Raw genomic sequence first — 70,830 nt, 5'->3', positions numbered from 1 at the left:
GACCCTTGAGTTAATTCTTTTTCTTGTTATAGCCCACCACACCTTTGCTCTGTAGGAATGCAACTTTATGTAATGCTTTTTGAAGGCTGGCGCCTGACTTTAGAATAATCACCTTTAGAGAAAAAGGCCTCCGGGCCAGAAGATGATGCAAATCACCTAAACTTTTGCATATGGTAAGTTTGCAGGAAGAAAGCCTGGCTTACTGCATGACTCTACCCCTTCCCCCATTATCCTCTATGCATAACTTAAGGTATAAAAACTACTTTGGAAAATAAAGTGCGGGCCTTGTTCACCGAAACTTGGTCTCACCATGTCGTTCTTTCTCTTACCTTCTGGCTGAATTATTCAGCCTCTTTTCTCCACTGAATTTCCTCACTGAGCTATCCTTATTTCAGCCTCTTTTCCCCACTGAATTTCCTCACTGAGCTATCCTTATTCTATTACACTTTATATCCTTAATTAACGTTTAATTAAGCAGTTGTCTCCTGATCCTCGCCGATGCTGTCCCCGCTTCGAATTCCCTGGATCCACCGGGGCTGGACCCCGGCACACAACCTAAAAGTTTAGAGTTACGTTTTCTTCAGCAGGAATTTTTAGGGTTTAAAACAGGGAGACAGCACCTCAAGAAAACCCGAGGGAACTGCTCTGAGGTGAGGGGGGAGCGAGGTTAGATAGAAGTTTTGCATAAAGGGCAAGTAGTCAGAACATCAAAGATTATTGTTAATTAAAAGAAAGCCAGATATCTCAAGTGAATGGATTCAACACTTTTCTGTGTGTGGGAAGATGCAAGAGGCTGGCCTCACTGAACTCATTCCTTTGATACGCATCTCAGCTGTTTGGGGACAGGATCCTGTGGTTTTGTTCTGGAAGGAATAGCAGTCTTTACTTATTTATTTATTTGGCTGTGCCAAGACTGGGCTGTGGCACGTGGGACATTTTAGTTGTGGCATGTGGGACCTAATTCCCTGACCCCCTGCGTTGGGGGCACAGTCTTAGTCTTGAAGTAGGATCTTATTTGCCCATCTAGGAAATGAACCCAGCTGCCAGTCCACCAGTGGCTAGAGGCTACAAGCGAAGTTCCTTGATTCTTACTCCATTTGAAAGCAAAAATGTTTCAAGGAGGCAAAAACTGCAGAACAAGTGCAAAGATTTTTATATAGAGACACAGCGCAACATATAGGAGAGCACTCAGAGAAATTATTTATTTATGTCAGAAGCATGACAGTAACACACACTGGGAGAGGAGCATGGGTGTCCTGAACGGGGAGTGCAGTAAGATCAGATTAGATCAGAACAGATCAGTCGCTCAGTCGTGTCCAACTCTGCGACCCCATGAATCGCAGCATGCCAGGCCTCCCTGTCCATCACCAGACCCATGTCCATCGAGTCAGTGATGCCATCCAGCCATCTCATCCTCTGTCGTCCCCTTCTCCTCTTGCCCCCAATCCCTCTCAGCATCAGAGTCTTTTCCAATGAGTCAGCTCTTCGCATGAGGTGGCCAAAGTACTGGAGTTTCAGCTTTAGCATCATTCCTTCCAAAGAAAACCCAGGGCTGATCTCCTTCAGAATGGACTGGTTGGATCTCATTGCAGTAAGAAGCTGGTTTAACACTTATATAGGAGTGTCCTTATATAAGGTCTTTGTTTACATTTGGCCAATTATTTTGTTTCTTTTCTCACACCAGGCTGGTCCTTCGCCCCTAAGATGCTTGTGCAAATTTCTGCTAATATGTATTCCACCACACAAGCCTGTAGGTGTATGTCCACACTTATGGGATGGGACTCCCTTCCCTTTCTGACCCTCAACAAGCCTTCCTGCACATGTGTGCACAGAGAAGTCCTCCTTGACCTAAGGAGTGGGCACTGTATCTCTACTTCAGCAGAGCTCAGTGTTTGCCACTAGCTTTGTCCTTGGAGTGTCTGGGTGAGAGCAAAGCTTCAACTTTACTCCCCTTGGCAATCACCAGGTGTCCAGCCTGGGACCCATCTACATCCTACTGCATTTTCACATCTTGAGTTCCCTCAGGGCTTGCCATGGGACATAGCTGCAGTCTGAAGGCTGCCAGAGGGCAGATAGTCTTTCCCTCCTGAGTCCCCTCAGGGCTTCACCAGCTCACCTTTGGCTGGTGGCTGTAATCGCTGATGACTGTGAGATCATTTGTTACTGATATGGCAGGAAATATTCCATTTCTCAATGGGAAAGCAAAAGTATATTAAGTTCTGATTCCTTAAAATATAAAACCTGTCGACTTAGCCACCATGAAGGATTTTAGCCCTTTTCTAGATATCAGGAGATACAAAAACTGGCCTTATAAACTTGACTCCTGAAAATATCTATCTGAAGACTGGTTCCACCAGTTTTTCCCAGAGCACAGGGGGCTTCATTTCTGCTCTCCACCCTGATCTCCTTTCAGGGGGCGTTGAAAATCAGCAGCTGCAGCAGCACATTATCTGATCCTTGTAGAGGTGGAAGGCAAGTGACCATTGCAAGTGCCAGTTTGCAGTTGACAAACCTAACATCGCGCTTTAATACATCTCTGCTTTACCTTTTCAATATTTTCTCAACTGCGTCCACGTGATATCTATGTCAGCTACAAATTGGCACTTGTGACATTGGCCAGAGACTGACCTGCAACAGGGGATTTGCCAGCTGCCTCAGCGGAGATTGACCCCTGTGCTGCTGAAGCTGTGGACCGTCAACCTCCGCTGAGGGGAATTCAGGGTGGAGAGCCAGGCACTCTGCTCCAGGGAAACTGCTGGAACAGGTCTTTTAGATAGTCAGATATTTTCAGGAACTGATTTCTTGATCCCAACTCTTACATTTCTTCATATCTAGAAAATCACTAATTCCCTTCATGGTGACATCAGCTCCTCGTGACCAGCAGAAAACCTTTTGTAAAATAAGTGCTTGATTGCATTGAACTCCCCATTCACCAAAATCCTATATATTGACCTCCCCCCCACTGCCTCTTTGGAGCAGTCTCTCAGAGTTATCTGAGGTGCCGTCTCCTGGGCTCAGTCCTCATTTTCCCCAAATAAAATGTAGCTTGGCAACTATCGCATCATGTGTATCTCCAGCTTTCTCAATGAGCTCTCTAGTCTTTCCCATTCCGTTGCTTTCCTCTATTTCTTTGCATTGTTCAGTTAAGAAGCTTTTCATATATCTCCTTTCTATTCTTTGGAACTCTGCATTCAGATGGGTAAATCTTTCCTTTTCTCTTTTGCTTTCACTTCTCTTCTTTTCTCAGCTCTTTGTAAGGCCTCCTCTGACAACCATTTCTTTCTTTTGGGGATGATTTTGGTCACTGCCTTCTGTAAAATTTTATGAACTTCCATCCATAGTTCTTCAGACACTCTATCAGACCTAAATCCCTTGAATTTATTTGTCACCTCCACTGTATAACCATAGTGATTTGATTACATCATACTTGAATGTCCTAATGATTTTCCCTACTTTCTTCAATTTAAGTTTGCATTTTGCAATAATGAGCTCATTATCTGAGCCATAGTTAACTCCTGGTCTTGTTTTTGCTGACTGTATAGAGCTTTTCTATCTTTGGATGCAAAGAATATAACCAATCTGATTTTGGTATTGACCATCTGATAATGTCCATATGTAGTCATCTCTTGAGTTATTGGAAGAGGGTGTTTGCTATGACCAGCATGTTCTCTTGGCAAAACTCTGTTAGCCTTTGCCCTGCTTCATTTTGTATTCCAAGACCAAACCTGCCTGTTATTCCAGGTATCTCTTGACTTCCTACTTTTGCATTCCAGTCACTACAAACAAATCTAGTGGAGGTGATTGAACTCCAACTGAGCTATTGCAAATCCTAAAAGATGATGCTGTGAAAGTCCTGCACTTAATATGCTCCACAAATTTGGAAAACTCAACAGTGGCCACAGGACTAGAAAAAGTCAGTTTTCATTCCAATCCCAAAGAAGGGCAATGCCAAAGAATGTTCAAACGACTGCACAATGGCACTTACTTCACATACTAGCAAAGTAATGCTCAAAATTCTCCAAGCCAGGCTCGACAGTATGTGAATCAAGAACTTCCAGATATTCAAGCTGGATTTAGAAAAGGCAGAGAAACCAGAGATCAAATTCCCAACATCCGTTGGATCATAGAAAAAGCAAGAGAGTTCCAGAAAGACATCTACTTTTGCTTTCTTGACTATGCTAAAGGTTTAGACTGTGTGGATCACAACAAACTGTGGAAAATTCTTCAAGATATGGGAATACCAGATCACATTACCTGCCTCCTGAGAAACCTGTATGCAGGTCAAGAAGCAATAGTTAGAACATGAAATGGAACCAACTGACTGGTTCAAAATTGGGAAAGGAGTATGTCAAGGCTGTATATTGTCACTCTGCTTATTTAACTTATATGCAGAATACATCATGCAAAATGCTGGGCTGGATGAATCACAAGCTGGAATCAAGATTTCCCGGGAGAAATATCAACAACCTCAGATGCGCAGATGACACCACCCTTATGGCAGAAAGCAAAGAGGAACAAAAGAGTCTCTTGATGAAGGTAAAAGAGGAGAGTGAAAAAGCTGGCTTAAAGCTCAACATTAAAAAAAAAAAAAGAAGAAGATCATGGCATCTTCACTTCATGGCAAATAGAATGGAAAACAAACACAGTAACAGACTTTATTTTCTTGGTTTCCAAAATCACTGTAGTTTGTTGACTGCAGCCATGAAATTACCAGATGCTTGCTCCTTAGAAGAAAAGCTAGGATGAACCTAGACAGCATATTAAAAAGCAGAGAGACTTTGCCTACAAAGGTCCATATAGTCAAAACTGTGGTTTTCCCAGTAGTCGTGTATGGATGTGAGAGTTGGACAATAAAAAAGACTGAGCACAAAAGAATTGATGCCTTCGAACTGTTGTGCTGGAGGAGACTCTTGAGAGTCTCCTGGACAGCAAGGACATAAAACCAGTCAATCTGACAGGAAATCAACCCGGAATATTCACTGGAAGGACTGATGCTAGAATTGAACCTCCAATGCTTTGGCCACCTGATGCAAAGAGCTGACTCATTAGAAAAGACCTTGATGCTGGGAAAGACTGAGGGTAGGAGGAGAAGGGGATGACGGAGGATGAGACAGTTGGATGGCATCACCAACTCAATGGACATAAGTTTGAGCAAACTTTGGGAGATGTCGAAGGACAGAGAGTCTGTACTTCAGTCCATAAGGTCACAAAAGAGTCAGACACGACTGAGCGACTGAACAACAACCCCTATGATGAAAAGAACGTTTTGTGTGTGTGTGTGTGTGTGTTAATTCTAGAAGGTCTTGTTCTTGTCTGGCATTAGTGGTTGGAGCATAGACTTGAATTATTTTGATGCTGAATGGTTTGCCTTGGAAATGAACCGAGATCTTTCCGTCATTTTTGAGATTGCACCCAAGTACTGCATTCAGACTCTTTTGTTGACTTTGAGGACTACTCCATTTCTTCTAAGGGATTCTTGCCCATGGTAATAAATATAATGGTCATCTGAATTAAATTCGTCCATTCCCATCCATTTTAGTTCACTGATTAAAATGTCGATGTTCACTCTTGCCATCTCCTGTTTGACCACTTCCAATGTACCTTGATTCATGGGCCTAACATTACAGGTCCCTAAGCAATATCGTTCTTTACAGCATCCGACTTTACTTTCACCACGGGACACCTCCACAACTGAGCGCCGGTTCCACTCTGGCGCAGCCTCTTCATTCTTTCTGGAGCTATTTCTCCACTCTTCTCCAGTAGCACACTGGACTCCCACCGACCTGAGGGGGTTGTCAGTGTCGTATTTTTTTCCTATGAATGCTAAGTCATGGAAAATCTCAGTGCTCGGCCTATCTGCAGATGGGACTTGTGATGCTCTGATCCAGCCATGCCTGCTGTCATGCCTAGGGTGTGCCCGACTCCTTGGAGCCATGCTAGAAGAATAAGAGTGTCATCTGGCTTTTAGGTCTTCTGGGGCGGGGGGTGGTAGGGAATGCCTATATTCTGTGCCACAGTGACCATATCCATTTCAATTCCTAGAAAGAGCCCCCAATATCCACCATCAGATTCTCCACTGGATGTTTAACCCATTAGACACAGAGGACAGCTGCTCTGCTTGGGATAAAATTTTCTAAACTACTATCCAGCCTTGATCACAATCACAAATAACTGAAACAGAAGATGGAAATGGAAAATCTATGGACTTTTCGCCATTTCAGAATAGGAGTCCAGAGTTAATTCCAAGGAATCAATAGCTATCTGAAGCAATGGGATACAGCCGGCATAGCTTGGAGCTTATCAGGTAGGGAATCAAACTGTGCTTTTCCCTCATTTAGCAAATCTGTTGTAGCCATGCGTTCTGGGAAACAAACTCACTCAGAAGGACAATGCAGATACTCAGTTCAGTTCAGTCGCTCAGTCGTGTCTGACTCTTTGTGACCCCATGAACCACAGCACATCAGGCCTCCCTGTCCATAACCAACTCCCGAGTCTACCCAAACCCATGTCCATTGAGTCAGTGATGCCATCCAACCATCTCATCCTCTGTCGTCCCCTTTTCGTCCTGCCCTCAATCTTTCCCAGCATCAGGGTCTTTTCAAATGACTCACCTCTTCGCATCAGGTAGCCGAAGTACTGGAGTTTCAGCGTCAACATCAGTCCTTCCAATGAGCACCCAGGACTGATCTCCTTTAGGATGGACTGATTGGATCTCCTTGCAGTCCAAGGGACTCTCAAGAGCCTTCTCCAACACCACATTTCAAAAGCATCAATTCTTCAGCTCTCAGCTTTCTTTATAGTCTAACTCTCACCTCCATGCATGAATACTGGAAAAACCATAGCCTTGACTAGATGGATCTTTGTTGATAAAGTAATGTTTCTGCTTTTTAATAATGCTGTCTAGGTTAGTCATAACTTTCCTTCCAAGGAGTAAGCATCTTTTAATTTCATGGCTGCAATCACCATCTGTAGTGATTTTGGAGCCCAAAAAATAAAGTCTGACACTGTTTTCACTGTTTCCCCATCTATTTCCCATGAAGTGATGGGACAGGATGCCATGATCTTAGTTTTCTGAATGTTGAGCTTTAAGCCAACTTTTCTACTCTCCTCTTGCACTTTCATCAAGAGGCTCTTTAGTTCTTCATCACTTTGTGCCATAAGGGTGGTGTCATCTGCATATCTGAGGTTATTGATATTTCTCCCAGCAATCTTGATTCCAGCCTGTGCTTCCTTCAGCCCAGCGTTTCTCATGATGTACTCTGCATATAAGTTAAATAAGCAGGGTGACAATATACAGCCTTGACGTACTCCTTTTCCTATTTGGAACCAGTCTGTTGCTCCATGTCCAGTTCTAACTGTTGATTCCTGACCTGCATACAGGTTTCTCAAGGGCAGGGCAGGTGGTCTGGAATTCCCATCTCCTTCAGAATTTTCCACAGTTTATTGTGATTCACACAGTCCAAGGCTTTGGCATGCAGATAGTGGAGTGAAGTTTATTATACCGGCAGGCCCAAGGCAGAGTCTCCTCTTAGCCAAGGACCCCAACTGACTTTTGTGAAAACCTTATATACCTTAAGTGTACTAATCCCCAAATTCCTTAAACCTAGCCTGGAAAGTGTTAAAGGGAGATACAGTCAGGTTACAGCCATAAATCATAATCAGAAGAGTCAGCTGGTTAGACATGGTAGCCTACACCAATGGGTGCCATAAAGCTTACAAAGGTGACTGACTATATAGGGGATTATTACAAGCCTTTTGGCAATGGGAAATCTTGGTATGGAATCTCATGTTTGTCAGTCTGGGAGGCCAGTTCGGCCAAAGGCATCTTATCCCCATGGCTACCAGGCACATAGTCCTGAGAGAGAAGACTCTTGAGAGTCCCTTGGACTGCAAGGAGATCCGACCAGTCCATCCTAAAGGAAATCAGTCCTGAATATCCATTGGAAGGACTGATGCTGAAGCTGAAACTCCAATACTTTAGCCACCTGATGGGAAGAGCTGAATCATTTGAAAAGACCCTGATGCTCGGAAAGATTGAGGGCAGGAGGGGATGACAGAGGATGAGATGGTTGGATGGTATCTCTAATTTTCTTGAAGAGATCTTTAGTCTTTCCCATTCTGTTGTTTTCCTCTATTTCTTTGCATTGATCGCTGAAGAAGGCTTTCTTATCTCTTCTTGCTATTCTTTGGAACTCTGCATTCAGATGCTTATATCTTTCCTTTTCTCCTTTGCTTTTCACTTCTCTTCTTTTCACAGCTATTTGTAAGGCCTCCCCAGACAGCCATTTTGCTTTTTTGCATTTCTTTTCCATGGGGATGGTCTTGATCCCTGTCTCCTGTACAATGTCATGAACCTCATTCCATAGTTCATCAGGCACTCTGTCTATCAGATCTAGGCCCTTAAATCTATTTCTCACTTCCACTGTATAATCATAAGGGATTTGATTTAGGTCATGCCTGAATGGTCTAGTGGTTTTCCCTACTTTCTTCAATTTAAGTCTGAACTTCGCAAAAAGGAGTTCATGATCTGAGCCACAGTCAGCTCCTGGTCTTGTTTTTGCTGACTGTATAGAGCTTCTCCATCTTTGGCTGCAAAGAATATAATCAATCTGATTTCGGTGTTGACCATCTGGTGATGTCCATGTATAGAGTCTTCTCTTGTGTTGTTGGAAGAGGGTGTTTGTTATGACCAGTGCATTTTCTTGGCAAAATTCTATTAGCCCTTGCCCTGCTTCATTCCGTATTCCAAGGCCAAATTTGCCTGTTACTCCAGGTGTTTCTTGACTTCCTACTTTTGCATTCCAGTCCCCTATAATGAAAGGACATCTTTTTTGGGTGTTAGTTCTAAAAGGTCTTGTAGGTCTTCATAAAACCATTCAACTTCAGCTTCTTCAGCGTTACTGGTTGGGGCATAGACTTGGATTACTGTGATACTGAATGGTTTGCCTTGGAAATGAACAGAGATCATTCTCTCATTTTTGAGATTACATCCAAGTACTGCATTTCAGACTCTTTTGTTGATCATGATGGCTACTCCATTTCTTCTGAGGGATTCCTGCCCTCAGTAGTAAATATAATGGTCATCTGAGTTAAATTCACCCATTCCAGTCCATTTTAGTTCGCTGATTCCTAGAATGTCAACACTCACTCTTGCCATCTCTCGTTTGACCACTTACAATTTGCCTTGATTCATGGACCTGACATTCCAGGTTCCTATGCAGTATTGCTCTTTACAGCATCGGACCTTGCTTCTATCACCAGTCACATCCACAGCTGTGTATTCTTTTTGCTTTGGCTTCATCCCTTCATTCTTTCTGGAGTTATTTCTCCACTCATCTCCAGTAGCATATTGGGCACCTACTGACCTGGGGAGTTTCTCTTTCAGTATCCTATCATTTTGCCTTTTCATACTGTTCATGGGGTTCTCAAGGCAAGAATACTGCAGTGGTTTGCCATTCCCTTCTCCAGTGGACCACATTCTGTCAGATCTCTCCACCATGACCCGCCCATCTTGGGTTGCCCCACGGGCGTGGCTTAGTTTCATTGAGTTAGACAAGGCTGTGGTCCTAGTGTGATTAGATTGACTAGTTTTCTGTGAGTATGGTTTCAGTGTGTCTGCCCTCTGATGTCCTCTTGCAACACCTATCGTCTTACTTGGGTTTCTCTTACCTTGGGCGTGGGGTATCTCTTCACCGCTGCTCCAGTCAAGCGCAGCCGCTGCTCCTTACCTTGGACGAGGGGTATCTCCTCACCGCCGCCCTTCCTGACCTTCAACGTGGGATAGCTCCTCTAGGCCCTCCTGCGCCCGCGCAGCCACGGCTCCTTGGACGTGGGGTTGCTCCTCCCGGCCGCTGCCCCTGGCCTTGGGCGTGGGGGCGTGGGGTAGCTCCTCCCGGCCGCTGCCCCTGAACTCGGATATGGGGTAGCTCCTCCTGGCCGCTGCTCCTGACCTCGGACGTGGGGTAATTCCTCTTGGCCGCCGCCCTTCGGGCATGGGGGCCTCCCGGCTTCTGCCCCTGACCTCGGACGCGGGGTAGCTCCTCACAGCCGCGCTTAGTGCGCCGGTCACAGCCGCCAAACATTTCCATAAGAAAAACGCATTGGTTAGCTCAAGGTTTGAGAAAAGTTAAGTTCAGACGAACCAGGTGTCCTCAACAGAGAACGGAAAGGAGTCTGCCACTTGCAGTTCATTTGTTCCTGCTGCTTTGGGACCTCTGACCGTCCTACCGAGGCTGCTAACACTCTCAGTTGTTACCATTAGCGCCACCTGGCAAGCTCTCTTCATTAACAGCTCAATACAAATAAAATAAAATCACTTTCAAATAGCAAGTGATTCTTCTTGTTGATTTTCCTCCAGTCAGAGATTCTGGGACTCAGCAACCTTTAATTTGTGGATTTTCCATCGTCAACATGTGCTTTCAAATGCAGGCATGTTCCTTGGGCTTATTTCACTCCATTGTAAAGAGGAAATGTATGGCACATCACGGGGTGTCTTTTCATAGCCTGAGTGTATTCACGAAAAATATCCCTTCCACACTGCATTTACTTGCTGGGAACCGCTTCCATGTGAATTATCTGTCCTTAGGGCTCCAGACAATGCGGGCCTTTTAGAAGCTGCAGGTGGGGCATCAGAAAGAACTCACCTTCTGAGCGGAGCCCTTGGTCCAGTGTCGGTGACTGTGCAGGGAGGCAGGCACGGGTGCGCCCACTGTCCCTTCCCTGCATATGCCCTCTGGCTGGTCCTGGGACAGGACCGGTGTCCTGGCCACTCCTGCTACAAGCTCGCCTGCCTCTGCCCACATCAGGAGCACAGGCCTCCTGAGACCACCCATGCTAACAACCCATCTATTGTTGCTGGAGTCAGAGAACACGTTTGCCTGTGCATGCACTTATGCCGCTTTTTATCCAAGCCCTCCTGGTATAATTTGAAACTAAAGCCTAGAAAGAGGCAGACTTGTCTGGAACACAGTATGTGAGCAGAAGCCAGTAGGAAAGTGAGGACCCCAGCTCCCTAAGCCAGTTCGCAGTCCTATCCATCATGCTTGGTTTGGAAGTGAGACCCTAAGTTCCTGGTGAACTCTACCAACCTGGCCCCACTTGGGCCATTATTCTCTCTGCATTTTCATGCTCACACAAGCAGGCACAAACAGAAATAGGGTCCATAGTGGGGACGATGTGAGATGGTAAAGGAGGAGAACACAGTGTCAGGGCTGGGAGAGCAGGAAGGGCTGGAGGCAGCTCCGCCGTGGAGCAGGGGCCTCCACACCCCGCTCCTAGCAACGGGCACTGCATTCAGAAGTCCAAAGCGTGAGGGGGATTCTCCACGTTCCCTGAGTTCTGCCTGGGTGTGGGCCCTCTCCTCAGTGTTCTCCAGTGAACGCGGTCTCAGCCCCACAGTCCACTTTTCTGGGCTGTTAAAACCAGGCTGAGCACACACCCCATTCTCCAGTATAGACGGTGCTACAGGACAGAGGGACTTGCTTTCCTTTCCTGAACATTGTGTGCTTGCTGTTGGACCCCCCAAGCGTTCACTCAGTATACTTGGGAAATCTGTCGACCTTGGTTCTCCACCATTGACCCCTGTGTCTGAGAGCTTGGAAAAATGCTTTCCACTCACAGAGGTCCCTCAGAGGAGAGAGGAGCTGAAGGAACAAGGGCTTGTGGTGAGCAGGAGAGGGCTCAGTTGTGGACCCAGAGTCAGGGTTCCAGAAAGAAGACCAGCCCTAACCGGATTCCAGAGGTTCTAATTTGAAAGTAGGGGGAAATTATTGCTCTGTCTGAGCCGAGGATGCAACATGAACGAACTAAATCCCAAAGAGAGGAGAGGAAATGAAAAATGAGAAGGAGATTCCTGGGTCTTTCCACAGCCTGCCTGAAGTACACTTTCACTTCTGGAACTCTGGAGAGCCTCCGCCTTGAAGACCTGAAAGAAGGTTCGGGTTAGTCCTGCAATGCTAGCGCGGGCCACCAGGAGGCACCCAGTCGGGGTTGCTGGCTGAGCTTTGCAGGAGCAACTGGAGAGAGAAAAAGGATGGCGGAGGTCATTCTGGCCATGCTCCCGCCTCAGAAACAGCACGCGCTTCCTAGTAAGAGTGATCATCTCAAGAGACCGACCTGGACAGAAGAGGAAGGGGAGCCCCAGGATCTTCACGTTTATTTACTCAGCCCCCAGGCTGTGAGTACTCACTCTATGCCAGGTGAGTCAGTGGTACAGAGAACAGTGCTGAAAATGACCAGCGGCCCGTCCTTTCAAGGAGGGTTTGGGTGAAGAAAGAGAAAAGTATGGAAGCCAGACAAGGGAAGGAAAAGAACAAGTGCTCTACTGAAAATAAAAAAGGGCGTTGTGAGGGAGGGCTTGGAGTCACTGGTCAAGAGGGTCTAAAAGGCCTTGCTGCGGTGACCAGGATGAAGGAAGGAGCTGGGCCTGCACAATTCTAGGAGAAGCACGTCTGAGAGCAGGCAGCCCTTACACAGAAACATGAAGGCAGAAGTGAGCTGCCCAGGTGAGGCTCAGAATGTTAGCGTTGCCTCTGGAGGGAGGCTGGAAGGAGATGGTGGTGGGTGGGGGGTCAGTTCCTGGTTCCTGGTAGACTGTGCTTTCTGTTCCTCTCTGGCAGCATTACTCCAAGACTGCACTAATAAACTTTGCCCATTAAACTCCTCACAGTCTGTGAGCTAGAAATGGCTTATGTGGGCGTTTCTGCCTCAAAGTCTCTCTGCTGCTGTGGCGGAGAACTCAGCTTATATTATTTTGGGGCTTCAAAATCATTGCAGATGGTGACGGTAGCCATGAATTTAAAAGATGCTTGCTCCCTGGAATAAAAGGTATAACTAACCAACTCAGCATATGAAAAAGCAGACACAATACTTTGCCAACAAAGGTACTTTTAGTTAAGGCTATGGTTTGCCCAATAGGCATGTATGAAAGAGAGAAATGGACTATAAAGAAAGCTGAGTGCCTAGGAACTGATGCTTGTGAACTGTGTTGTTGGAGAAGACTATTGAGAGTACCCTGGCTGCAAAGAGATCAAGCCAGTCCTTCATAAAGGAAATCAGGGCTGGATGTTCACTGGAAGCACTGATACTGAAGGTGAAACTCCACTAAGTTAGACATCTGATGAAAAGAACTGACTCATTTGAAAAGACCCTGATGTTGAGAAAAATTGAAGGCAGGAAAAGAAGGAGACAACACAGGATGAGATGGCAGGATGGTACCACCAACACAAAGGATATTAGACACACTAAATTCTGAGACTACATATTGGATATGGAAGCCTGGCAAGCTGCAGTACATGGGGTTGCAAAAAGAGGAATACGAGTTACCTACTGAACTGAAATGAAATGAAAGAATTTCCCTCCTGGAGGAGGATGACTGTTGCTTTTCTTCTCGGTGTGTGACATGTGTGTTTGTTTGCTCTCCCGTCCTGGACATTATGCTTGCCTTCCAGGACTATGGGGGTTTGACCGTCCACGGGTTTACCATAGCTGGAGTGTTGATTCCGTTGATCCTTACTAGGAAAGAAGGGCCCTGACCCCGTTTTCTTCCTTAGCCTATTGCACCCCTCCCACCTCCCGCTCCCCCATCCCATCCTAGGAGCCTACCGCTTTGTGCTTTATGATCCAAGCGCTCACACCCTTGCTGTCCTCTTGCCTCCTTCCCATGGCACAGAGAAGCGAGATCAGCCAGGATTTTTCTCTCTTTTGCACGGATTTCGCCCAGCATAAAGCCACCTTCCCATTCCCTCTGCCACGCCACCCCAATCGACATTCTTGTCCTCCTCCTCCTCCTCCTCCTCCTCCTCCTCCTCCTCCTCCTCCTTCTTCAGAGGGTGTGCATGGGGCAACAGTAAGTCCATTTGAGACGATGGGGCGGAGGAAGATGGGTGGTGATGATGAGGGCGGACCGTGGGTGGCTCCGCTTCCTCGTGCAGGGCACGCTTGTTCGTGTTCTCGGGGGAAGATACTGCTCATCATTCTTTGTCCTCTCTACGTGCGGAGGGCATGGTGCGGCGTAGGTAGCCATGCGGGGGAAACAAGCCATCGGAACGCTCTCTGTTCCTTGCCACGCCGACTCGCGCAGTCAGGAGCCAGAGTTGGCCCTCGAGGTCGGACATGTTACATCGCAAATTCCCGGTCTGCCAAAGTTTGATGGAGGGTTTGGGGTTTGAAGCCATCAGCCAAGCCAAAGAAAGAAAAACGCAAGAGGTGGTCGATAAGGGGCCTCAGGTGCCCCTCCAGCGGGTCACGGGCCCATGAGGCAGTCGCGAAAGCAGCTAGGGGAGGACAGCTTCCCCACCGCCCCAGGCACTTTGGAGGCCGGCCGCATCTCCTCGCGTCCAGAGGCGTTTGCCCGGGGCCCAGCTGGATGAGACTGCCAGACAGGACGTGCAGAGTCGGAAGTCCAGTTGTCTTGCTATCACAATCTAGGGTAGGCTCGGGTCTTTCCTCAGTGCGGGGAGGACCTTTGCTTTCAGAAATGAACGTGGCGCGACATATCTCCACTCAGGCACCGGTGCGATGCTGGTGGAGAAGTTTCTTTGGGACTGGTTGGGTTGCCTTTCTCCCCTTGGCCTTCGTGTTGGTGCTGGTGGTGCTGGTGGTGCTGGTGGTGCTGGTGGCGGTGCTCATGGCCTTGTGGATCGCTTCTCCTGTTGGGCACTTGGAGCTTCTCCAGCGTACTCCTTGCACCGGACATGGAGCCCCAGGGATCTTTGCGGACGAGCGTCGTGCCGGGGACGCGCGCATCCCCGCCTCATTCCTGCCGGACCCTCCGCCAAGTAGCACGAGGCCTCCCAAGGACAGACACCCATAAAGGCTGCTTGCCCGTCTTCTCCCCGGACGCCTCTCGACGTCTGGGGCATTTTCGAGAGCCTGACCGGCCGGAAGGAGACGGTTCATGGACCTGCACCCGCTCTTCCCTGCCCCCCGAAGGGCTCCCGAGATCTTCTCCTTGCTCGGCTGGCTGTGAGCGCTCTGTGAGGCGTCTCCAGGCCGCGTCACTCACCCGAGGCCAGCGGTTCGGCCAGGGAACGGAGACGGGGAACGAAAGGCAAACCCACACCCAAAGTCCCATCCCGAGAGGACTCTCCCACCCTCGCAGAAGTGGGAGGCCCTCGGACCGTGCCCAGGCCCGCTCATGCACCCCATCACCCCATCCTCTCCAGCGACTTCCCAGCAGAGCCAGCCCTCGAGAGCTCAGCCGCTCAGGCACGAGCCCGTCCCAAGTGAACACCGAGACCCCGGGCACACTCCCGGCCCCGCTTTTTCCCAGGAGGCTGCATCACGCACACGGCCGAGAGGAACTCGCTCCTCGTCGGAACTCGCTCCTCGTCGGAACTCGCTCCTCGTCGGAACTCGCTCCTCGTCGGAACTCGCTCCTCGTCGGAACTCGCTCCTCGTCGGAACTCTCGGTGCGTCACACAGGGCGTGCCCCACACAGCGTGTGCCTGGGCGTCTGCACGCATGTGCGTCAGAGCCGACCTACCGCCACAGCCCCAGAGACGGCCGCGGCTTCTTGTTCTTCCCCTTGGTGGCTCTGGCCCTCCCGCCGGCACAAGGGCCGTTGCCGACGTTCTTCGGCCCCGGAGGCGGGGTGTCCGTGCTGGGACGGTCGAGCCGCTCGTGCTCCTGTTGGGGCGGCGTGCGGTTTCTCCCTCCTCCGTGTTTGGACTGGTGAATCACGACTGCGCCGGCAGGCAGGGCAGACGGGACCTTCCGCAGCTCCAAGGCCGGCTTCGGTCGGCTGTGTTCTTGCAGGCGTCGCCACTGCTCTAAGCTCATCCCTTCGACGTCCGTGTCCCCCGGGGACTCCTCCGACCCAGGAGCTCTGCCGCTGGCGTCTCCTGCAGGCTGCCCGGGCTCTGTGGGGTCAGCCCCGACGGGGGCCGCTGCCCCTCCCCCAGCGCCCCCTTCCCACGCACCCTCCCGGGCGTAGAACAGGACGTAGGCGCTCTGGCTCAGGGCAGCGGTCTCGTCACAGGCGGTCACCTTGGCATCGTCCATCTTATACCATTGGCCGTTGCCCGCTCGGACGTAACAGAAGTAGTGTCCTCGCTCACAGCTCCACCCGGAGTGCACCAGCACGGCATAGAGCACGTAGCCCAGTGGCCCTGCCTTCCGCTCAGACGTGTAGGGCTGCAGGTCCAAGCACTGGGGATAGCGCACCTCCTGAGCCCTTTTGGCCCCGCTCACCGGTGTGAACCGCTTCAGCACCAGCACCAGGACCTGGGAGGTGCTGTGCAAAGTCAACCTCTTGGTGGCAGGCACCTTCCGGAGACAGACGCCACAGTCATAGGCATTGTCCGCGTCCAGCTTCTCGGGCTTCACCAGCTCTCTCAGAGCTTGCTCCACACTCTGAGCCGCCGTGATATCCAGGCTGATGTCCAGATAAGGGTCGAACGTGTCCGAGACACCGAGGCAGCGGAGACACTGGATCTGAGACCTCCAGGTCCCGCCGAAGATCTGACGGATGACGGTGGTGTCCTCGGAGGCATGGCCCGACGGCTGGGATGCACTCAAGCACCCTTGCTGCATGGCATTCAGAGTGAACATCAGAAACTCGTGGGCATCTTCCTGCTGGTGTCTGTGGAAGCCCGCCAGCAGGTCCTTGCGGGGCCGGATCACCTCTCCCGCGTGAAGGAGGGCTCGGGTCACGTGAGCTCGCATGGCACAGAGCGTGCAGGCGCTGCGGGCCGGACAGAGGGTGGCGTGCTGCTGGGACACCATCCAGCTGGCCAGGGGCGGCGTGTGGCTCAGACACTGCAGCGCCGCATTCACGTAGCAGGTGTTCCCCAGGTTCTGAAGCCCAGCCCCCACCCCCCACGGCCCCTTCCAACTCAGGGCGCCTTTCTGGCCAGGCGTCAGCCCTGCTGACCCAGGAGCCAAGTCACCCCGCTGGGGACGCCCAAGCGCCGGCGACGGCCCCTCAGGGACAGAGGGTCCCCGAAGGGCATCCGCACCAGCGGCGCTGGGCCCACAACCCTGCCCTCCGGGGAAGACGTCGAAGGGAGACGGACACACACCTCCCCCGTGCTCAGAAGCAGCCCCCGGGGCTCTGCACACAAGGCCCACGAGGGTTTCCATCTCCTACCTGCAGCTGCACGCCGACGCCTCCTTCCCTCAGACGGTCCGGCTCCAGAAAAGGGCCTGGGCCCCGCCCCCTCGGGCCTCTGGGGGCTTCCCCACAGCCCCACCCCCGCACGTGCAAGCTCCTCATTGGCTGAGGCGGCTGAGGGCCTGCCCACTCCCACTCCCGCCATCCAACAGCCCACACTTTGCTAGGGGAATTTCCCTTGAGGACCCCCCCCACACACACACACACGCACTTCCAACCTGGCCCCCTGGAGCAAAGGGCTCAGGATGCAAATGATTTGGGGGCATTGGGCCTTCCAGCCTTGCACGCTAGAGATTCACTGCTGGGCTTCCAAGTTTAGCACACAAATGTGGGCTGGAGAGCAGTTCCGTGGGCTCACCATTCACATCTTAACACACTTGTGAAAACATATGTCTGCCCACCTATCCGCTCCGCTTTAGGGGTCTCCCCACTCCAGACCCCTGCCTAAGGACAACCCCTCCCCAGACAACAATAAACCCTTGCCTCAACATTGCTCTCCAGCGAGGTCCTCCCCAATTTCTATGCGTTCTCACTGGACACTCTTCTAGCGATCAGGGTCCTAGCACCGAATGATGCCGGCAGAGAGGCACATATGCTTTTCTCCCTTCAGGGCCGTTGATCAAGGCCCAAAATTAGCTCATTTAGAAAGGCATAGGCGTGCTCGCTTCAGCAGCACATATACTAAAATTGGAACGATACGGAGAAGATTAGCATGGCCCCTGCGCAAGGAGGACACGCAAATTCGTGAAGCGTTCCATATTTTTAAGAAAGCTGTGGTACATATACACAATGGAGTATTACTCAGCCATTAAAAAGAATACATTTGAATCCGTTCTAATGAGGTGGATGAAACTGGAGCCTATTATACAGAGTGAAGTAAGCCAGAAGGAAAAACATAAATACAGTATACTAACGCATATATATGGAATTTAGAAAGAGGGTAACAATAACCCGGTGTACGAGACAGCAAAAGAGACACTGATGTATAGAACAGTCTTATGGACTCTGTGGGAGAGGGAGAGGGTGGGAAGATTTGGGAGAATGGCAATGAAACATGTAAAATATCATGTAGGAAACGAGTTGCCAGTCCAGGTTCGATGCACGATGCTGGATGCTTGGGGCTGGTGCACTAGGACGGCCCAGAGGGATGGTATGGGGAGGGAGGAGGGAGGAGGGTTCGGGATGGGGAACACATGTATACCTGTGGCGGATTCATTTTGATATTTGGCAAAACTAATACAATTATGTAAAGTTTAAAAATAAAATAAAAAAACAAAGACACACACTGAGATATACATATATCCAAATAGATACAAGAGATCCTATAGCTTTGTTTTCCAAACTTAGTTATGAATAAAAAATGGTTGGAATAAGAAAAAAAAAGCAGAGACATCACTCTGCCAACAAAGGTCCGTCTAGTCAAAGCTATGGTTTTTCCACTAGTCATGTATGGATGTGAGAGTTGGACTATAAAGAAAGCTGAGCACTGAAGAATGGATGCTTTAGAACTGTGGTGTTGGAGAAGATTCTTGAGAGTCCGTTGGACTGCAAGGAGATCCAACCAGTCAATCCTAAAGGAAATCAGTCCTGAATATTCATTGGAAGGACTGATACCGAAGCTGAAACTCAACTCTGGCCACCTGATGCAAAGAATCAACTCATTGGAAAAACCTTGATGCTGGGAAAGATTGAAGGTGGGAGGAGAAAGGGACGACAGAGGATGAGATAGTTGGATGGCATCACTGACTCGATGGACATGAGTTTGAGTAGGCTCTGGGAGTTGGTGATGGACAGGGAAGCCTGACGTACTGCAGTCCATGGGGTTGCAAAGAGTTGGACACGACTGAGTGACTGAAGTGAATAGATTTATAGTATAAATTCAACTGTAATATCTTGACTTGAAATACAGTCATAGCAATGTGCTTTTCACCTGCATTTTTACTTAACGTGAATTCCTGATCTTAGTGAGTAGAAGAAAAATAGCTACCAAATTTATAAAAGGAAAAATTTATATTATATCCTAACCTGTTAAAGATAGCTTGTCAAATGTTTTAATTCATTATATTTATTAAAACTTTCTGTGTAAATGGGCAAAAAAAAAAAAAAAAAATAGAAAGGCATAGGCTTCCTGCAACTTTGGATTCATTTCTTCAGCTCTTTTTCTCTGTCCCTGTCTTCCTCGCCCCCACCCCCAACCCGCCTTTTTTTTTTACTTTTTTTTTGTTTTTTCCCTTTTACTCTGTTGTTTTTATCATGCTTATATATTATTTTCTTTTTTTGTTTTTGTTGTTTGTCTTTTTAAGATAACTTAAGTAGGCTTATACATTCATCTTCCAAAATTCTCGTACAGATCACCTAGTCCAAAAGTTACAATATTTTCCTTCCTGTTGGTTCAGCCTTCTTCCTGTTGTGTGGGGTCTCTTTCTAGTTGTTATGTTTGTTTTTGCATTTTAAGTTCACCATTTGTTTATGTACAACTTCACACTCCATGTTTCAAGCATTCTGTTTTACCATTTTGTTCAGCCTTCTTAAATTGCACTAGTATCTTTCATTTCACTTCATCACTTTAGTTTAGTTCTTTTGTCCTGGTCCCATTAGACTTTTGTGAATGTTCCATTTCACCAAGTCCCACGTTTAACTTAATTTTAATGAAGATATGTATTTCTGCCCTAAGAAAATATCCATACTTTCTCCACGTCCCTCTCTACCCGACCACCTGCTCCATCCAGGTGTTAATTATAGCAGGCCCCACTTTGAGTCCACAGACATCCCAGGCTTTTCTTTATACATAGTCATTATTTTCCCGCTATTTTTCTCTTCCCCATCCTCCTGTCTCCCTCCGCCCCATTCTATGTAGCCTTTTTTTATTATTTTCCCTTGTACTAACTGTAAATGTTTCTTTATCATGTTCTAGATTCCCGTTGTCTTTTCCTTTCCTCATTTACTTCCTGTGACATAATTGTTCATCCACATTCACTGCAAGTGACCCAGATGAGTTCTTTTATAGCTTATCCTTTTTGTATGTTCCACAGTATCATCAATGTCTTTTTCCTTCCTATTTCCTTGGCTAATAAACAGTGCTTCCTGTATATTTACTAGTATATTGTGGATTCGTGCCTGTTTCAATTATGGTTTCATTATGATATGCCAGTGTGGGTTAGCCATTTACTTCCAGTTTTTTTTTGTTTTGTTTTGTTTTTTGAGGAATATCCATGGCCTTTCTCTAGTGTTCTTTAATTCCACCACAGTGAACACTCTCCCTTTTCCCCACACTCTCCACACATTATTGTGAATTTCTGATGATTTCCGTTGTCTTATGTAGTTTTGCTAAAAGGAGACCTTTATTTTAGCTTCTTCGTATTTTATTAGCATCCATATACTTGAAGAGTGTTTTGGTTGTGCCCATCTTTATTAGGCTGTGTGTTCTTACTGAGTTATTTAGCCTCCAAATAGTTTTGGAAGTAATCTCCTTTGTCAGTTGCTGTTGTTGTTGTTTTCATTTTGTTCCTTCTTCTCCTGTTCTGAGGTCTTTTTTCAACCTGGTTTATCTTTACAAAGTTTTTAACTTTAATTTATAGGTCTTGTTTTTATTTTCATTTTGTGAGGTAGGATCACAGAGGGTTCTTGCTGTAATAATTAAATAAGATTGCTTGTTATATTTATGTTTCATAAATAAGTTTTTTAAAGTTACGTTATGGTCTTTACAGGGACCTTTGTAATCATTTTGTGTTTTATTTTGTGTGTAGGCACGTGGCTCAGTTTTTTTACATACTGGCCAGTTTTCCCAGCACCACTTAAAAGATGGTCATTAATATCCACTGCTATCCTCTGGCCTCCATCCATTCTTTAATCTGCTTAGCTGTCTTTGAGTGAGCACTCATATTCTTTGACTGGGGAAGATTAAATCTTGTGAAAAATTGCCCATGACAATTGTTTGAGGTTACATATAATCTTTTCCACAATATTTTATTCTCCCACCCTGGAACATGGAATTTTCCTCTCTCCCTCACAGCTCCTTTGTCCCTAGCTGTATTATTTTGTTATGATTGGTAATGTGATTTGATTCTTAATTGTTTCTCTTCATTAAGGGAAATTTGGAAAAGAAACTTCTGCTGTATTTCTATCCCGGGACATTTTGCTTCATTAACTTAAACATAAATCTGATGTCATCTCAAGGCTTTCTTGTCCCACTGTTTCCTTTTCCAACCTGCATTCATTCTTCTGGTTCTTGCTGTAGTTGACTCCAGAAAGGGTGTTGAGATTGTTTGAAGGATCTGTGGCCTCTCTTAAGACTTGATGAGTATGTGTATTTGTGGCTTTGTTCTATATTCTTGTTGAATTTGATCTATTTTCATCCGTGTATTGCCTGTAATATTCTAAATTTTTGGCCACTGGCCAGGACAGATTGTGCCTTGTTTTAGGAGATGTTTCTACCCATGCAGTCTAAAAGCTTTCAAAGTGACCTAAAGAATTCACCTGTAAAGACCACCCTTTTTCTTTCAGGAGAGTTTCACCACAGTTGTGGGTCTCAGAGCTTGGTAATTTTTGTTAACAGTTTCTGAATGTCTTTCATTCTTTGAGGTTGAACTTATTAAACTCATATCCTTTTCTCCTGAAGTTGTCATTTATGTCAAAATAGTCCTTATTCATTGTGATCTTATTGTTTCTGTAATCTTCAACTATAGTTTTGTTTATTTACTTTCTTCATTATTGTCTTTATTTTTTATTACCTTTAACTTTAAATCCTTTTCATTTCTTTCTTTGCTCTGAGCTTTTTTCTGGTTATTGAGATTGCTTTATCTGTTGTTAGGGGCTTTTAGTTTTCCTTTAGTCTGTCTATCATGTATGAATTTCTTTATTCCCCTTTTTTTTCCAGTAATCTTCATCATTGTTTTTGGTGCTTCTTTTCTATACTTGATACCTTTGCTCACCTGTTGGTCAAAAAGATCTTGATACACAATTTTATTAAATTTACTAAGTGACCCCCAAATTGACTTCTGGCAAAGTATGCACCTAATAATTATTCCCATTTGGATGCAATGTACTGAAGACACAATTTACATCCCAGTTTGTGTGAAGGGTTTTTCTGTTTTGATCTTTATTGGTGTAGGTGTTTCTTTTTGAGTTACTCCAGTTTCTCCTTTCTGTCTCTGTAGGTATATGCTTTTGAGTGCATATGTTAAGAATTTTCTTCTTCAACTGAAATGTCATTTAACTTTCAGCATCTTTTGTTATTTTAAATTTAATGTAACAATTTGCCACTCCACCTCTTTTGATTTTCATTGTGTGGGGAAATCTTTCCCTTCTCACTTTTTAATCTTTATATGTTTAGGTCTATACTGGTTTTTATGTAGCAAATAGGGCTTGTGCTTCTTCAGCCAGTCCTACAAAGCTATTTCAAATCCTAAAAGATGATACTGTAAAAGTCCAGCACTCAATATGTCAGCAAATTTGGAAAACTCAGCAGTGGCCACAGGACTGGAAAAGATCAGTTTTCATTCCAACCCCAAAGAAAGGCAATACCAAAGAATGCTCAAACTACCACAGAATTGCACTCATCTCACATGCTAGTAAAGTAATGCTCAAAATTCTCCAAGCCAGGCTTCAACAATATGTGAACCACGAACTTCCAGATATTCAAGCTGGTTTTAGAAAAGGCAGAGGAACCAGAGATCAAATTGCCAACATCCGCTGGATCATAGAAAAAGCAAGAGAGTTCAAAAAAAAACATCTATTTCTGCTTTATTGACTACGTCAACACCTTTGACTGTGTGGATCACAATAAACTGTGGAAAATTCTGAAAGAGATGAAACTACCAGACCACCTGACCTGCCTCTTGAGAAATCTGTATGCAGGTCAGGAAGCATCAGTTAAAAGTGGACATGGAACAACAGACTGGTTCCAAATAGGAAAAAGAGTACGTTAAGGCTGTATATTGTCACCCTGCTTATTTAACTTATATGCAGAGTACATCAGGAGAAACGCCGTGCTGGATGAAGCACGAAGGTCTCCGTGTGACCTGGAGGGGCTCCCGGCTGAGGCCAAATGCCTCCTCATGGCTGCGGCCCGTGGGGGGCCCACTCACCCCACCCTCAAGGGACCGCGGCGTCTTTGGGAGGTGGCCTGAGGGAGGTGGGAGGAGGGATGGAAGAAGGAGCAGGTTCAGAGTTTAGACACAGAATGGGCATCTGAATTGTGCCGGTGGGTGAGGGGGTGGGGTAGGGGTGGGAGTGGAGGTGGGATTAGACCCTGGTGGGGGCGGGGCCCCGCGGCCCCTTGTGTGCCCCCAGCTCCGCTCCGCGCCCCTCACCGGGTGCGCCAAGGGCAGGAGGGGCTCACGGTGCCCCAGGAACCTTGGTTCCTCGCGCTCCACCCTCAGTCTGCGGGTCTGCGGGGCGACCTGCGGCGGAGGGCCAGCCCCCTCCCTGAGGACGTCGACCTCCTTCCCAAAGGCCACACCCCCGCAGGTGGCTCTGTCTGCCGCCTGCCTGCTCAGGGCTCCTTGGTGCCAAGGGTGGTCACGGCGGCCAGAGTGGTCCTGGAGCCCTGGGTTTTCTGGCAGTGGACACACTGCGACCTCCCTCCTGAGCGCAGCACCACCATCAGCGCTGTGGCGCAGCTCAGCTCAGCTGGTCCTGCGGGGCCTGGGAGCTTTCCAACATCCCGGGAGCTGCATCCAACCTCGCCTGGCTCTCATTTGTCTGGAAGATGTAGCTTTAAACTTTCCCCAAACACAGAACTCCTGGGAAAAAATGTATAGCAAATAAGGGAAGGACCTGGCCCTGTGGAGACCTGCCTACCCTCGTGGAGACGCGCTTGCCCCAATGTAGACACGCCTGCCCTCCTATAGTCGCGTCTGACCTAGTGTAGACACACCTGCCCCCTGGAGATAAGCCTGCCCCACTGTAGACACACTGGTTGGTTATCTCAGAGCTACACTCACATGGAGGCCGGCAGACTTGGCTCCAGTCTCCACAGGTGCTTTCTTCCGCTTTGTAAAGAAAATTGATGTAGTATTTAGGACTAGGAGTAAATTTTTATAAATTAAATGCAGAAGTCCTTACCCATGAGGGGTGCTATGAGTCCCAAAAGTTAACTTGGAGTGTTTAGTTTTAACACAGACCCTGGGAGGCTCACCCAGATGTCAGCGCAGGCTCTCCGACCTCCCGAGGCCTCTGCTGCCTCCCAGGGGCCTCACCCTGGCCACACAGCTGAGGCCCCACAGCGTGGCATCAGAGGGCCTGCTTGTTTACCCTGAGACCCTGTTGGATGCTTTCTTTCCAAGGTTTTGATTTTCAAATATAAAATAGAACTTCATAAATAATAGAGCCTGTTCCAACTGAGAACATATTTTCTGGCTCTGTCTAAGCATACTGGGCAATGCCAGGAGCCGCCTGGGAGGCAGATGGGCCTCTCCTGCAGGTGAGGAACAGACCCGGCTAGGTCTGGCTGTGCCTCTGGCCCTCCCTTGCCAGGACCGTCGGCCGCTGTCTCCTGACTGAGTCTGCTGTGGGTGAGGGCAGGTGACCGGTGTGGACTCTGTCCATGGCAGGCTCCATGGTTGGGGGACCCTGGTGTCTGAGCGCAGGCCTCAGCCTGGACCTCCTGTCCCAGGGTTTCCAGGAGGCTGAGCTCTCACCCTCAGCTCGGTTTCCCATAGGAACTGCACACCCCGGAAAGAATGTGAGACTGACCCAAGGGAAGCGGACCTGATGCATCACAGAAGCTTGTCTGCAGAGGGGCCAGGCTCCCTGAGGTGCCTCAAGGCCTCCAGCTAGGGTGGCACCACCATCCCAGAGGGTAGGGGAGACTCTGGACAACATCCATCTCCCCTGCACTTTGGACACCTGGACTACCAACACCCTCAAGCATGTCAAGTCAAGGAGAGGTTGGGGCAGGGGTGGGGTGGGGGTATAACCGGCTGCAGAAAGCATCAGAGCAGAATTATCCAGAAGCCTCTGGCACAGTTATTAGAGCCAGTGGGTGTATAGAGGTGTCTGGTCAGGAGCGGAGGTGGGTAGGCAGGTGAGTTGGTGAATAGATTGTTAGATGGCAGATGGTGCATGATGAGTGAGAGATGGATGATAGACAATTTTCCTAAAACCCCCTTTCCTTTGCACTTTGATTTAGTAGCTAAATGTCATCATTGTGTTTCCCCCATGTGTGTCTGTGATCTTTTGAAGATCACTTTGAAGGCCTTAAAAGTCAAATACATATTTCAAGTGGACATTGTCAGAGAAAACACAAACCTCCTGAGTTTAGCTAGGAGCAAGGTGGGTGGCAGGTGGGTGAGTGGGTGTGTACACCAGAGAGCATCCATGAAGCTGTGAAGGTGGACACAGGCTGGCCATGGAGCCAGACTATAAACAGGACCTTAGGCACGGCCCTACACAGTGAGGCAAGGACCTGCAGTGTAGACCATCATATAGAACATTATCCCCCACGGAGGCTGGGGCTTGGGGACCAGAGCTGCTCAGATTCTACCCGGAACCAGGGGCTGAGGGGCATGGACTGATGTGCTCTTGGCCTGGCTGTCAGCTAGAATGCCAGCCATGATGGTGGCTGGAGACATGGGTGGGAAGAAGTGTCCTGTGCAAAGGCCCACATTTACTGAGAAGTGCTGAGTAATAGCTGAGATAGAGGAGTGAAAGGCAAAGAGGAAAGGAAAGATACACCCATCTATATGCAGAGTTTCAAAGAATAGCAAGGAGAGAGAAAGCCTTCTTAAGTGAGCAATGCAAAGAAATAGAGGGAAACAATCGAATGGGAAAGACTAGAGATCTCTTAAAGAAAATTAGAGATACCAAGGGAACATTTCATGCAAAGATGGGCCCAAAAAAGGACAGAAATGATATGAATCTAACAGAAGCAGAAATTATTAAGAAAAGGTGGCAAAAATACACAGAAGAACTATACAAAAAAGGTCTTAATGACCCAAACAAACACGATGGTGTGGTCCCTCACCTAGAGCCAGACGTCCGGGAGTGTGAAGTCAAGTGGGCCTTAGGAAGCATCACTACAAACAAAGCTAGTGGAGGTGATGGAATTCCAGCTGAGCTACTTCAAATCCTAAAGGATGATGCCCCAAAAGTGCTGCACTCAACATGCCACAAATTTAGAAAACTCAGCAGTGGCCACAGGACTGGAAAAGGTCAGTTTTCATTCCAATCCCAAAGAAGGGCAATGCCAAAGAATGTTCAAACTACCACACAACTGTACTCATTTCACATGCTAGCAAAGTAATGCTCAAAATCCTCCAAGCTAGGCTTCAACAGTATGTGAACCAAAAGGTTTCAGATGTACAAGCTGGATTTAGAAAAGGCAGAGGAACCAGAGATCAAATTCCCAACATCCGTTGGACCATTCCCAGCAAGGGAATTCCAGAAAAATATCTGCTTTATTGACTACACTAAAGCCTTTGACTGTGTGGATCATAACAAACTGTGGAAAATTCTTAAAGACATGGGAATACCAGACCACCTTACCTGCCTTCTGAGAAACCTGTATGCAGGTCAAGAAGCAACAGTTAGGAGCTTTCAAGATGGAGGTGGTTGGGTGGTTGACCGAAAAGCAGAGGTGAAGGCCCCTACGAAGTCAAACGGGCCGAGAATCATCCCCTCCCCACTTCTCCCAGCCCCAGGAGCCCAGCAGGAGCCCAGCAGAAGCCTGAGTGTTTTAGGCTTTATTTTTTAAACAAGCAAGTAAATCAAACAACTTGTCAACGTGGGGCGGAGATCCACGTCATCCACCAAAAGTGGAAAATTTATGAACCCTACAGACCAAGCCAGAAAAGAAGCTCGGAAAAGAGAATTAAAGAAGAACAAAAAACAGCGCATGATGGTACGAGCTGCAGTTTTAAAGATGAAGGATCCCAAACCAATTATCCGGGTGCCGGGAGCCAGCGAGAGACACTCCACTCGTGACAAAGGTCATGAGGAAGGAGGCTCGGCATACGCAAAGGCGGGATCGAGCCTCAGGAGTCCCCCTGGATATTCTCGAGCATCTACCCCAAAAAAACCAGAGTCTGCCTACTTTATTGCTTTGTGCTCTCACCTCTGACTTTACTGGGGGCTGTCCCCCACCACCATCTCGCTCTCTCTGTCAAAGAGTTAACTTACAGCTCCAATTCATAAAGTTCCTGGGCAATTAGGAGTGTTAAATCCAAACCCCTCAGATGGCTCTCTAACTCACCTGACAAGTTTACCCGGACTCCTACAGCTATGCATACGATTGTTTATAGTCTCCCAGCCTCTAGAGGCACGGGAAGCTTAAGATATTCAAATAGCTTAGAGCCTCTCAGAGAGTTAGAAACTGTCAGAATAAACTAGTAAAAGATTTCATTGATGAGCCAATGCTTGTTGCCAAGTTTTCACATCCCCTGAATTGTATCCTTGAATGTGTATTAATTAATATAGTTGGTATGTAGAAAAAATAAGTAGTGGCCTTGGTGTTAGTAACTTTAGACCCTTAAGGTAATAAATTCTTTCCTTTGTTGTAAACCCATTACACATCCGCCCTATAGGAATGCAATTTTATCTTCGGAAGATGGCGCCAAACCTTAAAATAATTACTCTTAGAGAAAATAAGTCTTTGTTGATAAGTCTTTGTCAAGAGTCATAAAATGTTAATAAGCCTTCTGGCCAGAAGGTGATGTAAATCACCTAAACCATTTGTATATGATAAATTTGCAGGAAAGAAACCCTGGTTTTTGATAAGGATCAAAGACTGCTGACTTTGCATCCCCTATTATCCTCTATGTGTAACTTAAGGTATATAAGCCCCTGTTGAAAATAAAGCTACGGGCCTTGCTCACCAAAGCTTGGTCTCCCCATGTCATTCTTCCCCTCAATTTCCAGCTGAGTCTCCATCTGGAGCGCGGATATCCTCTGCGACCATTTATTTGCCTGGGCTTCTAAGACCCACTCGAGAATGTGTCTAAGGTGGGGCACCTTCCGCTATTTGAGAGGGCACCTGCAGCCTCCGTGGTCAGAGCTAACCTGGTGTCACGGGTTATATTGATTTTCCGTGTAAACCAAGCTACTCAGCTTCTTTTCTCCACTGAATTTTCCTACTGAGCTATCCTCATTCTATTATTCTTTATATCTTTGATGAATAAATAAATAAATAGTCGCCGACGCCGTCTCCCCTTCGAATACCCTGGATCAGCCGGGGCTGGACCTCGGCATCCAGGACATGGAAAAATTGGATGAAATGGAGTTTAACCCAGTGCAGCAGCCACAGTTAAATGAGAAAGTGCTGAAAGACAAGCGTAAAAAGCTACATGAAACATTTGAATGTATTCTATGACTCTATCAGAAAGAGAATCCAGATTTTTACAAAGAATTGAGAAAGCTAGAAGTAGAATATGAACAGAAGAGGGCTCAACTTAGCCAATATTTTGATGCTGTCAAGAATGCCCAGCATGTGGAAGTGAAGAGTATTCCTCTGCCGGATATGCCACATGCTCCTTCCAACATCTTGGTCCAGGACATTCCACTTCCTGGGGCCCAGCCACCCTCCATCCTTAAGAAGACCTCAACCTATGGACCTCCAACTCAGGCAGTTTCTATACTTCCTCTTCTTGGACATGGTGTTCCACGTTTGCCCCCTGGCAGGAAACCTTCAGGTCCCCCCCCCAGGCCCACCTCCTCCTCAAGTCTTATAAATGTATGGCCGCAAAGTGGGCTTTGCCCTAGATCTTCCCACTCATAGGCGAGATGAAGACAGGTTATATAGTCCTGAACGTGCTCAGCGGGGTCATGACGATGATGTTTCCTGCACCAGTGAAGATGATGGCTATCCTGAAGACATGGACCAGGTTAAGCATGACGACAGTACTGATGACAGCGACAGTGACAGATCAGGTGGAGAAAGTGAAGGGGATGAATTTGTGCACCGTGATGACACTGAGAGAGACAACAATGAAGGAAAAATCAGGTCTGAGTGTACGATTTGCAGATATGCCTGGAAAATCTAGGAAGAAGAAGAAGAACATGAAGGAGCTGACTCCTCTCCAAGCCATGATGCTTCTAATGGCAGGTCAGGAAATCCCTGAGGAGGGACGAGGAGTTGAGGAATTTTCAGAGGATGATGATGAAGATTCAGATGATTCCGAAGCAGAAAAGCAATCACAGAAACAGCATAAGGAGGAATCTCTCTCTCATGGCACGTCTGCAGCTTCCCAGCAGCAAGCCCCTCCATAGTCTGTTCCTCCATCTCAGATACAAGCACCCCCCATGCCAGGACCACCTCCGCTTGGACTGCCACCTGCTCCACCTTTACAGCCACCTGGACCACCTCCAGGAGCTCCTCCGTTCCTGAGACCGCCTGGAATGCCAGGACTCCGAGGGCCTCTGCCCCGCCTTTTACCTGCAAGTCCGCCCCCAGGTCTGCCTCCTGGCCCTCCTCCTCGGGGACCCCCACAACGGCTACCTCCCACTGCACCTCCAGGTATCCCTCCACCCCGTCCTGGCATGATGCGCCCACCTCTGGTGCCTCCTCTTGGACTTGCCCCACCAGAGCTCTTCCCACCAGCTCCCTTACCCAACCCGGGGGTTCTAAGTGCTCCGCCCGACTTGATCCAGTTACCCAAGGCAGATGACACAAGCGCAGCCACCATCAAGAAGAAAGCCACAGCAGCCATCAGTGCCAAGCCACAGATCACTCACCCCAAGGCAGAGATCACACGATTCATGCCAACCGCACTACGGGTGCGTCAGGAGAATAAAGGGATTGCTGCTGCTCCTCAGAGAAAGTCGGAGGATGATTCTGCTGTGCCTCTTGCCAAAACAGCACCCAAATCTGGCCCATCTGTTCCCGTGTCGGTGCAGACTAAGGACGACGTCTTTGAGGCTTTCATGAAAGAGATGGAAGGGCTGCTGTGACAGCTTTGGATGCTAGATCAGGCTTCTGTTCACATCAGTGGTTCATGGAGAAAGAGGCTCTTACTCAGCTTAGGTGGAAGAGTTGCTTTTACTGTCAGGGCATTTTTAATTTTATTTCAAGGAATATCTTAAAGTTTAGCCTTGTTCAGAATTTACTACATATAAAGGAGAGGATATTTCACGCAAAATAAATTGGTTATTGAAGCAGTGCTGCTAATAACACCCATCCCCTTTCATACCACCGTTTTCATGAGATTTCTTCCCCTACTCTAGTTCCTTGGAAACTTGTGATCAAGGGGAACTTTGTTATTTGTTTTGGCTCTCTTATTGTGTGCTGTGGGCACTGGAGTAGAGATTTCTGGAAAAGCCAGTTTATTTCACCTCCATCTTGCCTTTCATGTTTGAGTTATTTTTAATATTTTCTTATAAATATTTTGTAATACTGTAGTGAAATGGATCACAATGTCATTTCCTAATACAAAGCGATATATGTAGGAAGAAAATGTACAATTCTTTGATTAAAATTCCCACTGATCTAAACTTCGAGTGTTCCATGGAATAAATAAATAAATGTTCTACACCAAAAAAAAAAAAAAAAGAAGCAACAGTTAGAACCAGACATGGAACATCAAACTGGTTCCAAATTGGAAAAGAGTACGTCAAGGCTGTATATTGTCACCTTGTTTATTTAACTTATATGCAGAGTGCATCATGCGAAATGCCAGACTAGATGAAGCACAAGCTGAAATCAAGATTTCTGGTAGAAATATCAATAATCTTAGATATGCAGATGACCACCACAATAATGGCAGAAATTGAAGAGGAGCTGAAGAGCCTCTTGATGAAAGTGAAAGAGGAGAGTGAAAAAGTTGGCTTGAAACTCAACATTCAGAAAACTAAGATCATGGCATCTGGTCCCATCACTTCATGGCAAATAGATGGGGAAACGATGAAAACAGTGACAGACTTTATTTTCTTGGGCTCCAAAATCACTGCAGGTGGTGACTGCAGCCATGAAATTAAAAGACCCTTGCTGCTTAGAAGAAAAGCTATGACCAACCTAGATAGCATATTAAAAAGCAGAGACATCACTTTGCTGACTAAAGTCCATATAGTCAAAGCTATGGTTTTTCCAGTAGTCATGTATGAATGTGAAAGCTAGACCATAAATAAGGCTTAGCACTGAAGAATAGATGTTTTCGATTCTTTAGTCCTGGAAAAGACTCTTGAGAGTCCCTTGGACAGCAAGGAGATCCAACCAGTCAATTCTAAAGAAATCAACCCTGAATATTCATTGGAAGGACTGATGTTGAAGCTGAAACTTCAGTACTTTTGCCCCCTGATGCAAAGAGCTGACTCATTGGGAAAGACCCTGATGCTGGGAAAGATTGAGGGCAGGAGGAGAAGGGGACGACAGAGGATGAGATGGTTGGATGGCATCACCCACTCAGTGAACATGAGTTTGAGCAAACTCCAGAATCAGTGAAGGACAGGGAAGTCTGGTGTGCTGCAGTCCACGGGGTGGCAAAGAGTTGAACAGGACTCAGCGACCGAACAACTGGAAAGTGCAATTAGAGACAGAATGTGAATCAGCCATGGTAGAAGCATGGGGGGAAGGTGGGCAAGGATGTGGGACAGGTATCCTTGAGAAGGAGACAGAAACGCCCTCGCATGCCAGGGACGAAAAGCTTGCAGGCTTTTGGAGGCTGAGGAATGGAGCCAGTGGGTCAGACGGTTGCCTTTGTGAGAGGAGAGACTGGCTTCTGCGCTGCCTGAGTCAGGAGTAGACCTGGGAGTGGGGCAGCCTGGCCACGTGGAGTAGTTGCTGGAGAAGCAGAAAGGAATTCCGCCCGAAGGGCCTTGTGAGGTCCCTTTGCAGACTCAGTTAGAGAAGCACCAGCTGCCAAGGTGCGGGATTTTCCCTACGATTCTCCACAGGCCTAGGAAGTGACCAGTGTGCCTTTACACACTAGCGTGAGCCCCCGGCAAGTAAGGACCCAGGCCGCTCTGCACTCTGCTCCTCCCCATCCCTTCCACACCAGCGGGTCTCACCCAGAGCGCCCACCTGTGGGCCCAGCCTGGGGGGACCCAGCATCCGTGGTCAGGCTCCAGGTGAGTCCAGGAGCACAACGGAGATCCCAGGCCAGGCCACAGCCTCCGAGTCTGGGAGAGTCTTTACAGAACTGAAGTGACAAGGTGGCTGCATGGTCCAGCCGGGGTCCTCCCTTCCCCACCCCCCTGTCCCGGGTGGGAGCAGTCCCAGCCCACCTGGGGGCTTTGGAGAAGCCAGCTGGCTGGTCCCTACCAGGTGAAGGCCTGTCCCGGGAGGAGGCGGCCATGCGCAGTGGACCCCCGCCTCGTCCCCAGGGGGACAGCCCGGCCGTGGGGGCGGGGCCGGGAGAGGGTGGCGGCCATGCACACGCAGGGAAGGCAGCCCCCCAGCTTCCTCGGGGTTGAACGCAGGGTGTGAGGCCGGGCAGGAGCCCCGGTGACCCCCCTCGGGGCCGCTGCCCGTAGCCCCTCATGAGGGGGAGCTGCCTGCCTCCCCTGCTTTGAGTCCTGGGCCCCCGCTCCCAAGCTGGTCGCCTCTCAAGTGACTCGATTCTTGTCCTGTCTCCGGGAGTCAGGGTCTCTGTCCCAGTGGTGAGGCCGACCTACCGGCCTGCCCCCACAGCCCCTGCAGCCCCTGCAGCCCCTGCAGCCCCGTTCTCCAGCCTGGGCTGCCCGGGCCACACCGCTGCGCTAGGCAGAGCCGGACCGCAGGCAGAGCCACCCCGCACACAGAAGCAGACACCTGCGCCTGGCCCCTAATAGAGCAAAGTGTGAAGAGAAGATTCCCTTAATCCTTTTCAGAGTGCTTTTACTTCCCTGTGGGCAAAATTTCAATTTTTATCTCTTGCTCAATTCTTTGTTTAAAGTGACAGCTTTAATAATCAAGAAAAACTGAGGTCTCAAAAGAGATCTTACAGATGTGAATTCAGGCATGTTTTGAACCTCACATTTTTTACCCTGAAAACAAAAGATAGTTTCATTTAAGTCAGATATATCTTTGCATATATTTTTCCTTTGAGAGACCCTCACCCTCAACTGTGTAATAAAGGTGAAATCTTGGTGTGGTGGGGTGGTGGTTCAGTTTTATTCGACTCTTGCGGCCCCACGGACTGTATCCTCATGGATTCCTCTGTCCATGGAACTCAGGCAAGAATACTGGAGTGGGTTGCCATTCCCTTCTCCAGGGGATCTTCCTGACCCAGGGATTGAACCTGGGTCTCCTGCATTGCAGCCAGATTCTTTACCATCTGAGCCGCGGGGGAAGCCCTTGACATCTCCGTGTATACCATCTGCTTTTCTGCTTTTAATTATGTGATCTCAGATTCCAAACTGAGCAAACTGAGATGAGACATGGTCCTCGCTTCCCTGGGGACACAGGCAGACGTGCGTGAGCTTGGGGACAGGGCTGTGCCTTCCTCTGCCTTGGCTCCCTCTCCACCTGGGCTCTAACCATGCCTTGGGCAAGGGCAGCAGGAGTCACCGGACACGCAGCTGTGCTGTGCTGGACAGGGTTGTCCGGAATCCCCAGTGCCATGCTGTCAGGAGGTGGGGCCTTGGGGAGGTGGTGAGGTCGTGTGGGTGGAGCCCCACAAATGGGATCACTCTCCTGGTTACAGAGCCTCCAGGAGTCCCTCTCCCTGTCTCTGTCTCATTCTCTCTGTCTCTGTGCTTCTGTGCCTCTTGGCTTAAGAGCCAGGGCCGCGAGGATCTACTCTGAGCTCCCAGGCTCCCAGCCTTGTCCATGGCAGTGGAACCAGAGCCTCAGGAAACCTTCCCACCAGAACCCCTGTCTGCATGTGGCCGTCCCAGGCGCCAGCCACGACTCCCCACCCTTCAGGAGGTCCTGTCCCTCCTGCCGAACTGCTTCAGTGAGCAGAGCTGGGTGCCAAACACATCCTATGAGCTTGTTTTTAAAATGATATTCAATCAGCATACTTTCTGGTCCATTTCCTAGTACCATAATGCAAGACACAGGGTAATTACTCCAAATGCAAGGAGATAAGAAGTCTTTCCTTTGGTTGCAAAGACAATTTATTCAGTATTTCTTCACAGATGAATCCTCAGATAAAATAAAAAACTGGAAAGGTTTTAATAATTTCCTATTTTATTTCTTGGCAAAAAAAAGGAGAACAGATAATCATCAACAATAAAGCATCTTCTCTTTGTGAGCACAAGCTAAATGCCTCCTACTTTCTAAATGTCACTGCTACAAAATACGTCTATAACTTCTGGGATCTGCACTGTTCCACAGGGGCTGCAGAGGCACCACTGGGGTGAGATGTTCTGAACAGGACAGTGTGGCCCAGCTACACACCTCCAGGCCCCCTTCCACCCCATGCAGGCAGGTGGGCCTGTGCTCGGGCTGTCCCCTCCCCTCGCCCTGTGCTGGCCATAGGTGGTAGCCAAGAGCTCAGAGGTCAGCCCTGGAAGAGAGCATCACCATGAAGAACCGTGGCTGCAGGGCTGGACCGCCCACCCCCGCCTGTCATTCACACTCACACTTCACTGATGTGTCCCCGCCAAGGCACCAACCTCAGGCTGAAGAACAAATCTAGCCCAAAGAAAACTCTTGATCAGTTGGGAAAATGTAAAAATCAGGTGGCAATTAAGCCCATACCTGATGGTTCATTTTATGTCACCTTGGCTAGGCTGTGTGTCTTTCTATGGGAAGTTATATACGCTAGATATTTATAAACAGCAGTTAATTCTCACAATCTGGAGGCTGGATGTCTGAGATTAAAGTGCTGACCTGGTTGGGTTCCTGCGAAGGCTGGCCTCACAGTTGCAGATGCTGACCTCTCCCAGTAACCTCCCTGGGGTCTCTTTTCTAAGGGCACTAACCCCATCCACTGGGCCCCACCCTCATGACCCATCACCTCCCCAAGTCCTCACCTCCTGACACTATTACTCTGGGGGTTAGGAGTCCAACATATGAATTTGGGTGGACATGAACATTCAGACCATAGCTCCACAGTACTATTTGGCGTCAAACACCACCTAGATGTCACCATGAAGATGTTTTTAGATGGAATTGAAAATTAAGTCTGCAGACTTTGAGTAGAGCAGGTCATCCTCCATAACGTGGTGGCCTCCTCGAGTCAGCTGAAGGCCTTATGAGGAAACACTGAGCTTCCCCAAGGAAGAGGGGCCTGTGCCCAATCACAGCCTCAGACTCCAACTACAGCATCAGCTTGTTCCCGGTCTCCAGCTGCTGGTCTTCCCTGCAGATTTCTTACTTGCCAGCCCTACAGTTGTGTGGGCTATTTCCTTAACATAAATCAGTCTCTAGACAGATAATAGATAATTGATAGATAATAGACAGTAGAGCCTATTGGTTCTGATACACCCTATTTCCTGCTGCCTCTGACAACGGGGTCAGCCCTGGGTCTGTATTTCTGCAGTACACATGCCCACAGGGACTGCACAGAGGCTGACCTCAGAGGGGTAGGCTCCGGCCACTCCAGTCTGACCCCAGACACCACCCAGGCCGTGATGGGCCAGCACCAGCCTCTGGGTCTCTACCACCTCCTCAGCCCCTTCGCCCACTACCAACGTGCATGGCCCTGTGCCAGGGCCATGTGGGGTGGATGTGAGCAGCTCATGTGGGAGGACCTGGTTGGCACTAGGGGATAGATGGGTGGGTGGGTGGGTGGGTGGAGGGTGGATGGATGGATGAGTGTAGATGGATGATGGGTGGGTAGATGGAAGTATGGTGGGTGGGTGGTGGTGAAAGTATGAACAGCTGGATGGGTGGATGGGTAGACAGAGGGTGGTTGGTGGGTGGGTTCATGGATTCGTAGATGGGTATGTGGATGATGAAAGGATGGAGGGAGGCGTGAGTAGAAAGAGTCATCCTCTCTCTGCAGCTCCATGCCTGCTGATAGTCCAGGATATGATGTCCTCCTGCCTGGACTACTGCAGTAGAAAATGACCCACCCGCATCAGCTCTCATGAACTGCCATTCACTCTTCTCACTGCAGCTAGGAGTAAGGCTTCAAAGTGATGCTTTATCACATCAGGCCTGCACCTAAAAACCTTCCATGACTTCCTTTTGGTCTGAATAATGTCTTCCCCATGATCAGCGGGCTCTGTGGGACTCAGCCCCAGCCTTTACCAGCTCTGTCCTGCCCTGTGTTCGGCTGTCTCCAGGCTCCAGCTCCGCTCTTCCACTCCTCGAGTGCCCCAGGGTCTCTCCTGTCCCCAGAGCTGTAGACACTAGGGCATCCTGCTCCAGCGAGTATCGTCTTCTGGAGAACACCTGCTCATCCTGCAACTAAGCAGAGGTGCCCCCAGCCCCCCCTAGCCCGCCAGCCCTCTGTGCCATCCAGGCCCCTCGGCTCCTCATGCTCACCACCGCTGCGCTCAGCCTCATGTAGGAGGGGTCTGACCGTGTCTCTCAGGGCCTGAGGGAGCCCGTGAGGGGCTTTCCCTCACCTTGGTATTTCCAGCGCTAGACCAGGGTAAGTGCTGGAAAATCCTAGATTAGCCATGAAAGGTACATGATGAAGCAGTGGCAGTGCGGTTTCTTGCAAAGGGCCAGACATAAACTCCTTCTTCTCCAGGTCCATTTGGTCTCGGTCACAGCAGCCTAGGTCTTCCCTTCAAGCTCATAGTAGCACAGGTGATACGACCAACAAGCATGGCTGAGTGCCAATAAAGCTTTATTTACACAAACACCGATGGACTCGTTCAGGCCAGGATTCATAGTTTACTGACCCTTGTTCAGTTGCTGAGTCATGTCTGACTCTGCAGCCCCATGAACTGCAGCATGTTAGGCTTCCCTGTCCTTCACCATCTTCCAGAGTTTGCTCAAGTTCATGTCCATTAAGCCAGTGATGCCATCCAACCATCTCCTCCTCTATGGTCCCCTTCTCCTGCCTTCAGTCTTTCACAGCATCAGGGTTTTTTCCAATGAGTCAGCTCTTCCCATCAGGTGGCCAAAGTATTGGAGCTTTAGCATCAGTCCTTCGAATGTATATTCAGGATTGATTTCCTTTAGGATTGACTGGTTTGATCTCCTTGCTGTACAAGAGTCTTCTCCAACACCACAGTTCAAAAGCATCAATTTTCAGTGTTCAACCTTCTTTAGAGGCCAAGTCTCACATCTGTACATGACTACTGGGAAAAACCATAGGGTTTGACCCCTGTGATAGTTAAACACAAAAAAGAGAAATTGCTTTAATTGGATAAACAAGAATATTCCTCTTTTCTTACCTGCTTTCATTATAAATTTTGATCTTTAAAATGTAAGCACACCAACAGATTATGTGTTCTTCAGAGCCATTAATAACACCCAAGGGTCTTGTCTCTTTACTTTCATTAACAATCAGGCATTTTTAGTTAAAAAAAAAGGGGGGGTGATAATTAACATACAATATGCAGCAACACAGGCCACGCATTCTCATTCTTAGTAAAAAAAAAAATTGCCAACCATTTGTGCAAGTATTCCTGTTAGAAGATCCTGATTTCAGCCTTTTCTACATAGTGCTGTAGTCTGCATTCTTTTGGAGCCCAAATAAGAATATTGTTGACTCAGCTAAATCTTTCTTAATGAATGTGGCTTAATTGTCCCAGGAGTTCTGCTCAGTGCTTCAAGCCAACATAATATAACCACAAATAAATAGAAACAAAATCACCCTTGAAGAACCAGTGTGCCTGCTCAGGTCAGATGAAGCCAGAGGGCTGCCAGAGGGCACAGCGAGCTGTGTTGCCTGGAAAAAGTTAAACACCAGAGAGCATGGTGGTTCTGATACTTTCTAGAAGGATGAAGATTACTTTCCCAGTCTTTAGGAGAATTAGGCTGAAGCTTAGTTGGTGCAACAAATTTAGAAATGAATGCACTTGCATTTGAAGATGACGTGTCTTTGCCTTGATAAATAAAAACTTTAGAACTAAACTGAACGTCAGCTGCAGGAACCTGCTTCTGGCATGGTTTTGATGTCAGCATCTTCTCACCCTCTCTAGTAATTTTCAGTATGCATTTCTATTTTCGTGTAGTTATTTACAGGAGCATTTTATCAAAAACCGGCTCAAATCTTTTTGGATGCAGGGGTAGTTCAAATGCACGAAGACACTCAGTATTCACTTGGCAATTGCCCCCAGAAACCCTGTTCTCCTTGAGTGACAAGATCAGCAGGGCAGCACGTGTGCTCCTGTCACCATCAACTTGAAATTTAAAGTTTAAAGAGTTTCACCATCAAATGCAGTGTCGTGGGCTGCCCTGAAGCAGGTGTTTATTATCACGTGCGCAAGTGTGAAGCAAAGACAAATCCTCAGTGGAAAACGGGCAGAGGACATGAGCAGACAATTCTTTTTAAAAACTGCACAAATTAGCACACTAGGTGCGGATTAGCGTGCAGTATCGTGTTGCATGGAGGTGACAAACGCCAGCGCCTGGAGGAGGTGCAAAGCTCATAAACAGACGCGGGACCGGCCAGAAGAAGGGGAGACGGGGATGGGCCTTCCTCCCCTGAAGCCGGAGGACACGCCCCACAGACAGCCGCTCCATCCTCCGGGCATTTGTTGTAAGCACTTAATCATCATCGATCATTTGACATGTACTCACCAGTAAAAGGCAGCACTGTGTCCCCCATCTGCTGACCTTGGCTCTTGGGGGCTGAGATGAGCCCCTGATGAGCCTCATGAGCGGGGGAAGTAAGAACAGGCCCAGGTCCAGCCCCTTATCTGGGGGGGTGTGGGGGCATGACCGGGAAGTGGGCAAGGACAGGGTCTACAGCTCAGGGCTGCCAGGGATCCCCGCTCCCCCTTCCTTCAGGGCCCCAGGCTCACTTCCAGGGCAGTTAGCCTGACCACCGCGCACTGACGTCAGCAACTCTCCAAGTCCCTCCAACGCAGAGCCTCCTGCTGAGGGGTCAGAGGTCATGACGTCATCTTGTTGCTAGTCACCATGGCCGCTGAGCTGAGATGCGGGTACTGTGACTGTGGTAACCGGTGGCCTCACCCCCTCCCTGAGATGCTGCCTGGGCTTGGCTTGGCGCGCGGGCGGGGGGGGGAGACAAGATTCATAAACAGGTAACAGAGGGAAGTGCCGAGAGGAGAAGCACGAGCCTAGGAGAATGACAGCGCCCAGCCTGCCCCTCCGAGGGACCCAGCGGCCTCCTTATCAGCAAGAGGCAGGGTCCTGACCGCGGTGCTCCCCCGGCCTAGCCCGGGGCCCACGGCTGCAGCCTGTGGGGTCTCAGTGGGACCAGCAGACATTACAGCAGGGTCACGGGGCCTGAGACGCCAGGTGCTTGGGTGGCGGGGAGGGGGTCCTGGCCGCACCCCGCCCCTGCCCACCGCCCTCCCGGGAGGTCCCGCCCCTCTCCTGTGATTGCAGCTTTCCTGGTCACAGGGTGAGCCTTTCCTCTTCTCCTCTGCTTCCTTTCTCACCACAAAGGGCGTTCATTTCACATCCCTGAAGCTGAGAGGCCTGAGGGGCGGGAACCAGTCAGCGAGGCCCCCAGAACCGGCGCGGGGAGCCGGCCCACCCCTGCGCTGGGAGGCCAGGCGCAGAGCCGGGGAGAGAGCCCAGACTCAAGCCGAGACCCCGAGGGAGGGGGAGAAACGCCCCTGGTCTCCCTACCCACCCCGAAGACGCCGGGCGGGGCCGGGGGCAGCGCAGAGGCGGGGCTAGCGCGGCGACCCGAGGGGAGGCAGCTACCGCAGACAGGGCCAAGGGCTCGTAGGAGGGAAGCGGAGTCGGGCACAGAGCCCTTACAGACCTTGAAGCTGCCCTCAGAGGCAGACGGACCCCAGAAACAGAGTTCCACAAAGCGGAAGTTTTGTGGGCGCATTCCTCCTGCCGGCGGGAGGGGGCGGGTGAGCTCAGCCCTATCTGTTACAGAGACTCGGAGGTCAGGGGAGAGGGCGCCCGACCGACGGTCCTGTGACCGCTCGCACCCCTTCCCCGGCCGCGTCCCACCCTCCTGAACACCCTCCACCCGCCCCGTAACACGGTGAGTTGCCTCCGCCAACTGAATCCTCTACAGGAAAGTTCTCTCTGTCCCCATCCGTGCTGGGCGCGCACCTGCACCAGTGAAGGAGCATTACAAGGCCCGGCAATCCCCAGGCCTGCGTCACCGGCTCACCTGATGCGCCCCTGAAATGCTTCACACACGGCCTGGAGGCAGGCATTTCTTGAGTAACTGAACCTTCCGGAAGGTAACCCTTACCTACTGTCAGAGTATTTTTCAAAGTAAAAGTCTTCCCCACTAAAGAGGAGCCTGTGTGTCTATGGGGTAGATGAGATCGGAAGGGTTAGGCTTGGGGTCACGGTCAGAGTCGGGGTCAAACTCAGGCACTTTCACCGTTCCGCAGTCAACGTCTGTCCCTGGGATGACAGATCCAAGGCCACATCCGCGCCCCGCCACTGCTCTTGTCCAGGCTGGAATCTCAGAACCGCACTGCCTCTCAGGCTGATCAGAGGTAACAGCTCACCTGGGCAGACGCACCCCCTGGACGAGGGAGGCCGAGGTGTAAACAGGGAAGATCTAGTGATCCCAGGGCAAAGGGGGCAGACGTGGGAATAACACAGAAGTAGCGTGAACCGCAAAGGTTCTCTGCTGTTTGAGAAATTCAGGTGATCCCAAACACTCACAGCTGCGGCTGGCATGTCCGAAGCAATGGTGGAGCGTGTCCAGTAAATAAACACCAACGACCTCCAAGATACTCGGATCGAGGCATCGATGCCTGAAGGGACACTCGTGTACTGACTCGTGCATAGACGTGTCTGAGCGTGTCATCTCATCCCGCCCACGTCTGTGCTCAGTCCCTGAAAGTCTGCACCATGCCTCCAGCTCCAGCCATCACCATATGGATCACAAACCCTCCCCTTGACAGACATGCCCTAACAGGAACTTGGGAGAGGCTTCATTCTGGGAGCCCTGGCTTAGCGCAGGACACCAGGACACGGCCAGTTAGGAGAGGGTCTGCTCGGCCTGTGGGCACCACCTACACACTAAGCCAGGTCCCAACTCATGTTCCAAATGCATGTCCTTTCCCCAGGAGCTGTAGGTGCAAGTGTTCCAGCCCTCAGACAGGTCATGTTCTGCCCGGGAGCTCAGCCCCAGAACCGTGGAGGAAGCTCAGCCCCAGAACCGTGGGGGAAGCTCAGCCCCAGAACCGTGGGGGAAGCTCAGCCCCAGAACCGTGGGGGAAGCTCAGCCCCAGAACCGTGGGGGAAGCTCAGCCCCAGAACCGTGGGGGAAGCTCAGCCCCAGAACCGTGGAGGGAGCTCAGCCCCAGAACCGTGGAGGGAGCTCAGCCCCAGAACCGTGGGGGTGCCAGTCTACCACTTTCACACAAAGGGCCGCATGCCTTTGGCTGGTGTGATGCTCAGAGTCTGCCCCTCAGACGCATGTGTGGAAGCCCTGCCCCCGGCACCTCTGAGCAGGCCTGCCTTTGGAGGCAAGGTCTTTGAACAGGTGATTGAGTTAAATGAGGCCATTCGGGTGGGTCCTGATCCAATAGACCCAGTGTCCTTGTGGGAAGAGGGGATCAGGATATAGAGACCCACACACACAGGGTGGCCAAGCAAGGACACAGGCAGGAGACGGCCATCCACAGGCCAAGGGGAGAGGCCTCAGGGGGACAAGTCCTGCCCACACCTGGGTCTTGGATTCCAGCCTCCAGGACGGGAGACAATAAATGTCTGTTGTTCGCACTACATCCATAATACTCTGTTACAGCCGCCTGAGTGGGCAAATGCAACTGTAACCCCAGACTTAACCCCGGACATCAGGAGTGAGCTGCAAGCAGAGGCCACTCGTCTGACCTGCCTGTGGGGTCGCTGAATTGCAAAGACAGTGATGGTCTCCAGCAGCTTCCCTCCGAATGCCAGCCTTGTGGTAGCTCCAGTGTGGACACCAACTTCTCTGTCATTAAAAATCTCCATTGCTGCCTTCATACTCCTCAGGGTGATGGCTATGCTTGTCTCCATCTTGTCTTTCTTTTTCCAAAGTGGAGCTAGAAGCTCACCAGCTGAAAGCTGGGCTCCCTTCCTCTTGCTGCTGTTCTTGTTCAGTTGCTAAGTCATGTCGGACTCTCTGCGAGGACAGTTGAACCAACTCCACACATTCTAACGGGAAGGGGGCCCCAGGGACAGAGTGGGCTGCACCCCACGATGGGGCAGCTCCAAGTGTGAGCGACATCACTCTTAAACCCCAGTCAACGGGCGGCAGCACCTGACGGATGAGTGGAAACAAGCCAGGATCGTCTCAGCAGCCCAAACAGGCCCTGATTGACAGAAAACCCCAGGCAGAGCGACCACAGGGCCACAGGCCTGCTCCAACCAGGACGGCAAGCCCTGACCTTCAGTGAGGTAAAGAATAAAGCCAGAGGGACTTTTCAGGACAGGAAGCAAAGCACACTCCCTCAGAGATGAATGTGGAGAGAACCTGAGAAAAAGTCAACCAGCACGTGAGTGAAACAGAAGAGGCAAACCTCTCACATGAAAGGGAAAAGAAACGGTTAAAATACCAAAAAGTGGCACCGGAACATACATTTCACCCTCAGCTATCATCAGAACTTGTGTGGGGTCTCGTTACACACCGTCAGGCCGCGTGTCTGTGATTGAGAAACACCTCCCACTGGCTCATCCATTTCAGCATGAGGGTTGGTGACACCAAGGAGCTGGGGGTGGCAGGGTCATAGGGCAGCCGTCCCCAAATTTCAGAGTCACAGTCAGCAGGGGTGTGAGCAGGGGCTGGGCACCTAGGGGTAATGTGGGGTCCTCAGTGGGAGACACAGGAGCAGATGAGCTGCCCCCGAGGGAGACGGCAAGACAGTGATGGGTCAGGGCCATCTGGCGCCCCGCAGGGGATGCGGGTGAGGGAGGGGGCCGCCCGGGTGGGGGACCAGGCAGCCATGACATCCCCAGGCCCAGAGCTGTGCAGGGTGAAGGCCTGGCCCTGGGGTCTCGGCAGGTGGGAGGGTCCAGCAGGGAAGGACGGGCGAGGGCGGCTGGATTAGAGGAAGGCAGGGTGGGGGGCCGGCAGGCGCGGGGCAGGGGGGTCCGGGGAGGCAGCCATAGGAAGGAGGGTGGCGGGGGCCCTGGGTTGAGGTGAGGAGGCCCCTCAGGTGCCCCCAAGCCCGGCATCTGCAGAGTCTGTGGGGAAGACTGTTCCGAGGCCACTTTTCATCTCACCGCGGACAAAGCGGGCCTTCTCTCCACTGATGGACACCTCCTCTGTGACCCTCCAGTCGGTCAGCCGCTTAATTTGGAAAACTACACCACCAACCCACAGTGACCACTTTTTAACCCACGCTTGGAAATGGAGCATCGATTTCACATAGGTCACAGCAGCGCCAACACCCACGGGCTCAGTCAGGAAGGGAGTGTCCTGACGCGAGAGGCAGAGGCCGGGACACATCTGCCTGGCTGGCGCCGCCGGGTGTGACGCACGTGCAGCCCCGTAACGAACCAGCCCTGCACGCGCACTTCTCCCAGGTCCTTCTTGATGCCAGTGTCCTTGACCTTCACTTACCATCTTCCCATCTAGCAATGCTGATTGGTCCACTTCAGTGCTTTTAGGAGAAATACCACTGGAGATGATATTTTCGGTTTTGGTCACTCTCATGCCTATTTGGGCTTCCCTGGTGGCTCAGCTGGTAAAGAATCCGCCTGTAATGTGGGACACCTGGGTTCGATCCCTGGGTTGGGAAGATCCCCTGGAGAAGCAAAAGCAACCCACCGCAGTACTCTTGCCTGGAGAATTCCATGGAGTGGAACAGGCTGCAGTCCATGGAAACACAAAGAGTCGGACACGACTGTGGGACTTTCACGCCTATTTACCAGGGTGGGCGGAGATCTGAAGATTATTCTTTGTTCCTCAGTCTTGGACAAACCCTCAAAACCCCCTTACTAGGCTTCAGTACAGCTCTCCAGTAAAACTATGAAGATTTTATATGACTCATATGTGAAGCCATCATTCCTACAGAAACCTGGTGCCATTTAACAATTCCATACCCTGAAATTTCTAATCAAAACTCCAAGTAAAGTGTCAGACTTTTAACAGCTGGACCACTGCTTTGCTTGGAAGCTGAAAGGGGGAGGGAAACCTGATTGCATTAAAGTGAAGGCTCCCAAATGCAGACAACACTACTCTTTCAGTGGGTTGGCTGAGGCTGTTCGTCAACATAAACTGAAAACCATTCAACAGTCATCATTACACTGCCTACCACCAGGAATCAGGCAGGTATAGCCGACCACTCTCACATTCTATGGACTGTGAGCAGCCCAGATGCTGTTACAGGGGTGCCCAGAACACTTGGAAGAGACACTTGGCTGTTTGGAGGTCAGGGACCTGTCAGTCTAACTGATTCCCCCATGGTGGGACCAGGAGCCACACCAGACAATTGGTGCCCAGACAGCACCACCTCCAGGAATTTCCAGGCTGCTGAAGACTCTGCATCACAGCATTCTTCCCCTCTGGCCAACCTTGTTGTGGTGACAAAGCAAAAGGCTGCACAGTGTGGGTTCAGGACATTGAGATGCAGCCCCTGGTTTTGCAGAAAAGTATCAACTGCATGTGATGCTCAGAGAAAAAGCTACAGCAGCTTAGAGTTCGTGTCAGTGTCCTGCCTGCAACATCTGTACCGAAAGAGCAGAGTGTGTGGTGGGCTTACACAGTGGGGGGCACAGTCACCACATTTCATGTGACACATACAGTAATCACGGAAGCACACGTGAACCATGTAAACGTGTGCGTTAGGAACACACTCATATTACTTCTATTGATTCAGTTCAGTTCAGTCAGTCATGTTTGACTCTTTGCAACCCCATGGACTGCAGCACGCCAGGCTTCCCTGTCCATCGCCAACTCCCAGAGCTTAATTAAACTCACATCCATTGATTTGGTGATGCCATCCAGCCATCTCATCCTCTGTCATCCCCTTCTCCTCCTGCCTTCAATTTTTCCCAGCATCAGGGTCTTTTCCTATGAGTCAGTTCTTCGCATCAGGTGGCCAAAGTATTGCAGCTTCAGCTTCAGCATCAGTCCTTCCAATGAATATTCAGGACTGATTTTCTTTAGGATGGACTGGTTTGATCTCCTTGCTGTTCAAGGGGCTCTCAAGAGTCTTCTCCAACACCACAGTTCAAAAGCATCAATTCTTTGGCGCTCAGCTTTCTTTATGGTCCAACTCTCACATCCATACATGACTACTGGAAAAATCATAGTTTTGACGATTAGACTTTATCAAAATTAAAATCTTTGCTCATCAAATCACTGCTCTGACTGCAGATGTATATAATTCTCAAAAACATATTTGGCAAAGGACTGACACCTAGAATGCTGCTGCTGCTGCTGCTGCTAAGTCACTTCAGTCGTGTCTGACTCTGTGCGACCCCATAGACCACAGCCCACCAGGCTCCCCCATCCCTGGGATTCTCCAGGCAAGAGTACTGGAGTGGGGTGCCATTGCCTTCTCCGGACACCTAGAATAAATAACATCAAAACTTCAGTACAAACCACTCAATAAAACAACGGTGAAAACACCTGAACAAACAGCAAGCCAAGCGCTGGGAAATAAGCCATGAGAAAACTCTCAGCAGACCAGCCACAGGGAGTCGAGTGTAAATGCCACACAACGGGAAGAATGGCAGAATTTACACAGCTGACGGCGCCGGTGGGGAGAGGGTGCTGAGCACTCCGAACAGCGAAGACAGGCTGGGGGGGGGGGGGTGCCCAGCAGCTCCATAAAACTAAGCAGGTGCCACCCCTACAGCCTGGACCCCCAGGGCAATGGAAACAGACGTTTTCAGGAAGAGAAGGGCCAAAGCAGACGCTCAGCAGCCAGACGTCCCGCTGCAGAGGAGCCCGAAGGCAGGAGGGGTGGAGAACAGGGAGGGTTCGCAGAGGTCCCTCCTGTCCCCACCGCACAGGTGAGTCTCGACAGGTGAGCCTGGCACGTGTACTGTCCTGTGAGGCTACAGGCAGGCCAGCCCGTGGTGGAGACATGTAGGACCCACGACTGCATCAGGGAAATGGCAGGGGACCTGGAGAGACCCCGGGAACTTTGTCTCTGCAGGGGCCATCCCACACTGTTCGGAGTAGCACGTGTCAAAGCTCCATGAGTGCTCCAACATTCACTGTGTGTAAACTCTGCTCCAGAAGGAGAAACGCTGTGAGTAGGCATCGACCTAGGATGAACGGGGAATAAAAGGCTGGAGAAGTGGGTGGCGAAGTGAAGAGAGGCGTCTGGTGAGAGAGATCTAACTGGCAGTTCTTAGTGGGTCAGACAGGTGTTCGCTGAAAAATGCATTCTGTTTGCAATACATCTGGTGTTTTCTCCCCTTTTAATTCTTCCCCACATCTTCCCAACATTTCTCTGGAAAGTGCATGCGCCTTGTCACCTGAGAGCTGAAACAGGCATGAAGAGAAAGGCCCAGCATTCGTCTGGTGTTGTTTCTAAGGGGCCCTGTGTCAACAGAGGCATCCGGCTGTGGACTCATAGCTCAACCCAGGTCCCCGGCTGTATCGTCAACACCAGTGATGTCCCCTGCCTGCCGAGGTTGGGCGTGATGAAGCCACAGCACTTCATCCAACACATGACCAGCTCAGGGGTCGGCTCCTGTGGTGCAGTCGGAGAGGAGATACACCCCCATGGACCTAAGGCGGGAGTGGGGGAGGAGGAAGGGAAAGGAAGGATATTCAGAATTAAGATAGAGAAGCAGAAACAGGACTGGAAAAAGTAAACATTCAAACTTTTAAAAGGCTACACGTCAACCTGTAAAGAAACATCGTTTGGTCTGCACGTCTGTGGCACAGATCTGACTTGCCTGGGGCTCCGCTGGCCACAGAAATGGGGATGGTCTCCAGACTGAGTCTGTGTTTGACGTGGGCGGCTGCACCGTCGGCTCGAAACCCCAGAGAAGTGAGCTCTGACAGCCGATCTGCCTCGGACCCGATGAGTCTGAGGGTCGTGTCTCATCCCCTCCTGTGTCCTGGAATCTGTGTGGAGCTTCAGTTCTCTTCCATTGTGGCTGAGACACATTTTAAATGTTTTTTAAGTTTTACGACTCATTTTCCACCAGGTTGTCCTGTGCCTTCTGTTTTGCCCCAAGAGAGAATTATTTTGTTGGTATGTGTCTGATTTTGCCAAATCCTGACTATGTTCTAGCTGGACCAATCTAAGTGGAGGCTGGAGGACCAGAAGTCGGGGCTGGGGGGCCTGTCTGGAAAAGGAACCCTTCCTCACTGACCTGAAGCTGGAAAGACCTTGCTGCCAAGAAGTGTGCCCGAAGGTGAACTCATCACAGAGAAGGTGTCTGCTCCAGAACACAGAGCCAGGCTGCGAGCCTGGGAACAGGAGGGTGAGCCCTGGGGAGGGGGCTCTGCCAGGCTCAGGGGGTCTGCAGGTGCTGTCCATCCCAGCGCTGGAGGCCTGGGCACTCAATGGGCCACCCCCCCAGGAGGGCCTCCCCAGTGCGCCCAACCCTCGCCCTCTGCATTCTGGTCCTTGCTATTAGGGTGGGCGGCCCCAGGCCCCAGAGCCACACCCCACCTGCACGCGTCCTTCCCAGGTGCCCAAGCTTCCCCACCTCAGGGTCATGCCCCTCCTCTGCCCAGCGCCATGGGCTCTGCTGGGAGGGCCACTGCACAGATGCTCAGGGCCACTCCTAACCTGTTCCTCAGTGAGGAGTGACCAATGGAGCCACTGCCGCTCCAGCTCTCTGCACCACCTGGTCGTGGGCAATCAGCCCCCCACCGTCTCAGACACCTTTGGAGATAATGGGTGGCTCCTGACTGGACCAAACAGAACATGCCACCAAGTTCAAAACCAGAGCGACGAGACCTAGCATCACCCAGCCCAGCCTTCCCTCCCAGGGAGCGTCTCAGAATTATCCCTGCAAGGCTGGGCCCCCCGCCCTCTGATCACCTCGGACCACCCTTTCTCGTGTCTTCTGCAGCCCCCAAACACGAGGACATTTCCTCCCCTCCCTCGGCATTTCTCCCTGTGCCCTGGGGAGCCCCTCACCATGGCCACCCTTCTCTGAGTGGGCTTACGGTCTGCCTCCCTCCCCACCACCCCCAACAAAACAGGCTGAGCCGGTGGGAGTCTGGGGGTTGAAGTGACAGCAAATGACTCTGCTGCTGTTGTCCTTTGTGGTATCTCTTCTATCGAGTCAGGGATTACTCAGCTGTTAGAATTTAGGCCTCATCCTTATAAAGCATTACTCATCAGAATCAGGGTGCTGTCAGGAACCCTAACCCTTGAGGCACAGCCCATCTGTGACTGCAGACCACCCCGCAGCACTCCGAGTAGCAGAGACAAACAGCTCTGTGGTCCAGACGCAGATGCTGACCTTAAATGTGGAAGGAAAGGAACTGATGCTTTTAAGTGCCAAACAATCATAAACTAAACCAATTAACGGTGATTATTATTAAATATTCATAATTTGGATGCTTTAATATGACTCTAGAAGTTGTAGCTCTAGTAATTTAGACATGTTGGATACAATAAGCACATCAAGAAGTCTCCGAGAAAGAATTAGACATGCACACCCTCTGCCCATCCAACCACCCTCTTCCCTCTACCTGCCACCCACCCATCTGCCCACCTACCCACCCACCCAGTCAGCCACCCTTCTGCCCACCCACCTACCCATCCCCTTACCTGGATTCCTACCCACCTGAAAGTGCCAGGTGCACAAGAATGATGACTCAAATGCAATAAAATGATAATATTTGGGGAATCTGGGTGAAGGGTTTATTGGAATTACTTGTACTATTTTGCAAACAATTTCTGTAACTCTAATTATTTTAAAGTCAAACGATTTTTAGCAAGCCCTAGAAGCTCACAGCCTCAAGCAGGAGGGTCCATGCTGTCCCTGGCCCCTGTCTGGATGCCACAGTCTGAACAGTGGTGGGGGGGCCGGACCAGAAGAGTCAGTGTGGCCACCGCGGTCAACACACCAGTCATCACCAGAATTTCCACCCCAGAGAGCGGCCTGCGGCTACTCCACCACCTGGCACCCAGGACAGCAGGTGACGGTCGGTGAGGGGCCGTGTGGACCCCAAGTGCTGAGGCCTGTCCTCTCAGAGCAGCTGTCAGAGGCCTACCTTCCAGGAGGAGGTGCCCACTTGGCCCCCAGTCCCCGAGGTCAGGCGGCTGCACCCTCCACCTCTGCCAGGCCTGGGCAGACCCCACCCGCTCCCTGCTCCTTGACCTTGACCTTGACCTCTCTGCTCCCCTGCTGTTTCTCCGCCTGTGTCACGGTGGGTCCTGGGCACCTCACATGGCTGTCCCTACCATGCACACATTTGCTGCAAAAAACATTTTCCTGGAGTAATAATAACATGTTGGCTTTCAATCCTCCCAGAAAAGACCCTGAGCTGAGGGCACTGTAGTAGATATAATGGTCATCTGAGTTAAATTCACCCATTCCGGTCCATTTTAGTTCACTGATTCTTCACTCTTGCCATCTCCTGTTCGACCACTTCCAATTTGCCTTGATTCATGGACCTGACATTTCAGGTTCCTATGCAATATTGCTCTTTACAGCATCGGACCTTGCTTCTATCACCAGTCACATCCACAACTGGGTATTGCTTTTGCTTTGGCTCCATCCCTTCATTCTTTCTGGAGTTATTTCTCCACTGATCTCCAGTAGCATGTTGGGCACCTACTGACCTGGGGAGTTCCTCTTTCAGTATCCTATCATTTTGCCTTTGCATACTGTTCATGGGGTTTTCGAGGCAAGAATACTGAAGTGGTTTGCCATTCCCTTCTCCAGTGGACCACATCCTGTCAGACCTCTCCACCATGACCTGCCCATCTTGGGTGGCCCCACATGGCATGGCTTAGTTTCACTGAGTTACACAAGGCTGTGGTCCGTGTGATTAGACTGACTACTTTTCTGTGATTATGGTTTCAGTGTGTCTGCCCTCTGATGCCTTCTCGCAACACCTACCATCTTACTTGGGTTTCTCTTACCTTGGAGTATCTTTTCACGGCTGCTCCAGCAAAGCACAGCTGCTGCTCCTTACCTTGGATGAGGGGTATCTCCTTACTGCTGCCCCTCCTGACCTTGAACGTGGAGTAGCTCCTCTTGGCCCTCCTGCGCCTGCACAGCCACCACTCCTTGGACATGGGGTTGCTCCTCAAATGACCATTATATCTACTACTGCAGGCAGGAATCCCTTAGAAGAAATGGAGTAGCCATGATGGTCAACAAAAGAGTCTGAAATGCAGTACTTGGATGCAATCTCAAAAATGACAGAATGATCTCTGTTTGTTTCCAAGGCAAACCATTCAGTATCACAGTAATCCAAGTCTATGCCCCAACCAGTAATGCTGAAGAAGCTGAGGTTGAACAGTTCTATGAAGACCTACAAGACCTTTTAGAACTAACACCCATAAAAGATGTCCTTTCATTATAGGGGACTGGAATGCAAAAGTAGGAAGTCAAGAAACACCTGGAGTAACAGGCAAATTTGGCCTTGGAATACAGAATGAAGCAGGGCAAAGGCTAATAGAGTTTTGCCAAGAGAATGCACTGGTCATAGTAAACACCCTCTTCAAACAACACAAGAGAAGACTCTACATGTGGACATCACTAGATGGTCAACACCAAAATCAGATTGATTATATTCTTTGCAGCCAAAGATGGCGAAGCTCTATACAGTCAGCAAAAACAAGACCAGGAGCTGACTGTGGCTCAGATCATGAACTCCTTATTGCCAAATTCAGACTGAAATTGAAGAAAGTAGGGAAAACCACTAGACCATTCAGGTATGACCTAAATCAAATCCCTTATGATTATACAGTGGAAGTGAGAAATAGATTTAAGGGCCTAGATCTGATAGATAGAGTGCCTGATGAACTATGGAATGAGGTTCATGACATTGTACAGGAGACAGGGATCAAGACCATCCCCATGGAAAAGAAATGCAAAAAAGCAAAAATGGCTGTCTGGGGAGGCCTTACAAATAGCTGTGAAAAGAAGAGAAGTGAAAAGCAAAGGAGAAAAGGAAAGATATAAACATCTGAATGCAGAGTTTCAAAGAATAGCAAGAAGAGATAAGAAAGCCTTCCTCAGCAATCAATGCAAAGAAATAGAGGAAAGCAACAGAATGGTAAAGACTAGAGATCTCTTCAAGAAAATCAGAGATACCAAGGGAACATTTCATGCAAAGATGGGCTCAATAAAGGACAGAAATGGTATGGACCTAACAGAAGCAGAAGATATTAAGAAGAGGTGGCAAGAATACACAGAAGAACTGTACAAAAAAGATCTTCACGACCAAGATAATCACGATGGTGTGATCACTCACCTAGAGCCAGACATCCTGGAATGTGAAGTCAAGTGGGCCTTAGAAAGCATCACTACGAACAAAGCTAGTGGAGGTGATGGAATTCCAGTTGAGCTATTCCAAATCCTGAAAGATGATGCTGTGAAAGTGCTGCATTCAATATGCCAGCACATTTGGAAAACTCAGCAGTGGCCACAGGACTGGAAAAGGTCAGTTTTCATTCCAACCCCAAAGAAAGGCAATGCCAAAGAATGCTCAAACTACTGCACAATTGCACTCATCTCACATGCTAGTAAAGTAATGCTCAAAATGCTCCAAGCCAGGCTTCAGCAATACGTGAACCGTGAACTTCCAGATGTTCAAGCTGGTTTTAGAAAAGGCAGGGGAACCAGAGATCAAATTGCCAACATCCGCTGGATCATGGAAAAAGCAAGAGAGTTCCAGAAAAACATCTATTTCTGCTTTATTGACTATGCCAAAGCCTTTGACTGTGTGGATCACAATAAACTGTGGAAAATTCTGAAAGAGATGTGAATACCAGACCATCTGACCAGCCTTTTGAGAAACCTATTTGCAGGTCAGGAAGCAACAGTTAGAACTGGACATGGAACAACAGACTGGTTCCAAATAGGAAAAGGAGTACGTCAAGGCTGTATATTGTCACCCTGCTTATTTAACTTATATGCAGAGTACATCATGAGAAACACTGGGCTGGAAGAAGCACAAGCTGGAATCAAGATTGCTGGGAGAAATATCAATAACCTCAGATATGCAGATGACACCACCCTTATGGCAGAAAGTGAAGAGGAACTAAAAACCCTCTTGATGAAAGTGAGAGAGGAGAGTGAAAAAGCTTAAAGCTCAACATTCAGAAAACCAAGATCATGGCATCTGGTCCCATCACTTCATGGGAAATAGATGGGGAAACAGTGGAAACAGTGTCAGACTTTATTTTGGGGGGCTCCAAAATCACTGCAGATGGTGATTGCAGCCATGAAATTAAAAGACGCTTATTCCTTGGAAGGAGGGTTATGACCAACCTCGATAGCATATTAAAAAGCAGAGACATTGCTTTGCCAACAAAGGTCCATCTAGTCAAGGCTAGGGTTTTTCCAGTAGTCATGTATGGATGTGAGAGTTGGACTGTGAAGAAAGCTAAGCGCCGAAGAATTGATGTTTTTGAACTGTGGTGTTGGAGAAGACTCTTGAGAGTCCCTTGGACTGCAAGGAGATCCAACCAGTCCACTCTAAAGGAAATCAGTCCTGGGTGTTCTTTGGAAGGAATGATGCTAAAGCTGAAACTCCAGTACTTTGGCCACCTCATGTGAAGAGTTGACTCATTGGAAAAGACTCTGATGCTGGGAGGGATTAGGGGCAGGAGGAGAAGGGGACAACAGAGGATGAGATGGCTGGATGGCATCACTGACTCGATGGACGTGAGTCTGAGTGAACTCCGGGAGTTGGTGATGGACAGGGAGGCCTGGCGTGCTGCGATTCATGGGGTCGCATAGAGTGGGACACGACTGAGCGACTGAACTGACTGACTGAGGGCACAGTGTCTGGGCCGGGCAGGTTGTCCTGGGGAGATCCACAGACGGCCGCTGTGATGCTCCCAGGGCTCCGGGGACCCTGCACATGGCTCCCGCAGACCGTCCATCCCCAGGACACGAGCACAGGGTCCCAGACAGAGATCTGGCTGCATAAGGCACAGAAAACAGAATAAGGGGGCCTTCCCACAGACGCAGGGCGGTGGGCCCCTGGACCACCACCCACAAACAGGGGCCTCCTCCTCCCATGGGACTCTCGCTGCCCCTCCACTCCCGGAATGATCCAGCATCCCTGGAGCAAGGATTGCCAAACACCAGCTCAAGGTCAGGTCGGCCACCCCAGCACATCGGCCCATCGAGAATTCCGGAGTTGCCTGCGGCAAGGGAGCAGGAGCAGAGGAAGACGGGCGTCTGAAAGGCAGAGTCGGCTTTCGCGTGTTGCAGTTCGACGTTTGAATCTCAGCTCTTCAAGGCACGTGCACAGGACTGCAATCCGCAGAATTCAACATGCAGTTCCACAAGGTTAAGCCTGGAGCTCATAATAGATTGCTAATCTCCTCTGTCAGTGTTTCCTCTAATTCGATTCCTTTTTCTGTTACTATTGTTATTTATCCCAGGGCTTGTTTTTCTTGTTGCCTGTGACTGCAGTGGTCAGCTTTATCGTTTCTATTAACTTCTGTGTCTCCCCAAAGCTTTATTTCTATGCATCATTTCATTTTCTGTTAAAAGCAAGCCCTATTACAAGTGATACATCTCACACACGGATGTAACCCAGCCTCACCGCTGTCTCAGGTGCCCTTAGGGAGACCCGAGGGCCTCCCAGGGGCCGGGCCGGGCTGCAGGCCCTGAGGGTCTCCAGCCAGCGTCTCGGACCCCCGGCGACCCGGACCCCCGACGCCCCTGCCTCTCACTGTCCCCCCGCCAGCCCGGCTCCTCAGCAGCCCCTGTGTTGCTCTGACCGGAACCAACGCTCCTGGGAGGTGGCGAAGGTCAGGCCCCAATCTACAGCCCCACAACCCTGCAGGGAATACACTGGGCCCTCCTGGAGCCAACAGGCACTTGTGTGTGCGTGTGTGTGTGCACAAGCTCACTGCAGTACACAGGCACGGAAACAAAGGCCGGCCTCCCGCAGTTGTGAGAGCTGCCGAATTGGACAAGGAGGAGGCGCCCTTTCAGAGGGCCCTAGGGACGCCCCTGGGGGGCTACGCTCTTTCGGAGCAGACGGTGGGCGGGGCCCCGGCAAGCACCGCCCACAGCAGCTGGTGGAGTCACCAGACAGCTAGAATGACAGCTACCGACCCTCGCTGCTGCTGCTGCTAAGTCACGTCAGTCGTGTCCGACTCTGTGCGACCCCATAGATGGCGGCCCACCAGGCTCCCATCCCTGGGATTCTCCGGGCAAGCATACTGGAGTGGGTTGCCATTTCCTTCTCACGTGCATGAAAGTGAAAAGTAAACGTGAAGTCGCTCAGTCGTGTCAGACTCTTAAATCCCGCTAAAGCAAGGCCCGGCCCTCGGCTGCCTCTACTCCAGTTAAGGGTTTTTCAGAAAAGTGTTTTCATTACCAGCAGCTTCTCCCCATGCACAGGGCTGTGGGGCTGCGGCTCCCTGCTGGGAACTTCGAGGGAGACTCGAACCCCGGGGCTTGTCGGTCCTCCTGTCTATCCAAGCTTCTGGAACAGCCCCAGCTTCAACCTGGTGACGCCAAATCCCTCACGAACTGGAAGTGGAAAGTGCCGTCAGAGTGAATGTTCCAGAACCCCAGGGTCCAGTTGGCCATTTCCCAGGCTTTCTGTCTTGAAATTCGTTTGTCTCTATTATTTGGATAAAGCAGTTCACCATTGTCGTGAATCACCGAGTCTAATATTGCCAAAATATTGTTCAATATAAAAGACAAAATTTAATGCCCTCCATTACTATCTGGTCCATAGTTTCAAAGAAATCAGATACCTTATTTTAAAGTAAACAGGTATCTCAGTTATGACTTTGCTGGCATTGGGACTTAATATGGGGAAATACCCAAAAACTGTAATAAAATGTGATTTTTCCCTGATTGAAATTGAATAAAGTTTGAAATCTTGCAACCAAATCACCATACAAGGGCCACACAGGCATTTAGGCTCAGTTCTTTACAAGCCAGATCGAAGAGGGAAAACTATTAAATCAAAGGATAAAATAATGCCCCTCAGATTTGCTGCAGGTTTGATTATATTGATCCGCATGATGCTTCCTGCCGAAACAACTTCAGGTTAGTAAACCAACAATGAATGTAACTGGTCTGATCCTATGGGCAACATCTGCCTTCTGGGGAACTAGTGACCAGCAGACGACTGCCCGCACCTCCCGCCTTCACACGACACTGTCTGGAAACCAGCCCGCTTTCCAGCCTCTGTGGCTCCAGGGCTGCTGTTCAATAATGCTTAAACGGTTCCTGGCTGTGTCACAGATTTGCACAGTGACTTCCTTCTGGAGCGTCTGTCATCTCGGTACGAGTCCCCCCTCAGGAGCCAATCCGCTGGGCTCTTTCTGTTACATCCCCGGGAGCTCTTTCCCCTTGGACGCCGTCACTGAGCCTGGACCTGCCTCCGGCTGCCTGCTCTGGCAGCAGCTCAAGTGCATGCATCCGTGGGGCCATGGGGACTCTGAGCCAGGGAGGCACAGGGCTGCGGGCTCAGAACACACGTGGCTTTTGTCTCCCCTCCAGCGTGGTGGCTGCACTCATGCCATGCCAGCCACCAGTCAGCACGTGAGTTCTTTTCAGCCATTTGGTGAGTGTGCCATGGTGAGTGTGCCATGGTGAGTGTGCCATGGTGAGTGTGCCATGGTGTCACGCTGGGGTTTTATGCCTTACTCCCTAACGAGTAACACTTTAGCCCTTTTTGCTATTTACATGCTGTCTGAATATTTTTCTTTTCTGAAGGGCCTGTGTAAATACTTTATTTGCTGTGCGTGTATTTGAGCGATTTGTAGTTCTTTGTTGGATGAGATACTTTGACGCGTGTAAGTATATAGAGATAAACAGATACAGACAAAGCCTCCTGTTCTGTGACCTGCATTTTCACTTTCTTCGCTGTGTCTGTTGATGAGCAGATGTTCTTAATCACAGCGTCGCACAGGTAGCAAGCCTGTTCCTCATGTTTATCGAGTGTGTGCTTCCTGCTTAAGACGCCTTTACCTCCCAGAAGAAGGAAGGCATTCTCTTTGTTTTCTCCTTAAATCTTAACTGCTTCCTCGTCCACGTGTGGACCTGCAGTACACCTAGAATGTGAATTTGTTTTTTCATAAAATGTGGAAAGCGCCAGAATGTCACTCTTTCCCACCTTGAACCAATTAGCACACACATTTTATTTTTAAAACGTCCTTTCCGCACAGCGAGGCGCCACCGTGGCCTGGATCAGGGGGCGGTTTCTGTGTCATCTGTCTGGTCCTGTGGTTCCATTTGTCTGCTTTTACATCAGCATCGTGGTGCTGTGTGCTTAGTCACTCAGTCGTGCCCAACTCTTCGCAACCCCGTGGACTGTAGCCCACCAGACTCCTCTGTCCATGGGATTCTCCAGGCAAGAATACTGGAGGGGGTTGCCATGCCCTCCTCCAGGGAATCTTCCCCATCCAGGGATCGAACCCACACCTGCTGTGGCTCCTGCATGGCAGGCTGATTCTTTGCCGCTGAGCCACCAGGAAAGCACACATCAGCATCACACAGTCTCAGTCACTGTTGCTTTGCAGGAAGTCCTGCAGCTGTGTTCTCACACGCGCTCTGGCTCTTCTAGGCCCTTTGCATTTCTGTGTTGTATTAGTTATTTGTTGCTGGGAAACAAACCACCCAAAACTCAGCAGTGTAAACACCCTCACTTATTATCTCTGAGCGTAAATCAGGAATCCAGGAGTGGCTTCCTTGAGTGAAGCTAACCTCAGCGCTTCAGAAGTGACACTGTGCCCTCACTGGAGAGGGTCCCTGTGCCAGCCCACCTTGGTGAGGGCAGGGGATGGGGGTGGCTACAGGGGGGAAGTTGGGGGTCCCTGGGTCATCTCAGAGGCTGATGACCACACACATTGACTTCAAAGTAAGCGTGTTGATTTCCAGAAAAGGAATCAGCTAGAATGTTGATTAGAATCACACTGAATATTGATTAGAATCGCACTGAATTTATAGTCAGTTTGAGGAAGATTGACATTCAAAAACCGTGTGGCCTCTCGCCCCACTCACCTTTCATTTCCTTCAGCTGAGATTGGTTCTCAGTGCACATGGCATCCACATACCGCTGGATACTGTTTGCACGACTGGAAAGGCTGCTATCTTAGGATTCTGTTGTCTGTCGCTGGTATTGAGAACTACAAGTGATTTCTTAATATTGATCTGTATCCATATTTATTTGGGGAGTTTTTAAATGTATTCTTTCCTTCTCTGTACACAATCACATTATGAATTTTATTTCTTCCTTTCAAATCCTCAGGCATGTTTTTCTTGCCCAGGGAACTGTGAACAGACATGGTGGCAGTGTTACTAACTCACAAGTGCTGTTCGTGGCTGGACAGCTATCTACTCTCTTTATTGGACTGAGGAGGTTCCCTTCGGTCCCTAGTGTTGGTTAAAAGATTTCACAATGAATGGAGTTTGCATTTTATCAATACTTTTCCTGCGTCCATTGAGATGGGGTTTTCTCTTTCATCTGATAGTGTTGAATTACATTGACTTTTTAGCTTTAAACCACCCTTGTTTTCCTGGAATAAACCCACTGCATCATGATATATTGGCATTTCTATGTAATTTGGCCAATTTTTGCTTAGGATTTCTTTGTTTGTTATCGTGAAAGAGACATTTCATAATTTTCCTTTATTTAAAGTCTTTGTCAGGTTTTGACATCAAGGATAACGAGGCACCTCAAGTTTCACCTCCCCATATGGAGATTCGAAGCACAGTTTTTCAAAAGCTGAACACTCAATTCTGGTTTCTCAGTATTTCTTACTATCTCCCATATGTTCTGAACAGCTGCTTTTCCAATAAGCAGCTTTCCATTTTTAAAAAAGGTCACATGACATGCACTGCCTAAGAGAATTTAAAGAATGAACTTAAACCTGACAGCAATACAAAAAGATCTTCATGACCCAGATGACCACGACAGTGTGATCACTCACCAAGAGCCAGACATCCTGGAATGTGAACTCAAGTGGGTCTTAGGAAGCATCACAATGAACAAAGCTACTGGAGGTGATGGAATTCCAGATGAGCTATTTCAAATCCTGAAAGATAATGCTGTTAAAGTGCTGCACTCAATATACCACCAAATTTAGAAAACTCAGCAGTGGCCACAGGACTGGAAAAGGACAGTTTTCACTCCAATCCCCAAAAAAGGCAATGCCAAAGAATGCTCAGACTACCATACAGTTGCACTCATCTCACACGCTAGCAAGACAATGCTCAAAATTCTCAAAGCTAGGCTTCAACAGTACGTGAACCAGAACACATAGATGTTCAAGCTGGATTTAGAAAATGCAGAGGAACCAGAGATCAAATTGCCTATACTCATTGGATCATAGAAAAAGCAAGAGCATTCCAGAAAAATATCTACTTCTGCTTCATCAACTACAACAAACAGTGGAAAACTCTTAAAGAGATGGAAACACCAGACCACCTTACCTGCATCCTGAGAAACCTGTATGCAGGTCAAGAAGCAACAGTTAGAACTGGACGTGGAACAACAAACTGGTTCCAAATTGGAAAGGAGTACATCAAGGCTGTATATCGTCACCGTGCTTATTTAACTTATATGCAGAATATATCATGTGAAATGCTGGGCTAAATGAAGTACAAGCTGGAATCAAGATTGCCGGGAGAAATATCAATAACCTCAGATATGCAGATGACACCACCCTTATGGCAGAAAGTGAAGAGGAACTCAAAAGCCTCTTGATGAAAGTGAAAGTGGAGAGTGAAAAAGATGGCTTAAAGCTCAACATTCAGAAAACGAAGATCATGGCATCCAGTCCCATCACTTCATGGGAAACAGATGGAGAAACAGTGGAAACAGTGACAGATTTTATTTTGGGGGGCTCCAAAATCACTGCAGGTGGTGACTGCAGCGATGAAATTAAAAGACGCATGCTCCTTGAAAGAAAAGCTACGGCCAACCTAGACAGCATATTATAAAGCAGAGACATTGTTTTGCCAACAAAGGTCTGTCTAGTCAAGGCTATGGTTTTTCCAGTGGTCATGTATGGATGTGAGAGTTGGACCAGCAAGAAAGCTGAGCACCAAAGTATTGATGCTTTTGAACTGTGGTGTTGCAGAAGACTCTTCAGAGACCCTTGGACTGCAAGGAGATCAAACCAGTGAATCCTGAAGGAAATCAGTCCTGAATATTCATTGGAGGTACTGTTGCTGAAGCTCATACTCCATGTAGGGAGATTCCGTGTAGGGAGACAAGCCCTCCACCCTGTGCACTTATTACACCTCGTGTGCAGTAAGTCGGGGGCAGACAGTGACACAGAGCCCCCACATCCCAGAGGGGTTCTGAAACCCATCCGTGGGTCCACCGTGGGGGACACTGACAGCCCAGGGGTGGGGTGAAGTGTCATATGGTCCCCCGTCCCCTCCTGATGGGAGGGGGACTGATGGAGCCATGGTCAGTCTCCACAGGCCAGTCTCCACCAACCAGCCCCCACCCCCAAGAGACAGATCTTAGAATGATTTGGCCAAGTTAACAGAACAGCCGAGTGAACTAAACTAAGTCCACGACATCTCCACGGGCCAAGTGGTTTACAGGACAGGGGTAGGGGTTGGGGGAACGTTATCGAAACCCACTGACATGCGCATCCGAGCGTGAAGAAGGGCGGGTGTCGCACAAATATTAGAAAGCATGAATAACACGTATTTTATTACCCAGCTTCTTTTGGAACTAAACACTATTTGCCAAGTAGTCTCCCAGGAAGGGGAGAAACAAATCACTGTTTCCAAACTGTTGGGCCATTTTTGAAGTACATTTGACTTACAGAGCTGTATCAGTTTCAGGTGTACAAGAGAGAGGGTACACCCTCGTGGACATTATCACGTGACTAGCGCGGCACGGCGAGTTGCCATCTGTCTTCACACGGGGTTGTTCTGAGGCTGGTGCCTGCACGCGGCTCGGTTGCTTTACGCCTGGAGGGCTGAGCCTCTGGTCTGTGACCCGCGTCACTCGTTGCCGCAGCTTCTCCCCTCGGGCGACCCCCTGCACCTTCTCTGAATCTGTGGGTCTGTTTCCATTTCTGTTTGCTTGCTGTGTTTTTAGATTCCACATATAAGTGAAATCATAGACTATTTGTCTTTCTCTGTCTAATACTTCACTTAGCATAACACCCTCCAGGTCCGTCCACGTTGTCACAGGTGGTAAGCTCTGATTCTTTTCATGGGTTGGTAATGTTCTACCGTGTTCATGTACGACAGCTTCTTTATCCTTCCACCTGTCAGTGGGCACTCAGGTCACTCCTTATCTTCACTCTTGTGAACAGCGCTACAGTGAGTATAAGAAAGCATGTGTCTTTTCAAGTTAGTGTTTTTGTTTTCCTCAGAAAAATACCCAGAAGTGAAGTTGCTGGATCCTAAGGTCATCCTGTTTTTAACATTTTGAGGGACTGCCATAATTTTTTCCATAGTGGTTGCATCAATTTACATTCCCACCAACACACGCTCTTTACCATTTAAATTTAGGATAGCTTTATTTTTACAACATAAAAGTGTTTCTTTCATGTAATCTACAGTGGAAATAGTTCTTGATATACCTTATATCAGCCATGTCCAACTCTTGGACCCCAGAGACTATACAGTCCATGGGATTCTCCAGGCAGGAATACTGGAGTGGGTAGCCTTTCCCTTCTCCAGGGGACCTCCCCAACCCAGGGATCGAACCCAGGTCTCCTGCATTGCAGGCGGATTCTTTACCAGCAGAGCCACAAGGGAAGCCCAAGAATACTGAAGTGGGTAGCCTACCCCTTCTCCAGCGGATCTTCCCGACCCAGGAATCAAACTGGGGTCTCCTGCATTGCAGGCGGATTCTTTACCAGCTGATGGGAGGGACTGCGTCACCCGCTGAGGCGTGTGGGACCCCGGCAGAAGAAGGAGCACCCCCAGAGGACCGCCAGGGAAGAGCCTGTCAGGGCAGCACTCCTCGGTGCGCCTGGCAGGGGCACTGCCCTCGGGTCTGGAGGGTGAGAGGCATCGGATCCAACCATGTTCCTCACTCATCCTTTGCTTGGATGAGACTCTGGGTCCAGGGGTCGACGTCCATGCCTGAGGGTCCCATGCAGGGAGCCAGGGTTACTATGGAAACCTGAAGGCACTGACATCAGCCCTCACCATGTGCTTCAGAGGTTCCATAAGCAAGCGCTGCACCGCCTGGAGCAAGCCTCACCCCATCCCCGAAGGAGAGCCTCTGGGGCCCTCGAGGTGCACACAACAGGCATTTTCAGGGGCTCCCGGCCACACAGAGAAGTGATTGAAATGTTCAGCCTGCAGATGAATAAAACGTTAAATTGGAACAATTTCTGCCACTTAAACTTTTAAATCATACATTGTTAGAAAATTGGATGCAAAGTCATACTGTTAATAAAATAGTGAGACTAAAAATATGTTGGAACAAAATATATTATTCCTAAAATATGTGACCATTTCAAATGCTCAGTACTTTAAATACCTACCTCTTAACGTCCACTTTGCAGGACTTGGCAGAGAATGAAGACTAAGGTGCTGTCTGGGGGTCCGGGAGAACCACAGTGAACAACAGAAGAAGACTCAGATCTATGGACCGTTGCGATGCCAGCGTGCCATCTGGTAAAACCTGTATGTTTGTCTCCAGGCCTTCCGACTCAGCACAACGTTTACCAAGCTCGTGTTCAAAGTCTGAGTTAATTGTTAACACGAGGCTGTCATCCTGGACAGCAGGCATCCTCGCTGGGCGCACGGGGCTGTGGGCACCACAGGGAGCATCCGCTGGCTGCACGGCCTCCTGCCCGGCAGGGCTCTGCTGGAGTCTCCATGGGGCTAAGGCCACTCACAGGCCAGGGCCGCCCGGGCCTTCTCAGGAAGACGTCATCCCAATGGTCCACGTGCCTGGGGCAGAAATCCCCTGTGACAGCTGGGGCACATCGCCTAGATGGCCTCACAGAAGAGGCTGCCAGAGGCTGAAGGTTGAGGCCATCCTGCTGGGTCTGGCAGGAGTGAGAACAGGAGAGGAGGCTGGGAAACTCCTGGATCCATCATCTCGGAATATTCCAAATGGCTGACTTTCAAAGGTGATAAACATTAGGTTCTATAATAAGGTCATAAAATACAGGAATTGAGCATGGAGCTCCTGGCCATCAGGGTCTGCACAGGAAGGAAGTTCACACCACATCTAGGACCCAGAGCATCTCCTGCACTTAGCCGGAGACTCTTGAAAACCTGACTTTCTTCAGCAATCAGGCACCAACCTCAGTGGTCCCGAAACAGTCACCCTCCCAACCTCGTGGATGAGGCTGCCCCAGGGCACAATGAGGTAGGGAGCAGCCCTGCCCTCTAGGACACCTGGTCAACCCTGGCCTGGGACATTCCCCTCGCAAAAGCAGGTACAGAGCTGCGGCTCAAGCCCTCCCTCCCCAGCTGGGTAGCTGCCCCTGGAAAGGGAAGGGGCAGGAAGCAGCTGCGGTCAGCGTGGCATCACCCACAGCACCCAGCGGGATCCCAAGGACACGGCGAGGCATCAGGATTCCTGCTCTGACAGAAGCTCCAAGGTCAGAGGCCTGGGCTTCAGACGCTGGCTCCTGGAGTTCGTTCATCCGCGGATGTTTATCAGCATCTCACAACTGTGCTAAGATGGGCTACAGGGATCAGGGTATATAAAACTCAGGTGCAACCAGAGCAGAAGGAAGCAAGGGTGCTTGCTGGACCTGGCCCCCTTTGCCTCCCTGCCCAGGCAGACAGATGGGGTCTCTGGTCCTGCCCCGTCTGCCTCTGTGAGAAGACTTGTGCACACACCCTTTGTCATGTGGCACGCGTTTGCTCCCCGAGCTGCACGATTCCAATGTGTTTTCTGCCCCATCAATGAGATTTCCATCAGCCAATCAAATGTTGTCAGATGTCCCAAGAACAGATGCATTAACACATGCGCATGTGGCTTTGTCTCTTATGCTCCATCACAGGGGAGGGGCAAGGCCAGGTGGCCATAGGACAAGGAGGGTGAGACACACGCGGTAAATTCATTGCACGAGCGTGAGAATAAGTGCCTCTTGTGAGCCAGAGTATCCGGGCAGCTTGTCACATGGTGTTGCTTCCTCAGCGCTGACTGATACACCTGCCTAATGCCGCCTGTAAAGTGTGACTCAATCAGCTGACAGGCACCGTGGAACTCCAGATGCTCCCTTGGTCCTGTGAGAGCATCTGAGATGCTGGGGCACAATGCTCACTCTCAGGGCTTCCATCCCAACCTGGGAGGACCTGGGTGTGATGGGCCCACCTGGAGAGGCACTAACATTGAAGTCCGTGGCCTGGATCATAAGGCCAGCAAGGGTTTAGTCAAGTATAAGAGAGGCTTCACAGAGCATCCAAAGGCCACATCCTTAGGCAGGGCAGGCGGCTCCCAGGCAGCCTGGGTCTGCCAGGCAGTAACAGGCAGGAGGATGGGCCTTCGGTCACTGCTCCCCTCTCCCCGTCAGGCCACCGAGGCCCCCAGACACTGGCTGCTCCCCCACTCTCACGAGCAGACGGCTTCCCACCATTCAGACCAGGGAGACTCCATCTCCCACCAGACAGGGACCAGCCCAAGACCCGCACCCTGTGGGGACAGGCAGCCCCACACCCAGAACTTTCTGTGTCCAGAGTGTCTAAGATGAGCGAGCAACAAGCAAGCGCTCCAAGAATCTCATTGCCCCTGGGAGGTCAGGGTTCATTCTGTTTCCCCACCGCCTGTCCTGTTTGTTTGACAACAACAGCTCCTGAGAAGGGCTTTGTCCCAAAACCTTGAAAACCCTGCCATTGGTGGCTCCTCGTTCTCCAAAACCTGACTGACTTCACTTAAGACTTTTAGGCTAAAAATCCGGAGGGAGAGAGAATGAAATCTAGACACAGGAAGGCATGCACTGCAGAAAGTGGACCCATTTATTCAGCCAAGGATAATTACCAGTCACTGTTCTACAAAACGTGACACGGATTGGCTCTTATTTCGCGAAATGGCTGGAAGATGGTGGACTAAGGTTTATGTTCAATCACAGTGAAGTGAATTCTGTTTTCCGCTGACATCCATGGAAGTCAGAGTGGCTTCTGATAGAGCCAGAGCCCACAGTGAACTTTACCCAGAAGACCGAAGCCCAGACTCTAACTCCTGATCCTGAAGGGGCAACGGTTTGGCCAGTTCAGCCAGTTGGCCGAGATCTTAGCACCATGTAATAGACATAAGCTTAAAAAGCCTGCGTCACCGCCACAGACGTTAAGGACCCAGCAGAACAAGCTCCTGCCCACGTCGCCCAAGCCTTCCGCTTAGCCAAGAGGCCTGTGTCCTCCCCAGGTCCGCATCCCTCTCCACCCCTGGAGAGCGGCTGCAGCCCCCCGAGGGAGGAAGGGCCCAGCTTCCAGGAGCCCCCGGTCCTGGCACAAACAAGCCGTCCTTTCCAGCTCGTTACCTGGTCTGTAAGTGGAACCAGCCACCTGCAGGTGACCGGCGAGCTGCTCTGTTTTCTCCCCAGATGCTCTCGGTGGCTGTGCGTTGGATTCCCTGGATGTTGCCCTGTTTATGGGCTTCCGGTCCGTCGACAGGCCCACTCCACGTCCCAATCCCTGGACCTGTGGATATGTCCCCTCTCAGGGCCAAAGGACGCTGAGGAAGTGACTAAGACCAGAGACCTGAGGTTGGGACTGTGTCCCAGTCGGTCCAGAGGGTCTGACCTGTGACACGGACCCCAGCAGACAAGGAGCACTGTTTCCTCTGCCCTCTGAAAGGGGTCAGAGACGCTGGGTGGTGAGAAGGACTCTGCCCACCATCGCTGGTTTGAAGGGACAGAGGCTGGACAGCCAGGAAGCCACCTCAGTCCCATGACGGTGAGGAGCTGAGCTGTGCCCATGCTGGGGGAGCCTGCAGACAGAGGGGACTCGCCCCAGACCTCGGATCAGAGCCCAACCCTCCCTGTCACCCACGCAAGGCCCTGGCCAGAGGGCCTGACCGCCCTTGACCTGTGACTCACAGGAAGAGCTCACAGATGTGGGCCTTGACCTACTGTCTGCAGGGCGCCTGTGAGTGGCCTCCAGAGACTGTGCAGGGACACTGGCACATTTGACCCAGAAAAGTACTGCCCATGGCCGCCCAGCCTACGGCCACCCCAGCCCACAGCTGCCCAGCCCATGGCCCCCAGCCCACAGCCGCCCAGCCTGCGGCCACCCCAGCCCACGGCTGCCCAGCCCACGGCCACCCCAGCCCACGACTGCCCAGCCCACGGCCCCCAGCCCGCGGCCACCCAGCCTGTGGCCGCCACAGCCCGCAGCCGCCCCAGCCCACGGGGCCAAGAATCAGATGCCCTGTTGCCGCCACTCCCTGACCCTCCTGATCCACCCCTGGAACCAAAGTGACAAACAGGGAGTGATGGAAACAGCCAGCTTTCCAAAATGACAAGGCAAGCCAGGGAGAGTAGACAGAGATCTTTTTTCAAAAAAACGAGAGCGCAGTGGCACAAAAGTCCGAGATCTGAAGTGAACGTGTGTTAGAAAGAAAAAGAAAAGAAAGTGAAGTCACTCAGTCGTGTCCAACTCTTTGCGAACCTGCAGACTATATAATCCATGGGATTCTCCAGGCCAGCATACTGGAGTGGGTTGCCATTTCCTTCTCCAGAGCATCTTCCGAACCCAGGGATCAAACCCAGGTCTCCTGCATTGCAGGCAAATGCTTTACCCTCTGAACCACCAGGGAAGCTTGTGTTAGAAATTCCCAAAAGGGGAGCCACGGGCCCCGAGACACCATCCAGTCTGCCTCCTTGAGCCACAAGCCCCCCAAGAACCCCCGAGTCTGCCACCTTTAGCCACATCCGGGTGACCTTTGGGGAGGACCGGGTGTGGTCTGGGATGAGGTCGGCTGGGGTCCCTCACAGAGCTCAGCATTGAGCAGCAGCACAGTCCACGCACCCACCCAGGAGGGAGCAGGCCGAGGGGGAGCGGGGCACTGACTGCGGCCCCCCAGGCCTGCAGTGAGGAGCCCCTTCCCTCCTGGTTCCTCCTGTCACTCCAGACGACTGAGCAGCCCAGACCTCTCCTACCCCAGGCCTCCCTGCCCACCCTCCAGCATCTGCTCTCAGACACTCCCTACCGCTCGCCTCCTTCCTCTGCCCTGGGCTCAGCAGGCACTTCCTGTCTGAGCAGTGAAGGGCCCTGACTCGGCTTCTCCAGGCCCGGCCTGGCAGCCCCCAACCATGCTGACCAAAACCCGGGCTGAAGCCCCCAGAGAGCAGCACAGAAGCAGGACAGGCCCTGGCCTGGTGTTGGGGGCAGGTTGGGCACAGGCTCACATGAAGAAGGGGTCAGGCGCCACACCCTGCGTGTCCACACAACCTGGAGTCCTTTGGATGCAGCCGCTCAGGCCTGGAGGAGGCTGGAGCTGGGGCCGCGGGAGGAGGGCCCGGGTCACACCAGGTTGGCTTCTGACTTGAGCTTCGCGTGGCCGCTAGGGAAGCACTGGCCATGCAGCTCTGGGCTGGATGCCGCAAGGAGCCAGTGCTCGGGTCCAGCGCTGTGCAGATGACCACGGAGACGCCACAGAGGGCTGGGGCACAGCCAGAAATGACAGGAAATCTCCACAGGACGGCTAGCTGCCCTCCAGGAGGGCACGTGATGCCAGGTGCCAGAGCAGCAGGCCTCCCTGCAGCCCCAGCCCCGCTTTGCTTTGTCGCCATGACGGCAGGGTCGTCCTGATCGCATCTTTGCTTTACACTCACAAACTAGGCGTGGGCACCGCAGGACGACAGCAGGTGATGGGTCAGCTCAGTCACAGGTGCTCATAATTCAGCCCCAGGTTCCGGGCAGGCGGCAAGCTTGTGAGGGGCCCAGGTTCAGTGGCTGACTTACACCGGCACCACCAGCCTCTGTCTGTCCTCTGCTTATCATATTTGCCATGGGAAATGCAAGTTTTAACGATTGTGAGACAAATTATCGAGGACTCTTGAAGAAAACAAGTTAACAGTTCTGTGGAAGACAGACTAAGAAACAGTTATGGTAGCATCAGACACCAAGGAGGGAAATCAGCAGCTCTCACCGAGGACACGGTGAAGGCAGACGGTGTCCATCGCCGCCCCAAAGAGCATTTCTCCTCCTTGAACGCTCTGATGCCGCGAGGCCAGACCTTTGAGCAGAGTCCATGTCCCTCCAGAAACAGAAAGCTACCTTCATCTCGGAAACTCCTGGAAGTCTCTTCTCTTCCAAACCCTTCTGTCACCCTGGGCTCACCCCACCGTGCGCCTGCCCTGAAGCTTCACAGGTTCCAGGTGGCGCTGCTGGTAAAGAACCCACCTGCAAATGCAAGAGACATAAGAGATGCAGGCTTGAGCCCTGGGTCAGGAAGACCCCTGGAGGAGGGCATGCAGCCACTGCAGTGTCCTTGCCTGGAGAATCCCATGGACGGAGGAGTCTGGCGGGCTACAGTCCACGGAGTCACACAGAGCCAGACACGACTGAGTGACTTAGCACGCACGTGTTTGTACCTGAGACATTCCCACCACGGGATGGAAACACGTAGTACAGCCCTCAGGGGAAGATGGGATTTTTGCATCTCTGATATCCGCCCACAAGTAATGAGTAATACCAGCCCAATGTCAACCAAAATAGCTTTCCAGAATTGTGATTCATGACGCCTTCCTCTTTGATAAGAGTTTTCAGGACGTAGTCCCGTGTTTGTGCTAGGTTGACGTGGCATGACATGTTAACATGCTACCATGACATGCTAACTTCCTGTCAACAGGAGGGTCTGACTGTTTAAGGGCCACGTCCGGGAGCACGTGGTCTGTCTCTGCCCCTGGCTGCAGGGTACAAGACCAGCACAAGACAGGAAACCAGCCCATGTGCATCTGATGGGGGCCCAGGCCCTGCGACCAAGTTCACGTCACCCAGAAAACCTTGGGGAACAACCGAGAAAAAGCAAGCACCCCTGCTTCAGCTAGGGCACCCAGGCGGGAAGCAGGCTGGGACCGTGGGGAACAGCATGTCGGCCCGCACACGCGACAAGCTGATGCGTCCGATTCACAAGTCAGGGAGATCCGTTGCTCACACAGAGCAAGCAACCCCGCAGGGTTTCACTGGCCATTCAGCTTTGGCATCTTTACCCGCGATTCGGTTTGAAATATCACCTCTCTGTTCCTGAAGAAGGGGCTGCAGCCGCCACCCCCATGGTGGACAGCTCTCCGTGTGCTCCAAAGCCGAGGCGCTGACCTGTTCTCCTGTGTCAGTCATCTTCAGAATCTAGCTGTGTCTGTGGCCTTTGAGAAGAAGGACTTGTTCGACCTCGTGCTAATGTTTTGCTGTTTCTGTTTCTATGCAAGGAAACATTTATCTGCCAAGAGCACGTTCTTGGGACACGTGAACTGATAAGGAAACACACAATCCCAGCCTGCAGCGTTTGTGCTTGCACACCTGATTCCATCCAGGAGCTTGTGTAAGAACAAAGCTGTGATGCTCTGTAAGTAAAACACCACTAATTTCCACATTAAGAAGGTGAAACTGTTGTTTAACTTCACAGACTAAGCACTCTATACACTGCCGGCTTATTTTTTCTCATTATAAATTTTAAAAGACATTCAAAAAGTGAATAGGAACTTCCATTTTTAGCTAAGATGCCTTAACAAGAGTGAGACTTAGTCTCTCACTACAGACAATCATAAAACCAAACAAACTATGAGGGGAAGTGCTTCCCAGCGCTGAGCGGCCCTAGGCACAGGTGTGCGACCCCTCGGAAAGGAGACAAGCCCACAAAGCCCCTAAGCCTCACAGCCCAGAGGCTTCCCCACAGAACCCATGAGGAGGCGGAGATCGGGGCGCACCACAGACAGACGTGGCCCGAGGTTCCGGGAAAGAAGCCAGATGTTTACAGCATAGAGAGAAAACCGCTGCCAGTCTGCCCATCGACAATAAGATGAGGACTTCCCTGGAGGTCCAGCAGTTAAGAATTCATCTGCCAGGGCGGGGACACAGGGCTTCATCCTTGGTCCTGGAAGATCCACAGAGCAGTGAAGCCCGTGCACCGCAGCTACTGAGCCTGGGCTCTCGAGCCTGGGGGCACAGCTACCGCAGCCCACACGCCTGAGGGCCGTGTTCTGAAACAAGAGAGGCCACCGCAACAAGAAGCCCACCTCAAACGCCGAGTGCAGCCAAGACGACAGAAATAGTTTTTAATTTTTTTTAACTCAAATGAAATAGTAACTTCTCAGGCCAAAAAAAATCATCACCAGCAGATTCTCATTACAAAACAAAAAGGTGAAAGACGCTCTTCCAGAAAAAAGAAAGTACAAGAAAGTACACCAGGTGGAGATTTGGAGCTCATCCTAAAAAAATGAGAGTCGTGTAACAGCTAGTCAGGGAAAGCTAACCCCTTGCCCACAGCCGAGTGAAGGACAAAGTGGCGCTTGAACTCAGTGCAAGAAGAGCAAGAGGTTTTGGAGAAATGCCAATGAGAAGCCTGGCCGGCCGCTGAATCAAAATCAGACCAGGGCCACCCTCAGACCACAGAGTAAAGCAGCCAGTGTGCCCGTGGCATGAGTGTCCAGACAAAGCCATAAGGTCCCAGAAGAAAAGGCAGGGAGCCGTGGTTGCTCCTGGGAGGAGAAGGGCTCCTCCAGCTGTGGTCAGACTCAGTGGGCACTCAGGGAAAGGCGGAAGCACCCGATCACGTGAAACTGGCCAAGCCTGAAACAAACCATCGGCAACAGAGAGACTGGGGGTTGCACTGGGGAGACGAGCCACAGAGACCACAGGAGACCCTCTCCAGCCGGGCCGGCCCCGGGCCAAGAAGGGCGTGGGCGGGTCCGGACGGGCGCAGGGGACAGCAGCCTCCTGGGAATGGCCACCCTGGGAGGGAGGTTCAGACTGATGATGTGGACACCTGGACCCTTCATTTATCTTTGGATGTCATCACTGGAGAGTCGCCTGCACAGTTGGGGCACAGGGGTCCCAGCCCGAGGCTACCAGAAGCTCCCAGCATGCGGGACCACGTTTCCTGGGGCAGTCCCGGGATCTTCCTGCTGTGGGATCGGCTCACTCCAGGCTGGCCTCCCGCCGGGCGCATATTACGCTGTGATCCCTCATATGTGTGTCAGTCTACGGCAGCTTTTTAAGAAGCACCAGCACTGCTGCTGGGCTGGTGATGAGACATCTTCCCAACTTCCTGTGGATTTTTATGTGCTTCACAGTTTCCTGCAGCAACCAATAGAAAAGAAAAAATGTATATACGCTTGGAAATTCCAGACTGCCTTTGACCTTGGTTTTCTTAATTCTTTTACTTTTTGTTTCTGTAGCTTCACTTTGTTCATCCTAGACTGTAGTGTGTTTTCATTCATGACTAATAAGATGGAAAAGCCAAGGACGCGTTCTGAGAACAGGAGTATGTGTAAAAGGCAGCCTTCCGCTGCTGTTTATCACACTGATGGAAGCTTTCTTGAAAGGACCACCTCCAGCCACACAGAGGCCCCCTTCCTCACCGAGAGGCACCACCCTTGAGGGCTGGGCTTTGAACAGAGATGAACATAGCCTCGGTACTCGTGGAGGCTCAGCTGCAAGTCCACCGCATGGACGGGACTGGTCCCAGGGCAGGGGCCGGCCTGGGCACTAACTCGCCAGAACTGCATAGAAATGCAGTGGTGAGACTGAGTAGACACAAACCTGAGCAAAGTCCAGGAGACAGTGAAGGACAGAGGAGCCTGAGTGTGTGCTGCGGTCGTGGGGCCACAGAGTCCGACACGACTTAGTGACGGAACAACAGCAGAGCCGCCTCCCAGGCTCAAGC

At 50.3% G+C, this 70,830-nt stretch overlaps 2 protein-coding genes, 2 long non-coding RNA genes and 1 other non-coding gene across 5 annotated transcripts; 3 read left to right on the top strand and 2 right to left on the bottom strand.

Moving 5' to 3' along the window:
• Positions 1-13,819: 13,819 nt before the first annotated feature.
• Positions 13,820-17,640, bottom strand: LOC790134 (ubiquitin carboxyl-terminal hydrolase 17-like protein 6). Its single transcript, XM_010804722.3, has one exon. The coding sequence runs from the start codon at positions 17,080-17,082 to the stop codon at positions 15,481-15,483; it is 1,602 nt and encodes a 533-aa protein (XP_010803024.2). The 5' UTR covers positions 17,083-17,640; the 3' UTR covers positions 13,820-15,480.
• A 130-nt stretch (positions 17,641-17,770) lies between these two features.
• Positions 17,771-17,877, top strand: LOC112446163 (U6 spliceosomal RNA). The gene has a single exon (XR_003034224.1). It is a non-coding gene; the product is annotated as a U6 spliceosomal RNA (small nuclear RNA).
• An 11,352-nt stretch (positions 17,878-29,229) lies between these two features.
• Positions 29,230-30,292, top strand: LOC783988 (WW domain-binding protein 11-like). Its single transcript, XM_059885309.1, has one exon. It carries the CDS (start codon positions 29,351-29,353, stop codon positions 29,996-29,998), a length of 648 nt encoding a protein of 215 aa, XP_059741292.1. The 5' UTR covers positions 29,230-29,350; the 3' UTR covers positions 29,999-30,292.
• A 6,402-nt stretch (positions 30,293-36,694) lies between these two features.
• LOC132344964 (uncharacterized) lies at positions 36,695-40,375 on the bottom strand. The gene is made up of 2 exons (XR_009494058.1): positions 40,141-40,375; positions 36,695-39,851 (listed from the first exon to the last, which is right to left on the bottom strand). It is a non-coding gene; the product is annotated as an uncharacterized lncRNA (long non-coding RNA).
• LOC112446054 (uncharacterized) lies at positions 39,846-41,958 on the top strand. Its single transcript, XR_009494059.1, has 3 exons — positions 39,846-40,213; positions 40,370-40,477; positions 41,740-41,958. It is a non-coding gene; the product is annotated as an uncharacterized lncRNA (long non-coding RNA).
• The last annotated feature ends 28,872 nt before the right edge of the window (positions 41,959-70,830 follow it).

The sequence above is a fragment of the Bos taurus genome, chromosome 3, assembly GCF_002263795.3.
Source record: "Bos taurus isolate L1 Dominette 01449 registration number 42190680 breed Hereford chromosome 3, ARS-UCD2.0, whole genome shotgun sequence".
NCBI lineage: Eukaryota > Metazoa > Chordata > Mammalia > Artiodactyla > Bovidae > Bos > Bos taurus.
This window is presented reverse-complemented; position numbering and strand designations above follow the sequence as displayed.

What these genes read in the sequence shown, in the direction of transcription:
- LOC790134 (XM_010804722.3), bottom strand. Translation starts at nt 17,082, where the DNA reads ATGGAAACCCTCGTGGGCCTTGTGTGCAGAGCCCCGGGGGCTGCTTCT.
- LOC783988 (XM_059885309.1), top strand. Translation starts at nt 29,351, where the DNA reads ATGCCAGGACCACCTCCGCTTGGACTGCCACCTGCTCCACCTTTACAG.